Source organism: Limanda limanda, chromosome 4 (assembly GCF_963576545.1).
Source record: "Limanda limanda chromosome 4, fLimLim1.1, whole genome shotgun sequence".
Taxonomy (NCBI): domain Eukaryota; kingdom Metazoa; phylum Chordata; class Actinopteri; order Pleuronectiformes; family Pleuronectidae; genus Limanda; species Limanda limanda.
The window spans coordinates 3,418,936-3,491,024 of record NC_083639.1 but is presented as its reverse complement, the minus strand read 5'-3'; the positions used below and the strand labels follow the sequence as shown (position 1 = coordinate 3,491,024).

Sequence of the window (72,089 nt, the reverse complement as noted above, 5' to 3'; positions counted from 1 at the left end):
GCAAACCTACTTTATACGCCGGACTTTGGAGGCCGTCTGTCCCTTTTATTTGCAGTTAATTTTTGCCGCCTTCACCGGGGCTCTTCACCATGAATCTTCATTTCGCCACTGACACCCTTGAATGTGAATTCCTCATTTCCTGTCCTTTTATTTATATCTGTTGCCTGGTGATTTGATCATGCTGGGAATACAAGATTAGCAATTGCCTTGTCCTTGGTTTCGCCTCAAGGACATCTGCTCCTGAAATGTTATTGTTTGTGCTTCTTAACCCTTCGTGTCCCGGCGTCTTTTTCAACTTAGATTTTGCACCGAAGCAGTGCTCTCTCTCTCTCTCTCTCTCTCTCTCTCTCTCTCTCTCTCTCTCTCCCTCTCTCTCTCTCTCTCGCTCTCTCTCTCTCTCTCTCTCTTCTCCTAAATGCATTCGTCCTTCACAGTTCTACCTGAGAACGGAGGAGGAAACTGAGAGAAGGGCAGCTCCGCCATTACAAATTTGTCTATTTGTCCCAGCGGTTCCGCGGTTAATTTTTTGATTTGTTTGTGCACTCATGTGTTTAATCAAACGTGTCACCTCACACGGCAGATAATTAACTTGAGGTAATGATGTCATTATGGAATGAAATGTACCTCCCTGTCTGGGGCAATAACGCTGTAATTGTTCTAATTATTCAGTCAGTGACTAGCGCTGTCACTTACTCCTGCACAACATGGATAAACTTGATAACTGTGTATTTACAGAGTGGATCCAATGTAGCTGTAGCATTTTAATTCTTATGAAACATTTCAGTTTGTGGCTTTTGTTTAAGATTAGTCTGGTAATAGACTTATAGCTGGTCGTCTGCAGAGCTTTTTATTAACATGTTGCAAAATTAGAAAACGTTGAGTTCATCCTACCTGGTTTATTTGCAGTGAAGAATATATAGTCAATGTTTTTCATTAAGTAAAACAGAATTTGCTTCGTTATTGTCCACATGTTGTGAACTTTTAAGAAATGGGCAATCTTCAGACCAAAGTTCACACCTTTTCAAAATAAAAGCTCAGTTATTTAGCTCAATACAAAGCATTGCAGCAATACGAATGTTAACTTACGTACACTTACTTTGTAGACAGCTTGATAAGAGGAAGTGATCAGCACCTGTGAATCTGTTTCTCAGTCCCATGTGATGAAATAAAAATATTCAAATCAACAATTGGATCTGGTGGCATGTTGACCTCGGTCCACTGACTGAAGCCACGCTGCCCCCCCCCACTGACAGGTCCAGAGCGCTGGTCGCCTGTTTGCTCAAAGTTAATAATATTGAAGATTTGTGTTCCACTTAGACACAGACAGACAAAACTTTCCATGACAAGGTTGAACTACTTAAACAATTACAACGTAAAGCTTTTAACGTCTATCCCCCCCCCCCCAACCACCAGCTCTGGCCGATGCTGTTATTCCTTTTCTTTTTACCCCCCAACGCTGGCCTTCACGTCATCCCTATAGGAGCTCTGAGGTGCGTTGTGCAGAATCCCAGTCAGACCCTCTGGAGCCGGGCAGGAGCACCAGAATGTAAACACAAGCCTTCCCCTATACACAGCTTTGTTTTAACTAGGACTCGGCCCCTGTTTCCAATTACCTGCAGTTCACTCTTCAAACACAGCGTGCAGCTGAACTCACACAAAAAAAATGCACTGAAGGCAAAATGTTTTATCGCCGTATTTTATTTAAGAAACGATCGGTTCAGACGCCTCATTGTTGTGACTGGAGTTCTCTCTGAGATTCTTTCTGTTGTGCGTTTTTTGCCCCCCCCCCCCCCCCCCCCCCCCCCTCTCTGTCTGTGTGCCGTTGTGTATTCTCCGGTGCCGTCCGTGTCTTCCGTAGAACACAGGATTTTTGTATTCATGTTAATGTTCATATTCCCTTTTTTATTAAGACGCTCTCGTAGCTTTCGCGCTATACGCCGTCTTTATTTTAATTCCCCATAGGCCTTTGCTTTATTGTTGCGAGATCAATGCATTATTTGGGCTGTGTTATTCCTCAAGGTGACGACATGTTTAAGCCGCCCCAGAAACACAAAAGAACATTTCTCTTGTTTTTGTTATTCAAGATTAAGATCAATTCTGTGTTTTTCTTAAGAGAGTAGTATGAAGCACTGATCGTGGACTTGGGGGGGGGGGGGGAGCCCTCAGCTTTAATTGAGTCTGCTGTGTATCAGCGAGAGGTCAGAGATAGAAGTAAACGAACGCCGTCACTTTGTGTAAACGCTGCTTTGATATTAAACTGTTCAGTGAGGTTTGGTTTTAGTTTCTGTTCGACGGGACCTGACTGTCTGTTCTTCACTGTTTTCTGCTGCTTTGTCTCCATTTTACATACAAATATTTGTTTTCTTCTTTTTATTTTGAAACTGTTGCCTCCTTTTCCTTTCCTCTTTTTCATTTCACATATTTCCGTCCTCTTCTCTTCCTCTTTCCTCTCATCTTTCCTTTTCTCCCTTCCCTGTCACTCTTGTCTTTCCCCCTCTTTTCTCTCAATATCCATTCCTGTCTTTTAACTCCCCTCCCCTTTCTCTCTCTCCCTCCTGTTCTTCCCTGACTCTGGTTTCATTCCCTTCTCCTCTTGTTTCCTTTCATCGCCTTTTGTCCTCTCCCCTCCACACTTCCCGTGTGTTTCCTCTCCTCCTGCTCCTCTCACCATTTGCTCGGTCTCTTCTCGGTCGTCGGGGGGTAATCGCTCCCTTCAGTGTCGGCGGGGTGCGGCGTTATTGTCTCCTGTAATTAACTGGTTATCAAACAAGAACATTTCATTAAGGTACAATTAGGGGCTAATTCAGGCGGGACACCTCTGTGTCAGGATTACGATGGAGGCATATGCTCTCCCCTCGCCGCTTTGTTATTTTTAATTCATACTGACCTGCAGCCTCATGACGGCTTCAATTGCTAATGAATCCACTCACTTTGGAATAATTAGACATCCTTAGGCATGGTAATTTATTTAAAAGTATCCGTCGTTGCGCGACTCATTAGCTGCGTTAAATTAATTTGAAATTGAAGTAGTTTGGGGTTCATTAAAGAGGCAGCCACGGCTCTATCAATATTTAAGGGGTGAGCGGTAAGGTCGTCACTTCTGTTGTGTGTTTTTTTTTTTTTTTAACAATAATTCTTTCCCTAATAGGTGTTTCCTGGAAAAATTGTATAGACGGCTGAATTCAAGTCTTCTGAAATATGTGGCCTGTGTCCTGGAAAGGAAGTAATAATGATGATGATGTAAATAGGGATGAGTGAGGGGACATCAGCTATTTGAGCTTGTACATCCATCTTCATCCTGGTGTGTTTGTTGTGTGTACGTCTGTTTGTTTATTGACTGCATGTGTTAGCCGCTGCCGGCCTGTGTGCATTCAGCTACGCATGAATGCTTAATGGTTATTCTACCCCACCTCTTTGAAAGAAATGACCCCGTCCATGGGAACCACAGACTGTCTCTCACTGAGGATCAGTAATTACCCACTGCAATCACTCTCACACACACACACACACACACACACACACACACACACACACACACACACACACACACACACACACACACACACACACACACACACAAACACACACTCTCTCCTTCATATTAAAATGCTCCAGAGAGGAGCTGAGATCTGAGTCTTCCTCATCGATTTAAGAGTGGACTTTCTGCGACTTGTTTTCCCTGCATCAAAAAGGCAATGGCATCCATAAAGAGCCAGTAAGTGACATGTGATGACATTAACTCCAATCACCCGTCTTAACGCATCATTTGAGGTTCGTTCAGAAGGCTTCAGATTCCCACTCTGCCGATGCTGTTTTGAATTCTTTTTATATCTTTCTTTTTTCTTTCTTTCTTTCTTCCTCGTCTGAATGATTTGCTGGGACATCGGCTCTGATTAAGAGACGAGCAACAGAGTGAGAAGCAGTCCACCAAAATGACAAACAGGTTTTCTCTCCTCATTTGGCTCCATAACACTTCAAACTCCATTTTCGGGTTATTGTGCTCAGGCTTTCCTGGCTTTTCGTTCAGGACATTTTTGGATGCATTCGGATGCAGCAGCGTCATGCAGATGGTCAAAGCTCCTTGACTTGATAACGGCTCAATGAATGCATTCGATATGTCTCTCATCGCTGGGCACCCTGTCCGGTCACACAATCATAACCGTGACTCCCAAAATCTCATCCACATCAGTCAGCGCCGACCACAGGGTCGCTTCAGCCTTTGGCATCACCTTGTAATCAATCGTTGTTGTTGTTGTGTTTTTCTCCTGCAGAACTACAAGAGGAAAACAGAGGCTGCAAAGAAGGAGTACCTGAAAGCCCTGGCCGCCTACAGAGCCAGTCTGGTTTCCAAGGTAACTGCGGGGGTCACGTCTTTGATATACATGGGTCAGCGGCGATATAAGGGATGATAAATTAGACAGAAAATTCCTCTCACTCTTATTCCATGAAAAGGGTCCACTTGCTGCATGGAGAGAGAGGTTTGTATGTTTGCGAGTGCATGTGTGTGGGTGTGTGCATGTGTGTGGGTGTGTGTGCATGTGTGTGGGTGTGTGTGTGGGTGTGTGTGCATGTGTGTGTAGGTGTGTGTGTGGGTGTGTGTGTGTGCTCAGAGGAGAACAGTGAAAATTAGGCCACAAACACACCCGATTTGCAACCTGGGGAGAAATAAAAATTAACAGTACATGTCTGTGTGTGTGTGTTTGTGCATGTGTGTGCGTGTTAGCGTGCGTGCTCAACAGTGTGCACATGGTGTAAGAGCAGAAGTGGACATTACCTATCATTTGCTGTCCTCCTGGTGTGTCTGTCCTCCCTGATGGGCCTCTAATGTGTTGGCTGAGGTTTACTCACACCCACTGCTCCCTCTTTGCAGCAGGTTCGCTCCAGTTGAGCACATTAATGCATTTCTATCAGCTTGTGTAAGAGCCTCACTCACATCGTGAAAGGTCTTATTTTACTTCAGGCGCTAATATGAAATGCCCAATGCCCGGACAACTCTTCTCCTTACATCTATGAGGGTTTTTTCTTCCACAGAGATCGCTGCTGTTTCGATTCTAAGTTTCCTGCATTGTTTTGCAAAGACACAGCTCTAAATTACATTAGCATATACCAAGCTCCGCCCCTCTCGCCGTTCCTCCTTCCTCCCCCCCCTCCTCGGCATGGCGCCACACTTCCTCTCCTGCTCATGGGCCAAAAACAAGCACCTTGATTAAGGCATGAATAGTTAATTCATCAGCCTCCTCGCTGAGGCGCACTTTACAACTGAAAAGACCATTCTCATCTCTTGTCTTCACTGGAGCAATTACACAAACACGTCAGAGCTCCTATACAGAGACTTGATTGATACTATATGTTGGTAGATTGCCAGTCAAATAAAACTTACACAAAAATAAACCTGCACTCCTCCCCCCCCGCCCCAGCTCCACTCATTCAGTACAAACCAATCCGAATGCAGGCCTGAATCCCATGATTCACCACAACTCTCTCTCTCTCTTTCAATTACCAATAAAGCAGTCTTTTCAAAGTGAATTGGGGGGGGGGGGGAGGAATTAGAGGTAATTGGAGCATCATTTGAAGGATTCACATCCTCGGCGTGCACCTGTTGCCTTTTTGTTTTGTGACGCATGTCAGTTTGTGTTACAGATGTAGGAAAAAAAAACGAAAGTGCGATCGCTGTCTGTCATGACTCTGCTCGTCCTCATTAGATTACAAAGAATTGTGCATAATGTGTTTTTTCTTAAAGTTTTAAATCCAACAGATTCAGTAAACTGTCTTCAAACAAACATGGATGTTGCTCATACAGTTCCTCTGACAAATAGGAAGTCCTTTTATCTCAATATGTCGCCCACCGATCATTTCTTTAGTATTTAATTTTCCACTTGACCCGGCAAAAGTGTGTGTGTCCCTCAGCTCTATCCATCCCTCCATCCTGTTCCATCGATTGTTTCAGGGGTTCGGAGGGATGGATGTGAGCCATTACTAAACATCAGACTGTCACACATCACCTCAGCCAGTCTGACAGTTAATGAGAAACACTGGATGTATTTCACACACACACACACACACACACACACACACAGAGACACACACAGACACACACACACACACATCTCATGAAAGAGCAGGGGACAATAAATGTGTGTGTGTGTGTGTGTGTGTGTGTGTGTGTGTGTGTCTGTGTGAGGCATCAACAGGTCTTTCTGTATAATAATAAAAGAATAAAAACAGCAGTGACCGTGGGACAATGATTAAACCGATGTTTAGTGCTCAGCATGTGCAGCTCAGTAAATACTAACATTTAAAAACACATTTTCATATCAAATACAAATTTTTTTGGAAAGAGGAGCCATTCATTGAAATGATTGTCCCTGTATTTGAATTTGCCAGTGCCAGCTGCTCCTCTGTCTTTGCATCAGTGACATATTGTTTTGAAACCTCCCCTGAGAGGAGCAGCTCTGTGGGAATGAGGAGGAGCAGCAGTTGGCTCTGTGGGGCAGTTCTATCATCCAGTGTCCATCAGCCCATCAGCTGTCACATGCCTGATCCTGTCCGTACAAATCTTTAAATCTATGCTAAAGATGCAGTGATGCTCATGAAATATTTTCATCATAAATCGTATCTGATTGTGTAAAACTACAGCTAATTTACAACAAAAAAGAGACAACGTAAATCATCCACATCTGCATTTCAATAAAAACTCAATGAAATTGCAGTTAGTTAAAAATTCAACCTTTATACAAAGTCAATCATTATTTGAATTATTTTCTTTTATTACAACTTCTTTGTTATTTTTCATGTTCATAATAACATTGTGTTTTGATCAATGAATTTGCTGAAGTTCAGAATAATCAGAATGGTCTTTATTGGCCAAGTAAGGACAAGGAATTTAACTCCAGTTTCACATTGCTCTCAGTGTATTTACATAGATAGAGATATACAGCTGAGAACGAGGAGAAAACTGTACAAAAAGGTCAAAGAATGGTAGAAAAATACTTAGATTGTGGTGGTGGGTGGTAGGAACTGTACTTTACAATAATATGCAATACATTGGAAACACTAATGACCAACAACATGAAGTCAAAGTCAAAATAATTCTTCCCCTTTAAGTATAAATAAATCCAACAATCCAACAATGATCCTGAAAACTGTGTGAACAGAAATATTTTCCTTAAAGAGCAAAAGTCATGTGACTCTGAGTCTAATCATCTTCCTCTCCGGTGCAGACGTATAACGACCAGGTGGAGTCCAAAGGTGGCCAATCCAGCCAGGGCTCTCCCCACATGATGTCAGCCAACCCGCCCCTGTACAGCGTGCCACACCCCCCCCAGCCGTCGTCACCCTACCTGGGGCCCGGGGGCTTCCCCCTCACCGACCTGCAGAGCTACGCAGGACACGCCCCCCGCCACACCCTGTCGCAGACGCTCAGCCAATCGCAGATGCTGCCCAGCATTAGTGCCTCTCCCCCTTCCTCCTTCCAGATCAGCCCCCCCCTCCACCCCCACCAGCAGCTCTCCCTGCACCAGAGCTCGCTCCTCAGCCAGCCCCTCCGCATGCAGCAGTCCCAGCCAATCAGCGCTCACCAGATGGGGCTGCAGGCCTCTCTCCACTCCCCCCCTCACGGGCAGCAGGTAGAGGAACACACCGAGACACGCCTCCTGCTGCACCACCTCTCTGATGCTTTGAGTTGGGCTTAACTTTCTGTCTCTCTCCAGGGTTTCTCCCACCTCCAGTCAGAGTATCAGAAGAGTATTGGTGGTTCCCAGTCTCCAGGAGCCCCTGGTCCTGGTCCGGGCCCTGGGGGGCCGCAGGGCCACGACTGGGACGGTGAATACTGCAATCGGGAGTGTGGCAACCACTGCAGGTCAGTGGGGTTTATTTGCATCCTGTGTTTTCCACAATAACCTTTGTTACAGCAACTCATCGACTCACACCGGCTCCGAGAGGAGAGAAACGAACTGAGAACTACCAAGTTTTATCTACTGTACTATAAATAAATATATTTATAAAGAGCATAACTCCGATAAGGCCCAACAGTCCAATCAAAGTTTACACGCTCATAGAAATCAGTTCCCACAAATAATATTTTTTAACAAGATCAATGAACTATTCCTTGAGAATTTGTATAAACTTCAAAGAAATGTCCTTTCTCACAAAGTTAGAGCAGGTGAAAAACTTTATCTGAATTTGCACCAAACTTGAATGAGTTTTTTCTTTTCCGATGTTGCATTTTCGTGAAAATCAATTCTGTCGTTTTAGCCCCAAAATATCAAGTCATAGTTTATATTGTTGAACTCACAACAGATTTTCTGGTTAAATTCATAAGAAAAAATCATATGTTTGTCTTCCTGGAACTCCTTCAGAGAGAAACATATATTGTCATGTCAGTCTCTCACACGTCTTCCACAACACAAGCAGTGAGAGGTGTCAGCTGGGCTCCAGTGACACAGGGGAGACAGCTGGAGAGGTAATGGTGAGATAATAGAGCTTGTCATGTGTTTGTCAGGCAGCACTGGGAAAAAAAAAGGAAACAGATGTTCCTTACACGACTTTTCACCGTTATTGTACTAAATGGTTTGGCAGAGGCTGAGCCGTCCTGCTGCACTGGAAGATATAAGCACCTGGAAATGATCTGTTCATCAACAGAGCTCGGTCAGAGTGAGGCGACGTCCATGTGACCACGTTTTCATTTGAAGACGCATAAATTCTGCTATGGAGTCGACGCTACTCCGGGGTTTTAAAGCCACTAAAACGGAAAAGTTAATGAAATGACCTGTTTCCAGTCTTGACACAAATGGAGAAGTTTGTAAATGATGACATAGGACCCACAGCTTGTTTATTGGGTCTTTTGGTTAATTTGCTGAAACACCAGGCTCCCATCACATGACCACTTAACAACCAGCTCTGCCTCGGCTACCAGTGTAGAACACACCATGAATAACCAGTTACAAGCTCGTCAATCAATCAAATTTGGAATTGTAAAGCCAATATCCACAAATCACAATGTGTCTCATTGGGCTCAACAAGGTGGGACCTCCTCTGTTGTTAACCTTCAACTAGAGTCACGGAAAACTACCAAAAATTCCTATTATGGGAGAAAAAAGGTTGAATCCTCAGAGAGCCACATGTGATGGATCCCTCTCCCAGGACAGACAGACGTGCAATAGATGCTGCATGTAACTGAGAACAATAACAAAATAAAATTTTTACAACAGCGATAAGAAGAATAGTCTTTGTGCAGTTAAATTCAGTATTTCAACAATGCAACTTTTTACATGTGTAGGAAATTAGCTTTATTCAGGCAATAATTCCTGTCTAGTGGGACCTGCATGTTTTCCTGTTTACAATGGGATGCGCATGCCCAGTATGGTTGGTCATGTGATACATGTTTCCTGGCGTGTTAGTATAGACGGGTATTCAAACTTACACAGAGCCAAATTCTAGCTCATGTTAGAATCTGTGTTCTTGCAAATAAAAGCAGTCGGGAAAAATATTTCTCTGCCAACTTTCCTTTTTCATTGGAATCTAACCCGTGTCCGTCTCTGTCTCCCTGTGCAGTGGCAGCATGATAGGCAGGGACAAGCCACTCTACCTCACCTGAAACTGAAGATCTCTGTCAACAAATACGACACCGAGGAGTCTACTGTCACCCCCCCCCCTCCCCACCCACCCACCACCAACCATCCCCCTCTCCCCCTTTGTCCCCCTCCTCTGATGCACACGCATAACATACACACACACACAGTGCACACTTAACATACAATTACACACTCCCACACGCAAACAGACACACACACACACACAGATTCTGCCTCCCAGACACCATCACACACCACCACCTTTATTTGTCAATGTAACTATTATTATTTTATTTCTCAGTTTCTAGAAGAATTTGTGACCGGAGTTTTTTGACTAGATGACTACTGTCTGTACCACTTAATGTATTAGCAGTCCTCTCGCTGTATTCAATTTGCCAAGCACTTACTAAGCGACGCCCCCCCACCCCTACCCACCAACCCACCCCACCCCTCCTCTGTGTGAGTTGTGTGTCTGTGCCCTCTCTCCGACACAGACTGGGCCGCTGAGCACTCCTCTGCTACGTCACCCTCACAGTCCCTCAGGGGCCACATGCAGCTTTAATTAGAATGAGAAGAATTAAAAAAAACAAAAAAAACGACTCTTCCTTCTTCTTTAATCATTTTTTTGTATTTTTTTTTTTTTTTACCCCCTTTTTTATTGTTGTTATTGTTGTCGTTGCTGTTTTATTTATTTCTGGCTTGCAAGGTTGTTCCTCTTCTGTTCTTTTTTGCCGGGGCCCTGTGCTGTAGAGAAATATTAACTTCTAGTAGGTTCAGCACAGGCCTCCATGTTATGGTAGCTTTGCTTAAGGGCCTGCAAATTAATATGAAAAAAAGCTCGGGTGGGGGGGGGGGGGGGGGGGGGAGAGAAACAAAACAAAAATAATCTTTTTTTAATATTAAAGACCTGTTTGGGGTCTACTGAGCTGTCACAGTGTGATTGTAAATATCACTTTTATGGGATCAGATTGGGAATTGGAGGTCCAGATAGATTTGTCTCTTCTTTAATATTACATGTAAGTCATTGTGTGTGTGTGTATGGATGCGTGTGTGTGTGTGTGTGGACGTTAGAATGTACCCCATTCATAGCGCACGCAGTCGAGAGCGTGCACGGACCCACACGTGCACGTGAGACCCTCTCAGTGTTTCAGTCTTTCTGGTGAATTTGAACAGCCGTGTGCAGCTGGATTTCAGACGAGTATTTCACACTCTCGTTCCTGCATTAAATCTGTGCTCACTGGTGTGGTTTTTTTCCAATAAAGTTCAATCTAAACCTGAATACACAATATGTGTCCTGCAGATCATTAAATGGAAAGAGCCAGGTGAGAGAGATGGAGAGGAAGGACACGCAAAGAGAGAAAGAAAAAAAAAAACACAACGCCAGGAGATAAAATGAGATATAATGTTGCAGGTGAACAAAAAAAAGGAAAAGATATTGCCTCAAACCCCCCCCATCCCTCCCTCTATCCCTCGCTCCCTCTTCTTATTTTGTCTGACCATGATGTCGATGCTCGTCTCCTCGACACGCAGCAGTGAAGTAATGGAACATGTGAATGGAGCCATCACATCCACATTACAGTGGTTTTTATAAGTTTCTAGTCGGTGTTTGGTTGTGTTGATATCATCTTTTTAACTCTCGTGTGATTAACAGAAATGCATTTTTTTCGCTGACAAAGACATCTGTTCTCATCTCTTTACTCTGTAGCATCAATCCACTTTTAGTTGTTACAGAACTATAACATTCTAAGTTGTGTAAAAAATAAAAATGAAAAACCTGCCAATTGTAGTTATTTTATTTGTAAAGCCAGTAAACGATAAATATTTTAAATGGTTATCAATATATTGTTTTTTATTTCCTCTTTCGCTAGTTGCCCATCAGCCATTTGACAGGTTTTTTCTTATTTATGAAAGAAATTAGATCACTTTTGCTTCTTACAATGGAGGTGTATTTTTATTCTTAATCTATTGTTTTTGTTTCCTTTGGTTTGATATATACAAAAAAAAAATGATGATGACCACAGTAATTATTATTTCTTTCATTTTTTTTTTACATTTTGGTTGCTGCTCCTTTCTTTCCTTGCCAGCAGCATCTGTTTGTGTCACAACGCTTCTTTAATTTTCAAACCTGCATAATAAAAAAAAGTGAAAAAGTGAAGAAGGGCCTCATGTCTCTTGATTTCCCTGCAGACGTCGTCTCCTGTTCTTTCCCGTTTTCACTCTAACGAGACGATCACACTTTTAAAGACGTGGTAATCGTCGTTTTAAAGACACCCACAACTCTCCGCACCTCACCGTGTACTCGCACTGAAGAAGGTCACATTTGTATCCTATCTATATATTTAGCTCGGGGCTCCGATGGCATTACCTAATTAGCCGTGGATGCAGTCGACACCAGCCAGCGTGGATAGTGCCAGTAAACTATCTTAACAAACAAGAGAGCAGATGCGAGAAGACGTTTTTTCTCTTTTTCTTCTTTGCTTGTGAAAGTGGTGCATCGTAGGCGTCTAGTGTGAGATAAAGAGAACAGAGAAATGCAATGTGCACACAAACTCAGGCAACCGTCCAAGTACTGATTTTACCCCAATTGCACACAAGTCTTCTTAGATACTCAGCGAGAGAGAGAGAGAGAGAGAGAGAGTGAGAGCGAGGGAGAGACGGAGAGATTGAAATGGAACTGTCACGATCCCTCCGTTCGATGTTTTATTCATTCTACGTCTGCCTCCTGTCTCTTCTTCAATAGTATTGAATTGGCAAATAGATCATTATTGGACAATTGGAAAACCTGCCACTTTGTGATATGACACACATTATATGAAAATCACAGTCATACATTCTTAATGCAGTGCCGGATAAAAGGGGTTTTTGGTGCACACACAGCCCGGTGTCTGTGTGTTTGTACGAATGTGTGTTTGTGCTTGTGTGTGTTTCTTCTGTCGCCTGTCCTCTTAAGGTGTAAGCATCTTCGTACACACATTATAACACTTCTTCTTTCTTATTTCCAGACAAGATGGCTTTTCCCTTCGCTACATATTCTCTCCGGCGTCCTCAGTACACAGCCGCTGTCGATAGTAATACTGTAGTAAATACTGCGAGGAGACAGTATCAATTTGACACTTCTGTCAGCGGCCCTTAATCCCATCGCTCGTCTCCGAGTCAAAGTCGCGGGGCCGACCGGAGAATGAAAAGCTACGATTTATGACGCGGGATGCCATTGAGAAGAGGTGAACTCATTGGTCTTGTTGGTTTCCATAGATTTGAAAAAGACCCACTGCCGCAACAAAATGGATGACATCAATAACGGCGGGCTGGTCGACAAAGACGAGGTCAGAGTGGCGTCCGCTCGGCCGACAGCAGAGAGAGAGTGATGCAGAGCGACTGTAAACTCACCGTTTAAATCACCTCTCACTCTCTGCTAGTACAATATTTGATATGTTATCATCTGTTATATGTCATGTGAGTTTTCACTTTAGCTCATTATATATAAACCAGATAAAACTTGATTTTGAATCACCTCAGTCATTTTGGACCCTTGTTGTTTAAGTGTTAGTATCTTTCACTTTTTACAACAGTGGGATAAGTGACGTACACAGTGTCCGATGCAGCGACTCGTTTAATTTGTAGTTTCTTAGTTGGTTATTAAATGGTTAATGAAAGTGAATCTATGCCTGGGGACGGGTTGAACGTGTTTCTATGTGATGAACATGAGGTCAACCTCAGTGTGACATTTGTGGACTCGCGAAAATTTTCCATCACCAACAGGTTTGTTTAGATCCACCCAGTGAGAATCTTTGTTATTTTTTTTTATTTCTCTAAATGTACCTCATGTGTTCATTGTTGTGGCGGAAGCGGCGCACCATCACCGGTTCTCATGTGAACATCCGGCCCCTCGACAAAACCAGGTGTTGGAGCCGCTCTATGCTTTGACTTTAAGGTGATGAAGAGCAGAGGGTCAGTGCTGCGGCCGAACCGGAGGCTCATGCACGTTTCCAACACACGACACACCGAGCTGCACGAGCAGAGCGTTTCACTTGCAGCTTTGGTGCTGCGGTGGAGCAGCAACCAGCAGGAAGCGTGGGTGGTTTTAACAAGAAACTGGTTTCGATTTGTGCTCACAATCAGTTAAGCTTTTCTTTTTTAATGCTGACTGAACTGCACAAAATAAAACAATAACAACATGCAAAAAACTGTCTGCGGGGTTGTGAACAATTAGCCAAGGGGTTAATTAATTATTTTTTCCAGAATAAACTACAAAACATTTTTTATTTGAATATTTAGCAGCTTATAGTGAAAAAATAGTGAGTTATTAATTTCTTCATAGTGTTTCATGAAGTAGACATGTTTTTTTGTAACTTTGAAATGACAAGTCGCAGTTTGCAGATTCATAACTACACACAAAAACACACTGGTGCCAACAAAGGTGAGAAAATGTAACAGACCAACTTGTGGTTTCACCACCATCGATATTTTGTAATCCAGCGTGCATGCTCTGTAAACTTTAACAGAAATTAGCTTGTGGCACACGCTGGCCAAATATAGTCCATTTCCTGTTTCAAGTTGTTCTATTGTCTTTGAAACAACCACAGGCACAAGTTCCCTCCATGTTAAATCCCCCTCCGACTCATAGTGAAACATCAGGTGAAGAATTTCTCCACATGACTCGATTCCACTGAATTTGAATAAATGTCTCAATATCACTTTGGTTAATTGTTCCCACTCACTGAAGTGTCATTATATATTTTTTTAAGAAAAGTTTGAGTTTGAGTTTCTTTTTGTCTAAAATCAGTACTGATGTTAGATATGTCAGATAGATAATACTGAAAAGAAATACAACAAGTACCCATTTCTTAATCAAGTGGTATTTTCGACCAAACCCTAAAACAACTCGATATTACTGTGTTACAAATGTCTCTCTAACAAAGCGGTCTCATATACATGTGTTATATACATTAATACACGTGTTTGCAGTTATAAACCCACAGAGAATTATCACTGAGGTAAATAATGGGTTTCAGCTCACAGCTAACCCACAGTGTTGTTTCATCAGGCAGCGGTTTTCACTCTGTACAGTCGTTTTCAGACATGAACTCTGGAAACTGTCGGGGCGATGGGCTCCGGACTCTCTGAGGAGTTTGGCTTTCACAAGAACACAGCAGGAGATTCTCCGATCAGAAATAAAACAACAGGGAGATCTCTGCAGCATGCGGGTGAGGGGGGGCACCTGGGTCGAGCATGAGGGGGGGTCAGGCATGTTGTATTCATTCTGCTGCAGAGATCAAATGATTCCGTAAAAGGCACATTGACACATGCGTTGGTCTTCACCACTGAAAGCTTTGGAATCTCTTGTCTTTGCCAGTTCAAATCTTCATCGGCGTCTTCTATGTATCAGGCTCCTCTTCTTCATTGGTGTTCTCTTTATGTTTTTCTTATTTTGTGACCATTGTACGTTAGAGACAGCATCAACACGCCCACGTGAATCTCCTGCTGTATTCTCACATGGGCTGATCCGGACTTTACCAGGAGTTATTAGGAGGGGGGTGGCAGATTGTACGTAGCCTCTGACTCAGACATTTTTGTTCTCACATTGAGGCCATGAGCCAGTCGGGAGATTAACCAGCACAGTGATGTTTTGGATATGCAGGTAATAATTAATAGTTATAGAAGGTAAACAACTGCATGGTATCAAGCCCGCCACGTCAAATTCAAGGTAATTAACGTGGTAGTTTTTTGTGTATTGCTTGTTCCCATTAACCCAAGTGGCCACAAAATACAGGTTTTGATACAATAATAAAAATAATACACATAATGGGGCACTTAGAAGCAAAAACTACAATCTGTATATTCAAGCTACCGTCGACTTAACCAATAATATTCAAATGACACTGCAAATGTTGCACCATTTGAATTTCACTTGCACATTCATGTCTTATTATTGGTGAGTTATTGAATTTGATAGGAATAACAGATTTAACCTGGCTTGATGTCATAGTCTTTTTTCTCCAGAGGTTTTCTCCTTCACCTTCTTCAACAGACTGTACATTTCTGGTTTGTGTAACGCATTGTGTTGATTGAATGGGATTTGTCAGACGTTGTACGTGTCCGGCCGATTGTTAGCTCGCTAAGAGAAAGTGGTGTGATCGGGCTGATGCTGCACTTCGGATCTTTATGGAGACATGGAAACTGTGGTTAGAGCTGTAAGCAAATGGTGGCCAGAGGAGAGGCTAGTTTCATTACAAGTGAAGAGTACCTCTCTCTCTCTCTCTCGTTCACACAGACACACACACACACACACACACACACACACACACACACACACACACACACCCTGAAGCTGTGCAGGAGCCAGGAGCTGCAGAGAAACGACGGTGCTTATACTGACTAAGAGGTAAAATAATAGTGCCTTGCATTTCTCCATCTCAGCAGTTTTTAAATCTTGACTTGAAGTGGAGATGAGTCAGACTGAGAGCCACACACATGACTCTTTTCTCATCACCTCTGCAGTCGGCTGTGAAAGTCAGGTTTCTCTGTGCCCTGGATCACCTCTCACACACACACACACACACACACACACACACACACACACACACACACACACACACACACACTCACACACACACACAACGGGACCAGCCATACGCAGTCATTTCAGATGTTTGTTAAACACAGCAGCTGCTCTATTTGAGCTCTATCGCCCACACATGCTGCACCTCAGATCCTCCAGTAATTGCATGTTGGAGAGAGTGTTGGAGAGAAATGGTTGTGTTAGTGTAATAAGGTTCGGGTCCAGATGTTCAGGATTAGAGGCTTGTTATGAAAATACAATATAGTTACTCAGGAAGTTGGTTACTCGGCTCTGTCATGCACATGGCATGTAACTCTACTTGAACAGGGCTTGGAGATGAGATGGAGGACTCAGTGGGAATATAGTGCAACATGTTGGGATGTTGTATAATAGACGGTCCCCATGTTTGGTCGGTTTAAAAGGTCCACTTCCTTAAAAGCAGCACCATAGCAACCGAGCTGTGGAGCACACTCTGCCAATGTACAGTCAATGTAACTTCAGAATCCTTCTCTGAGCGAGTCACTCTTTAGAGCCTTGGCAGTGCTGCTCTAAATACATTTTAAAACCGCAAATGTATACAACTCATAGGGAAGTAAATGTATTAGAGAGTTATTTGTGTTATATGTTCCTGTTTTTTTTGTGTGCAGAGAAAATAATCACTTTCTCCCAAGCAGTTGAAGAAATGATGCATGAGGAGCACATCCTTTAAGCATGGCTCAGATTTAACAGCTCCACAAACAGAGACAACATTTGACCAAGCATTCGGTTCCAGGTGGACATGAAGGGCTGCAGCTGGTCAGCAGGTTATATCATTATCATCTATTCTTCCTCCGAAAGATCAAATCATCTTCCAAGAAGCTTAAAAACTACTCTGAGCTGTGCTAGTTTTATTTATTTATTTGTTTAATTATCTATATTATGTTGTTTTTCACTCACTGTAATACGTTTTTTCTCTTTAACTTTGATTTAACTTTGTTGTGTTCCAAAAAAAGGGAAACATTAGGGTATTATTATAATATCCTTTAAATGTGTATTCATAAAATTACTCAATACATACCTGTAAATTAAAACTTTACTGTAAGTATATAATATAATATATAATACTGTGTAAACAAAGTCCTGAAGGTTCTAACTCTAATAAAAGCAGCAAGCCAAAGACTAACAACTGCTAATGGTTGATTTGTATTTTTCTGTATCTGCTGATCTCTGAAAATAGTCACAATAATTACTGAGCAAAGCGAAAGTGAATTGTGTTTACATAAAGGAAGTTAGATCTGGGAGTCGGTCATGTTTAGTCACTACTGTCTGATACACATATGTCATACTTGAACATTTTCCCTCTTCGACCACTTACAGTGTTTATGTACCTGCAGAATTTGGGATGGTTTATACGTGACTGTAATTTTCCTGTTTCAAATCGTATATATATCGCTCTATCTGTAAATCCGCTCTGTCTCTATTTATGTCTGTGTGACAAACTTTTATTCTTCGGGTCCCGAGGGACATTTATTTTTGTCGGGGCGCATCTGCATTCATCAGAATCAAATACACAAGTTATCGTTTCCTCCTTTTTCTCTCCAGCTCCGTCTCCCTTCCAAGTAATGATACTTTCTATCACTCTAAAGTGTTTTCAATCAGTCCCCCTGGTTTTAAAGGGATCGACTTAAAAGACTTGGAGCAGGTGAAAAATGTGGATTGAATTCTAACTTGGGATTCGGTTCAATCATTCACACAGAGTTTCACCAGCTGCCGTAAACCCTCATGTAGTCCACACACTGACAGCCAGTGTGTTTTACAAATAAATATTTGTTCTCAGTTAAGAGCATTTTAATGTTTGGGTTGTTACCATCAGTCGTTAAATTGAGATGTTCAGCAGCTGTTTAAGTTCTGTGCTCCACAGGTCAGGATCAGACGTTTCCAGAGGTTTCAGATTCTTTAACAGAAACTTAAATGAATGTCTTTTGGGGCCTGGCCACCTGAAATGTCCCCTCATCTCTGAAGAATTTAATGCTACTGGAGAGGAAGTTTATTTCAATCAACGTCTAAGGAAACTTTTAAACAAACTTCTCTACGAAATCCATAAATGTTGGAGACTATTTGTTTTTCCAACATCTGCTCTTGCAGAGAGTTTTCACTTGTAGAAACCCAAAGGACTTTTAGGTTTATTAAGGTTGTGGAAAAGTGCCACAGTACAAGACAGGACATGTTTATTTTATTAACATTTAACCCAAACCATCGTCCTTCTCTGACTATCTCTGACCATCTATGACTTCAGTGAGGTACCAGTGTGTAAAGCTTCCATCAATATGTACAAACAATGGCTACAGCAAGCAGTTCCACTCCAGTACACCAGGGGATAGTAAAGCAGCGACTACACATCAACGAAGACGCAAAATGAGTCGATCAACACAATAACATAGTAAACTTAAATCGGGCTGTTGTTAATCACAGAAGAGAGAAGCACCGGTGTCCAAAACACACAAAAGCTTGATTTAAAGTACCAAGACAGATTTCTCAAACTATTTTGGAGATTGAGCGGCTGAAATAAAACAGTGGACTACTCGACCAATCAGGGGCCTTCAGTGCTGCGAGCCGCGCCTCTAAGTACATTAGTTAAGTAGCCTAGCATCTTCCTGAGCAGGGAACCTAACGGATCTTAATTTAGACTTTCAACACATTATTTAACAAACTAAACAAGGTAAGATGCTGATATGAGAACACACCACAACCCAACTTGTTCATTTAAACCTAAAAAAAACTGCAAATCCAATAATTCCATTGGTACGTTTAATTACATTCGTTAACCCTGAGCCAGTAAAGACCTGAAGCCTGTTTTTCTTCTCACACCCACAAACTGCAGACACAGCTCCGAGCTGCTTCCCTTGCTTGTCGGCCTCAGATAATAAACACAGGAGAACAGTCTGGAAAAGGCACTTTTCATACATTTCCTTTAAAAAACGGATTATCAAATTAATGGAAACTGCTCAATAACTGCTGCGGTGAGGAATGCTTCCCACCTAATTGAATTAGGATTTTCATTTCTGTGATTTCTGTGTTTGTTTTTGGCAGCTGCCATCTGTTTGCCTGGGACCAGCTCTATTAATAAGCTATTCAGATTGAGATGGGGCTTTTTTCCAGCAACTGTTTCTCACCTCCTCTCTCCCTCTCTCTCCGTGTTCTCGCTCACCCAAATGATTGTCATGGAAATCATCAGAGGTGCCAAAGCGCAGACAAAAGAAACAGAGCTTTAACGTACACCTGAGCCAAAAAGAACAGAACTGTAGTCTAATTACGATGGGAACAATTAAGACTGTGCATATTTATTGACAGGGGACTTCACACAGGAGCATATGCTCATGAATACAAAAAAAAAAAAATATGAAGACAAGAGCGGGAGGGGTGGTTGGAGGTGTTGGATCAGAAATGTCTGTATGATGGTGTTATTGGAAAAAAATAAAACGATGTTATCCAAGAAAGCACGAGCTGCGAGGACAATGTGACAAATCTGACATTTTCATTGTAATTTCCTCATCATCTACTTCATTGTTTTTCTGCAATAACTTTCTGAAAACAACGTGACCGATTCCCATTGATTCGAATGAAAACTCACGTGTGCAGGTCGTCATCAGCGGCCAATAAACCTCCTTTATTTATTCATTTATTTATTTATTTATTCATCAACCTCCCCTCGCTCTCCCTGTCCAACGCTCCCGAGAACAAGCAACTCCAATCTGGGCTTTGCTCAGTATTCCGATCACACTCCCGGCTCCTCTAGTAATACAAGTCTACTTTAAAATTCATAACTACATTTGGAAAGAATAAAAGGGTGCCCTGATGGAATATTTCCAAGGAGCTTACTTGAGCGAAAATACAATTCGCTTTGGCATATTTAATAACCCTAACCTGGTCTTTAAGACATACAGTAGTAATAACAATATTAAAAAAAAAGAGGGAAAATACTGGGAACCAGAGGAAAAAAATTCAAGCTATGCCATAGCATGAAATGAGGAGCTATAATTCATGCCTCTAGGAGGAGGATGAGAGAAGGATGGAAAAGAGAGAGAGGGAGAAATGAAGGAGACAAGAGATAGAGAGAAGTTGGAAAGAGTCAGCTCAACTCTTCATTTCCTTCTTCTCGCTCCTCTCGTCTTCTGCCTGTGAGGAACTTTGAATCAAACGATGCACATTGATTAAGCATCGGATGAACGACTCTCTACATGTTGGACACAGTTATTGAGGAGTCGATGATGAAGTGATTGGGAAGTTTTTGGATTCAGGTTCTAACGCTCGAACCCTGGTTCTACTTCCGCTAAACGCTGGTGCCATTGTTCGGTTCCTTGAGAGTTCCCGTTTGATTCCTGTTGAATCCTCAAACGCTGCAGGAGCAGAGGCACAATGGACGAGTGTGAGAAAATAGATAACACGCTCCTCCAATTGGAATATGAATTGCTCTGCTTGAGCTTTAGTATTAATCTCTTGCCCTCTTTCCTCTCTCCAGTCCCTTTGTGTTAAGAGGGAGGGGGGGAAAAGAGAGATAGAGGGAGAGAGAGAGAAAACAAGAAAGAGAGTGGTGGATATTGTGGGATGTCCTGTTCTGAATTAGGTCAGAACCAATCAAAGCTAAAATGTTCTCTCTCTCTCTCTCTCTCTCTCTCTCTCTCTCTCTCTCTCTCTCTCTCTCTCTCTCTCTCTCTCTCTCTCTCTCTCTCTCTCTCTCTCTCTCTCTCTCTGAGTGGAGAGACAGCGCCCCCTATCCCTCTCTAGTGGTACTATAAAACATGTGAGCCCTGATAGTGGCTCCCCTCACTCTATACTCTACTGCCACCTGTCTGCTGTGATGGCCACTGCAGGGTGAAGCAAACAAAGCATGTAGGGACATGTGATGTTGTGCATACATGTAACATGCATCTCTCTCCATTGACTCCCTGTGTATAGAAAGAAAACACGTGCCTGCTACTCATGGGCAATAAGAAGTTAGATAATCAGACGAGGTCTTCTCTTTTCTCAATCTTTCCATTTTGGATTGTGTCTATAAAGGATGAGGCCACAGTTGCTATTATTATCTGTGCTGATTTAATAACAACCTGCATGTAAACTGATATAAAACAGTCTTGTGTGTGAGATGTAGCAGACTCTGACTGATAAAATACATCCTATGTAAAAAAAAATCATCAAGTTTCAATTAATTGCAAATTAGTTTGTATTAATGTACAAATTATTTGTTATTTGTCTCTTCCATTAAAAGTCCCTGCTTCTAAATTTTATATTTCAAAACCATGTTTTATACTATTACAGTGTTATTATTCATACATTATCATGTTAGCAGTGTTTTACAGTGTAGCTGGTTGAGTTGGAGCTCATCATTAGTAAACTGCAATATTTGCATCTAAAATTTGTACTTGATGCAAATGCAAAATCAAGATTTGATGGTTTACACAAAAACTACTCGAAAAAGGACCATGACACTGGGAGGATGCAGTTTGGTTGCAGATACATCTTCAACATTGTGAGAGAATAATTCATGGATCTTGATGAATATTTAGGAGACCAATATTTATGAGTGTGTAGAATGTGGTGCAGATCCAAATCCAAATCAGGATCTAGTGGATTTAAATGATGTTTCGGCAGATGCACTCTGCTGAGAGCCGTTCTACTTTCAACAACCTGCTGATCTGCGAGCATTGTGATTCAGTGAGACCATTCAATCTGAATGAAGATGCTGTTGATACGACGGCTTTACACTCTGATGGTTTTACACAGGAAGCAGGAGAGACAGTCAGAGAACAACATGCGAGTGATTCTGATCTTCACCTTCACCAGTTGTTGGCCATTTCACAAATGTGATGCTCACTTGATAAAGCTCTAATGGAGGAACACAGATGATGCCAAATGGACGAGCTGGACCTGAGCCACGTTTCCTCCCCAGTTATTCAAGATGTTTTAATTTTGTTATTAGCAGATTTGTTGCAAGTGTGCTCCGCTAAAATAAAGCAATTCTTCACATTGGGATACATATAAGAATTTCAATACAAAAAGAAAGTTATTATTAATGAAAAAGACCTTGTAGAAATGTTATAGATTTTAATCAGTTAAACTTAAATACCGAGAGTGGAAGCTCACATAAGACTGTTTTTACTGCAGCAATAAAACATCAAGGACATTAAAGCTGCCATTAGTCTGGAGCTGAAAAGGACGAGAGAGAGAAAGAGTGCAGCACACAGCTATGGAAACATTTTGTCAGCGTTTGCAGCAGATTTTCACCTTCAAATCATAATCAGGTTTATTTGATTTGCAACAAAATGCGAAAATAGAGATGATACCTTTATTGTGGGTAGTTATGGACCACATCAGGTTTTTGGTGCATTTCAGCTCCTTTATATATTTATATACATAATGTATTTCTCTATCTTCTCAATTGTCAGTGTTTGTATTTGTTTCCTCATGGGTTATATGATGCAGTTGATTTCTTCACTGATATGAAACATCAGCATTGCAAGTTGCATAAATATGTAATGACATTTCTGTAATGTTGCAGAGAAAAATAAATAAACATGGATTGTCAATTGAAAGTACAATCAGTTCAGTTTCTCTGTTCTTTTCATTCTGACAACATTCTCGGTTATTGTAGAAATAAGAGGAAAAACCATAGTGCTCAGCTGGTAAAATGTGCCAGTGCCTCTTCGGATCTTGTTTATACTCAATGTTCTTTCTCTTTGTCTGCCGTGATGTTTGTTTTCCTGGCTGCATCACAAAAGCAGCTTTGCAGAGAGTTTTTTTTTAATTTTTTATATTCTGGTGCAACATTTTCTCTTGGCCCCCTCCATTACTAACAACATATTTTCTCAGCCTCCTAAGTGCCCTTCCATTTTTGTTAATCAAAATATATTCACACACAATCTCCTCCTCCTCTCCGGCGGATCTGAGAGGCTGATTGGCAATTTCAGCAGCAAAACCACAGTTCAGAGGTTCAGAGGAAGAGACGGACGCAGCCAATCTGAGCGCTCCCTGGCGTTGCCATGGCAACATTGCAACAAGAGGACCGAGAGCTGCGAGAGGAGGAGGGAGGGGGGGAGGGAGGGATGGGGAGAGAGAGGGAGAAGATATGATCAAATGTGAACACTCTATTCTGATTTGAAAGGCTGATATACAGTCTGTTATTACCACACTCTCCCCACTTCGATTTGTTGTTCAGGCGCACACATGCAAACACACGCGTGTTTAAAAAGCATATGTATGCACACGCACACGCACACACACACACACACACACACACACACACACACACACACACACACACACACACACACACACACACACACACACACACACACACACACACACACACACACACACACACACACACACTTCACACAGTGACAAACAGCATCTGCGCCTCACTGATAACACTGCTTCATCGCTGTAAAAGCATATAAGAGGGGACTGTTTGTTTTCTCCTGGTACAATGGGGCGAGCAGCAGGACTAACAGTCTCCATCACACGCTCCCCGCTGACTTAAGCATCTCATCATCAGCTTCACTCGGCCCATTGTACAGATCTGTCCCGACTTAATAAAACTGTCAGGCCGCCCGCTGGGTCTGTTAAATAAAGACTGCACGAAGGTTAGATCTGCCGTCTGAAGCAGATCTGTGACGACTAGCTAAAGACCACAAGATTTATGACCTGAAAACCTGCTGATGGATGGATAGATGACTGATAGATTGATGATTGATAGACAGATGACTGATAGATTGATGATTGATAGAGAGATAGACAGATAGCTAGATGTTGGTGGAGGTATGTTTTCTACTGAGCTCCACTAGTTTATAATCTAATATCTACACTAAGATACAGGAATGCTCAAGTGCAAATGTGGAGAAAATGTAAAATGTTGAGTTTGCTAATAAACCACAATTGAAATAAACAGTAAAAGTTAACAAAGTTTATTACATGTGTATATACAAACAACCCTGCAAGGCACACCTTTGTTTAAATAAGAATATACAATGCATCTTATTCTGGAGAGCAATCTAGTTTTAGTTTTTAAATATATATTAATACAAGTCTGTTTAGTGTTGGACAGAGAAAAAGAGAGCGAGAGAAGGCCCTAAAGTCGTGGATATTCTGTTGACAAAAATAATAAAGAAAAGGAAAAGGATCGACCACTTTATGATGTAAACAATTTAACATCTTTCGTCTGGTATTTAAATAAATATATTATTTTTAGGTATGTTGGACATATTGTGTGAGAATCAATGCTCTCATGAACCTGGGATTATATCTCCAGCCTAAAACACTGGGCTCTGCAGAATTAGTTTTATTCAGGAGCTAAACTCAAAGCTTTTTATTTACTGAAGTAGTTCGACTTGTTGTCATCTAACTATAAATGATAACGTGAAAACCAGACACCAAAAATACAAGAGCTCTTATTTTCTACGTCTCATGGGCTGAAAATTGAGTCCCACTTTCTAAGGCTGAGTTTTAAACTAATGTGTGTTTTTCCTTAGAAGAATAACTAGTTTATACCTAATTTATTGGTGAAGCTAAAACAGTTAGTCCTTTCTCTAGGCAGTTATAAACATGCTTTAAAAGGGGAAAGGAGAGAAACAGAGAGGAATATAAAATAAGAGGTTTGTTCAGCTGTAATGAAAAATACACAGTATTTGATTTTCCATTGAAAGTTGTCAAAACATAAAACATGTAGCTTATTAAATGAACAATCCGGGTAAAGGCAACTTAAGCATCCACATCCACAGCGTGTTGTTTAATTGTTCAGCACAGACCATTGATCGAGCAGCTGCCTTCACAACAAAAAACTGTTAGTCCAACATCAATCAGGACATTTGTGAAATAACTTTCTCTGAGCGACGATTGAAAGATGAAAGCATGTTGGTGATAAAGCTCGGCTGTGACTCATCCAACAAAACTAAACTTAACAATGGGACCAAAGAGAAAAATCTAATGTTTGGGTGTTCAAGCTTAAAAACATTAAGATGCGAGCTGCTGTGATCACGTAGTTTAGCATCACAAAGTGTTGTGACCTACGTGACGGACTCAACAGAAGTCAGATCCCTTCAGTGGCAAAAAACTCTCTTGACCTCACAACTACAAATTCAACAAAGGTCCATCAATGCTGCTGTTTTTCTCTTCCTCCCACTACAATAACCAGAAGATGCCAGACCAGAGACAATGGTCTTAGAGGCCGAGGAAATCTGAAAAGAAGTGATAAGTGAACATCTTTTCCTCGGCCCAGTCCTCTGGTGTGTGTGTTCTTATTGAAGACCCTATTGTTGATGTTCTGTGAAGGTTGGCCTTTATCATGCCAGGAGGCCGAGTCGCTTGACTTTTGCAGATAGGAAAGAGTGGATGATGAAGACTATGGTCTTAGGGCAACTGTGGAGGTCCAGCTGCTGCAAGAGGAGAAGAGGAGCATGGAACAGAAAAGAGAGGAAAAAGAGATAAAGATTAATAAATACAGATAAACTTTCACTTTCTTATACACATATTTGCAGACTGATAAAAAAGTAAACAACCCACAGTTGAATAGATTTGAATCCTGTAAAATAGATTTTTAAACATCAATACGTTTAATAAGCAAAACCCTTGACCTTGGGAACATGCAGTCCTCATCAGCAGATTGCTTGTTGACCATTTCTATGACAACTGAGCAGACTCCATTGTCTATGACATATTCAATATAACAGCTCAAGCTTACGTTGATGATAGTTTCACAATATCAAAACTTATACACACCGAGAAATGTCCTATAGATAACGGTAACTTACGATCTCTGCCTCTGGGCCTCCGAAGTCAAGGAACATCATCCGTACTCCGTCGTCTGAGGACATCCTCAGGCGCTCGAAGGGCTGCTGGAGCAGAACACTTTTCCTGACACCCATCTCCTCTGTGTATAACGTGAAGCCCTCGTCGATGTGCACTCCCAGGTTGCACTCCTTCCCGTTCCAGCTACAGGCTGCCGTGGTAGAGGAAACACAGGGTTAGCACACAGAGGGGCAGTATACTGATTTAAAAGCTCCCAGATGGAGTGGTTCACAGAGAAATACAGATTTATATTGCCCATTTATCGTGTCAGTTACAGTTTTGATGTAGAGCCCAGAGCTTTTGGTTGTATCCTCTCAATGTCATACTCTTGTGCAATAAGAGATGTGAAAGATTTGATTTGATCAAATAATACAAATGGTTCAGAAAAGAGACGAATTCTAAATCTTAGATAAAAGTAAAGCCCACTTCTGATACTGAAATTAAACTACTTTACATGATTGAACAAAATCCCTAGACCCACCAGCAGATGGCACTGTATATCTATATTACAACTGCACTGGACGTGAACTAATGCACGTCACAAAGCAAGATGATCCCATTTTCTGAATTAACTACTGTATAAAATGCTGTATGTGGATTATGGAAGTAAAGAGAGTATTTGTGTGCTTTACTCAGAGCAAACATGGGCTCAAAAAACACCACATATATATTTATATACTGCAATTGATACAAAAACTATTGTCTCCTTTCTACCTTTTTCTAAAACATTAAAATAAACAAAAAAAAACAAATCTTTTAGAAACATGGTGACAGAAGAAATCTGCAGAGAAAGAAGACATTCAGCAAAACAGTGTCGTCCCTAAATCATTGTTATTTGCTAGCTGAATAGAAGCAAAGAGCCTGAGCTGTTTTTGTTTGGATGAAAACAATTTGAGGTTTATTCATAGATAAGACTGAAGAGTTTGTGCTATAGATGAAGGAATAATCTAATCCAAGGAAATTTGTTAATCCCAGCATTTTATACTGCTTTACTCTGAAAAACAAATGTTTTCAGGGCCAGTAAACATTGCCAACTAAAGAAACAATAGACCTGTCAATCAAGTTGACAGTGGAAGCAGATTCCAGTCTGCCTGTTGACAAAGGGACTATTCTCTATTCAGACACAAAAAATGTTTTTAGCAAATATTCTGTTTTGTAGAAATTGTACAGAGAAATGAAAAGAAACAATGTTCTGCTAACACAACATTCACTTGGTTAAAATGCACAACTGGCAGGTACTTCGCAGATTTTTCAGTTATTACAGGTTCATACTGTTTGGAACATTATTATTTGCACTATATTTCCCAGAGAACCTGAGTTTGACCTTTAACTTAGAGATGGCCACTGAAATGACAACGCAATGTTGGCATCTCCACAGAGTCTTTTGTACTACAACTATAAATTGTTAACATGTAGGTGTAGGAACTGAGGCACCAGCTCAGACAGAGAACTGGAAGTCTTCCGTACCCGTGGTGACCTCCTTGATGAGCTCAGCAGCGTTGTGGCTGCCCTCCACCAGCAGATGAGTCCATGTGGACAGGTCCTTGGCAGAATCCACTCTGAACACATGGGTCTCCACGCCTTGCTTGGTCCCCGAGCGCAGGCCAAAAGACAGCTCACAGTCCAGGAGAGGAGAACTTTTTCCTGGACCAGAGTGGACCAGTCTGCAGGAGAACATGAGAAAATGAGGGGACTTAGATTTATAGGAAACAATGGAGCCAGAAAAGCTGATGAAAGATCATGCATGCTGGTGTGTTACAGAGAGACAGGGTTGCAGGCGGGAAAAGTGGAATGTTAAGACCTCAGGAGAGAAAGAAGGGAGGGAAATACCATGACTCATAGGTCCTGCTCCCACTAATGTCTTCCAAATGAATGTGACGATATGTGGTGAGTAGTCCAGCAAGTTGGTTATGGAAAGAGTAAATATGTGTTCTTTGGCTAGTTCAAAATAACTCATGGGAAAGTTCTGTTGAATCTATGCTGGGCTGCTCTGGGTGGAGGACAGATCCACTGAGTTTAGAAAACTACCAGTTCTGTGTTGTGTGCATATCTGTAGTGTACGTGGTGTATGTGTGTACTGTATAAGAAGACATTCGTGCATGTGGACCTGGTGGTGATGAGCGGGTGACTCTTGGAGGGGTTGATGAAGGCGTCTATGGTTTCAGGCAAGGTGGGATACAGGAGCAGGTCTTTGTCAGTCAACACAGCCATAACTGGTCTCTCCGGACCCTGAGTCACCTGCATGGTGGACATACGGAACAAAACTGAACAAACTTATCTGCGTCAACAAAGCAGGAAACAGGTTGTTGTTTTAAACTCTGTCTGTGTGTGTGTGTGTGTGTGTGTGTGAGTTTGTGTGTGTGTGTACAAATTAACTAAAAAGCAATGGATGGATTTTCATCAAACTTTTTCGGAATTGGTCAGAGGTTGTGGCTCAAACTCACACTGCGCTCTTACAGGAGAAGGGCTGGTGTTAAGCCGAGGTCTGTCTGCCTGCAGAGGGTGGTTAAAAGCTCCACGTGCTTCCTATGGACAGTCTGACTGTATACAACACATCATCCCTCCAATGCTTTTCTACGATTATTTTTAATAGCACATTTATGACATTCAATAAGTGCCCATGGGAATAAGCAGGGTCCATTCAGGAACAGCAGGGTTGTAAACTGAAACCTGAACCAGACTTGCATCAAGAGCGTGTAACATATTGAACAATTCACTACAGGATACAAACAAAATACTAACAAACATGATTTAATAAGCAAAAAAACAAAAAACAGAATCCTAAACAAAACATCAGACACTGTTTTGAAGTACAGAACCATGCACGGCTGTATTCTTGCATACCTGCTCTGCGATCCAGCCCAGATGTTTCACCTCCATGCCAGGCTGCATGCTCTTCATCTCCTCCTTCACTCCCGGTAAAAGGTTGGCAGCGCCTGCCTGGATCCCATTGTACCAGGACTGGGCCATGGCAGGGTCCTTTGCACGCAGGAACACAGAGTTCTTTCTGTTGGATGAAATCACCTCGAAATACCTGGCAGATGAGATGAGAGGATTAGAGAGAGAGAGAGAGTGATCAGGGAGACAAAATGGAGGTGGGAAAAAGGGCAGCTAGAGAAATAAAAGACACATGGCAAAGAAAGAAAAGCTTGGGGGTGAAGAGGAAGTGTCAGATATTAACAAAGAGAATATCTGAGTAATATGTTCTCAAGAAGTAAAAGTGCCGTTGACAATATTCTCTCCAAAACCATTCTGTTATTTTCAGTAGTATGTTTCATGTAGTACCTGTTTTCTGTGTCTGGGGGGCACTGTTTCCGAGACACCTGACACATCTTCAGCGGGATGCTGCGGGGCTCCTTCACCTCAGCAGGGAAGATATCAGTGCCCCTCTGAGGTGTGGAGGGGGGAGAGTCCCAGGGGTGGCCAGCCCCAGGAGAACCCGAGTTTTTAAAGAAGGCCGACATCTCCTTGATGTACTTCACTGTAGCAGAGTGAGAATTAGATAAGGAGAAAGGGGAGAAGAGAGGATAGAGGAGGGAGAGAAAAGGAATTTTGAGATATTAATATGGAGCCTCTGGCTTCAGATATGAGTTGAAAACTGTAGCAGCACTTTCAGAAAGGCTTCAAAAAACCTGCAGGAAATCCATCTGGAAACGATTCACTTCTACTCAGAAGCTATTATACAACATGTATCATTCTCAGTTATAAAGAAAAAACATTTCCTTATATGGCAACTATTTTGAGGTGTATTACATATTCTATTCTGATGAAGAGGTAAACACACACACACATAGTATAATTTACCAAATTAAAAACCACTTGGACATTCTTGTTATTTCGGGAACATTTGTTTTACTTTAGAGAATGTGCCACAGCTAGAGGAGATCAAATCCATTAAAACTCATGATTTGAGTTGTCAAATTCCGTCCAATAATGGCCATCGGCATCGTGGTTGTGCATTGTCATCCTGCAAAATGAATCCTTGTTATTCCAAGATAAATCAGATAAATGTAAGTTTGTTTCAGTCCTAGATAATTTCATAGCTTAAACAGTTAATATGATCTTCATATTTAAAGAATTGCTGCCCCTTAAGTTTGAGACTTCATGCTGTTGCGGATCATTATTTTAAATTAGACACTCGATGGGTGTTTATTAGATATTGGCATCTACATCGATTTAACATCATAGGAGAGAGAAGGTCAATAAAGGTCCCTGAAGTGATTCAAACCCGTGAAGCTGCGGCACATGGTCAGCATGTTCAACCTCTAAGACAAGGGCCCCCCCATAATTACACAATTTCTGTGGCCTATAATCCAGTTTTACTGAAGTTTTGCACAATTAATCATGATTGCAGCCACAGACAGACATGCATAGAACATGCACACGGAAACACATGGTCTCAGCTCAAGTCCAGCAGGCTGTGGTATGGGTTTGGCTTAGCCACTACTGGAGTAAAAATAGCACAGAGGACACGGCAAGGCATGAGGCTGAAGGCTCAAGGCAGAGCTCTGGTTTCACTGGGGAAGTGTGAAGTGCTCGTCTTGCACTGTACAGTCTAGCCAGAGGGTACGCAAGAGAGTCAGTGCACAGAACAAGAGGAGCGATGAGGCTGCCACAATACAGCCTCAGAAGTTCAGTCTGTCAGATGGTTTGTTAAAATATTTTGTCAAGAGGTGGCGGAGTGATCCGTCGATTAAAGGGTCAGTCGTCATGGAAGTGTCCGTCTGCAGTGTCTTTGAGAAGGACGCCTAACACCGCTTCTCAATCCCAGTAAAGCTGCTTCTGGACACTTAATCTGTCACACTGCTAGTTCAAGTAAGGGCGTTTAGCATTCAGGCATACATAAGTCTCTGGTCTGGAATGGTTTCATGGCAACTCGGTTGAAAAGGATATGACTGATACAGATTCAATGTTCACACGATTGGCATCTAGCACATGATAATAAGCCTGGCAGGAAGCTGGGTTGTTCTCTTGTTATCTCATCCTCAGAATGGAGGGACAACTGTTATCCTAATTCAGTGTCTCAACACATCATCTCCAGCCTCTCTTTCCCATTTAGCTGACAAGTCTCTGTTCAGACAAATTGCTTCTAATGACAGACACCTATGTTCAATCACAACACCGATGTTCAAAGTGTTGCAGAAATGTTATTTGGTGTTAAATTAGTTTTCCTTTGCAAGCATGATTCCAACATTTACAACTGGAAGAGCAGTCAGGGAGGTCAGTGCATTCATCCGTCTGTGCGCCCATCCATCCATATTGTCCACATTGGATCCAGAGCTTTTTAAATCCTCACATACTCCCTCTTTCTCTATCTGTATGATGTACCAGTGATGTTTCCTGGGACATTTTTACGACACAAAAAGTGGGTTAAATACAAACATTATCTCACAAAACTACATGCAAATACACACACAGGAGCGTACAATGTGCTGTGTATTAAAATATCTGTGTGTGGGCAGTGGTATGGTTCTGACTTTGTGTCTGCGATACAGTGAACGGAAAACTGGCAGTGGAATTTGCTCAGATGTGTACTCTTCTTTTCGGATTTCTTGTTTCTGATTTAAATTTTAGTTTTGCCAATATCAGACTGGCATTTACCGTTTGTGGTTGCAAGTGCTCACGACTCTCGTTCCCATGTAAAGTAGTGAATTTGTGTGCACAAAACAGTTTTCTGTTTGTAGAAGGGACTTAATCTTGAATGCAAGTGCTTCTTTTACACTATCCAACACCAACCAGCTCAACCAACAAAGGGAAATGTGCATATGTACACAAAAAACAAATTTACTGGGAAAACACATCCAACAGTGAGACAGTTATGTATAACAGCTACACTTTGAAGTAGCTGTCAACTTGAATGTGTAATGTTTCATGGAAACTAGCTTCTGTCTATTTGTTCATGTGCCAACCCACTGATGTTTGTAACATGGGGTAGCCGACTGCTTTCTTGTTGCTGGACCAAGGCCATTCTGAATTGATGTGGTCGATCTCAATATGGTGTGCGAGGCCACAAGACTGAATGGAATTGGAATTCCCTCTATTATTGTTTCATGTGGAAGCCATTAGAGAAGACTTCCTGACCCCTACACTGAATATGAACAAACGGCAGAATTTCAACAAAAAGAAAAGGCCACGTGTGGGTGGCAGAACAGTGCAGCCAGATGGGAAAACTAGTGCAACACTTTGAAGAATAAAATCTTCAAGAACTTCAAGATGTCAGAGCAGGGGCATGACTGTAGGTACTAAAATCGTATTATGCAAGACTGGGTTAATGTCTGTGATTCATGCTGCACAAACTGCAGAACCGGCTGGGAGAAAACACTAATTATTGCAGGTATAATGAAATGTTTACTTTTGTATAGAGGCTTAACTATTTTCCGAGAAATGTAATGTGAAAATTATCATATTTGTGTTTCCCAGATTAGAATTATTCGGTATTAGCTGTGGCCCCACATACCAAATCAGACGAGATAGCTTTCAAAACAGAGCGCTGAATGAAAAGAAGAGGAGAAGAGCGGGATGGAGAATTAGAAAGGGGGTGCTGAGCGAGGAATGAGACACAGAAAGAAAAAGAAGATTGAGAGTAAGAAAGAAGAATAAGAAAGTGTGAGACAGGCAATACAGAGAGACTAAACATGCAGCTAAGCTGAGCCAGATATGTTGCCATGAGTACCAGTGGTGGCACATTCAATACCGAGCTAAAATTAGCTGGGATGGCACTGTTATTACTTTAGCTTATCTGGCAGCCAGTGAAACTACTTTTGTACCGTGTGTATATGTGTGCACATGCATGTGAATATGAAAAGTTTATTATTTTCATCTGCAGAATCCAGCGCTAAGCTTTTCCTGCTAAAGTCTTTACATTGAACCCCATGAATCCTGACCTCACATTTCCAGACAATTCAGTTTCGACACCATAGCTTTTTCTTCTCTTTTCCAGATTCTCAGAAAGTCCCAACTGCTATGGCACAAGTTTAAATGCTCAATCAATACTTGCCAAAAATGCTGGTTAACTGACTAACTAACTTTTTGATAAAATAAATTAAGTTTGATTAGCTATACTTGTAGGACATGCACTGACTCCTCTACACATTGTGGACAGCCTAACCTTAACCTAACCTCACTTCACATCTTTACCTATGTTTTTCCCCCATTTGCCCCAATGAGCTCTACTGGTCCTAACAAAGTCAATGTTTTTCTGGAAAAGGTCCTGAAAAAGCTAACACACACACACACACACACTGTAGAAACAATTCTCAAAAGCTTTGAACCATCAGGTGTCCACTCATAAAAGCATCAGGTTGATGGCAGTCATTAACACGCCTCTTGACTTGTGGCGAAAAAGTGGCATTGACTTGTCAGGGACTAAACTAATGCTAGACACAGCCCCTCCTCCCCTGGGGACTGGTTACCGTGGGAGCAGCTGGAATGTCATTGGCCAGTCAGCGACCTCAGAAGCATGCAGTTGGCTCTGTAAACCATGTCAGGCAAAGAATGTCCCCATGTTACGCCGCCAACGAGGAACGATGTCTTGGGCCAAAACAATGTCATAAATAACGGCTCAAATTACGGGGAACAATTACTGCTTCTATTCAATGCGTTGAGGTCTATAAATGTAAAGGGAGAAAGGCATTAATGGGCCAACTTAATGCGTCTGCCAATCAGATCTGATGATGTGGGAAAGGAATAGCTTTGGAGTAGCTGGGATGTGGACTGTGCATTAGAGGATGCAACAACATCAGACATGTTGCTTCTATTTTATAGATTTAGAAAACAAAGTTAAGCATTCGAACAGGAACACACATGTTTGCACATATGTGATAGAAATTGTAATAACATGTGTTTTCATATAGCACAAATAAGTTTACTTTTTGAACTGTAAAAGGCTCTGCTCAGTGCAAATTGAATAAGGACATGTTGGCAACTTGGGGCCAATCCAACAAGCTGTACACAAGACTAATATACCAGCACCTCATAGAAACCATATAGCATCATCAGCATTCATTAGGAGTCATGTTTATAAATGTCCAACAAATATACAGTACGTCCATGTACTGTCTCCAACAAACCTTGAGAATACATTCGGCCTTTTAGCTCTTAGATGTGAGACTTCATTCATCAGCTTATTGTAGCGTCGACTGTCTTCAGTTTTTTAATTATGCAAGTAGTGTGCATTTGTAAACTTGAAGAAGATAATTGGATGAAAATCTAAATAGTTAAGTTGTCAAACCTAAATAAGAGGCTAAGAGCTTTGGATTTTTCACTACTGCTTTAAAGTTATGCATAAGTAATTTCATCAGTGGTTTAATTGTTAATATACTGATTATAGAATCATCAAGGGATTATTTAAAAAACATTGATTTAATCCTTAAAAATTAAGACTAAAATGTTATTTGTGATTGTTTTGAGGTTTGTGTCCACACAAATGAAAAAGTCCACGTGCGTGCTTCTTTTTATTTATCTCTTTGAAGTACAGATAATTAATGCTGGCTACTTGTCCTCAGTGTTTTGCTGATTAACATGTGTCTCTTCCTGGCAGCATCATCGGAAGATTTCTCCTGTTCAGAATGGTTTAGATAAGTTCATAGCTCCTATAGCCCAACTCATTAAAATCATGGATAGATGCCAACCTCATGGGTGGTGGATGTAAGGTATGGTATCAGAGAGGCAGACAGGGAGAGTGGGCAGAGCACCCTGAATCAGATTTAAACAAATTCACACACTGCCCAAGTACAGATTTGATTACCTTGCATAGTGTGTCAAGAGAGTTAATTATCCTAATTCAACAAAGTGAAAGTGAAGAAAACTTGAACAGGATCTGGCGAAAGACAAAAACAGAGGGAAGAGAAGGCTCGGCTGCACACATTCCCACTTCAATTTCAAAATTCTCTTTTATAACTTTCTACCTGGAGATCTGTTTCCTGTCTGAGGCGCAAAGTAACTCATTCTCCCAGTAATAGGTTTGTATATGTTTGCACACTGTGATTCAAAGTGGTAACTTGCTGTGTGACCAATGAGTCTAATTTACAATTAATTTTCATTTGATGAATTGAAATGATGTAAACGTCTGCTTCTCGATTTTATAATAGCAATATGGTCAAAGTTAATGTCAAATTGAAGATACTATTATTCATTTCCTTCTCATCTATTTATGGTTTCGTGCATACATGTATTTATACCGTGTGTAATAACCAATTTAATCCTGATAATGGCTGCACAGACAGCCTCCAATGCCATTCCCCTTCTCTCCATCCCTCCCCAGTTTGCAAATTCTGCACAATGCTGTGAGATGGTTCAGTGGAGTCTAAGCCTGTAATGAAGTGAGAAGAGTGGCACAAAGACTTGGCCACCAATTTATCAGGGGCCCTGGATCAGGGCAGTGGGATTCGGAGGGGGCCTGTTTAGCAAAGTTGACGCCACAGAGGGAGAAGCGTCTGAGGGAGAGTTGTGATTTAATAAAGCTATGTTATTTTGCGAGTTAATCCATTTCCTTGCTGAGTCGAAGCACAATGTCCTTACGGGCCAGCAGCTCTGAAGGAGAGGGAACTGAACTTTGTGTGCAGAGCGTTGGGAGGTTTCCCAGCAGGGATTTCACTCAGACTCAGGACACAAGCAACTAGAGGACAGTGTGGACTCAGGCAACAGATGACTGGTGTGGACAGTTATTACATCCATCCATTATCGGTTCAGTTTATCCTTTTTATGGTAGCAGGGGGAGCTGCAATCCAGTCTGACACTAGGTGAGAGGCAGGGTACACCCACTACAAGTTTCCAGCATAACTCAGGGCCAACACACAGAAACAACCACTCTCACAGTCACATCAACTGTCCAATTAGCCTAACCCCAACCTACATGTCTTTGTACTGTGAGAGGAAACTGGAGTACCTTGAGAATACCCACAGAGACAAGGGAAGAACATACAAACTCCACACAGAACCAGGATTCAAACTGGGAACCTTATTGCTGTGAGGTAACGGCACCACACTGGACAGTTTTGATTTAAATACACAAGCTTTTACCTAACTTAACTGCTCAGTCTTTTTTTTAATCAAATATTTAAAAGAGTAATTCATAGGGACAGCAAATTTGCAACGCTGCTTAAACACGGCTGAAATGTATTTACTTTTAATGAAAATTAAGCCAGTTCAGCAAACGTCTTTATGTGGCCTAGAGACACAAAAAGTATTTTCAAGTAAGACTTATTTGAACCAAGAAAGTCAAGTGCTGGCAAAAGAGTCTACATCAAATTATAAAGGTCGTTGTCAATAAAGGATATGGGACCACATGCTCTAATGATGCTCCCACAAATAGAAAGACATTCTTTCACAGAACAGTGTTATTTTTAGATACACAAAGTACACTCAATACCTTACAATAAAATGAAGCTTTAAATGTGCAGTGGTGATTTTTTTTGTCTGCCACTGCATATTGTCAGAAGAGAGTATTGAGAACAAAGATCCAAGAGGTAGTGGGATACCAGCGAGAAGTTGCTGAGGCGTTCAGGGGAAAGGTTTATTTTCAAAGTAATAATTACTCTGTCACAGGAGTGAGATCAAGGAGGTTTTAATTAGGTTTTAAAGTATATGCATGTCATTGGCACAGCTCTACATATGTAAAGGCAGTTATGACATCGCTCAGCTTGCTTAAAGCAGGGCTGAGACCCGACTACGCTGCCAAGAGGTTCCTCAAATCACACATAAAGTTCCAGTATCAGCAATGGTTGGGTTCATGTTTTCCATTTACAAAGATCTATCGGAAAAGCATGGACTTTAACTTTGTGTTCCAGTTAGAAAAGCAGTTGTATTTGCTACAGGTAACACTGCAACATTGTTTAATAGACTCTACTTTGTCCCTGTATTTTAAAAAACATTTCAGGAGGAGAAAGTTAATGGGTCCCGAACCAGAAATGTAGTAAAGACAGCATAGTGGGCCTTAGTGGCAGAGGACACACCACTGACTGTGCCAATCCAGCGTGAAAGGCTTTCCACGCAATGTCTGAGACACCAACAGTAAAAGAAATTCATTAATCCATGTGGTCTGACTCAGAGGAAGAAAAACAGACAGGATTATCATGCTGCAGACAACAACATACACAAAACAGAGACTGATTAGGGAGAGAGGAGAACAACAGCAGCTCTTGAGATGTTTGAGCACACTCCGGTTTCCCAGAAATACATGGACTTTGGCTGTTTTTCTTCAAAAAGTTCAGAATGCTGCAGACATTCCTTGAGAAGCAAGGGACACAAGAGGGACAAACACGAGGGCAACTGAAGAACGCTCGAAAAGCAGCTGCCACCCACCACATGAATAGATATTAGCTTAAACACATAAATTTAACATCTCACATCTCTGACTGAGCTGTTGCAATCTGGGCAAAAGACGAATTGAGAAAATCTCACTTGCCTCTCCAACATGTCTGGCAGGGTTCAAGGGGCCACCTTCAGTTTGGATGTGTGCACATTCACGGCCAAGCGGTTGAGCTCAGTATATTTACAGATTACATTATGTGCTGTGTCCCAATCAAAACCTTTCTCCAAAAAGCTACTATATTCCAACACGCTAACTTAAACATATTGAATCAGTGTAAAAAGATAAGGCTGAATTATATACAGTATCTTGTTAAAAAAGATCGTCTGGTAAATATCTCCTCTTGAGCAGCTTCACCCACATGTCCTTGAAGAGCTTGATTTGTAGATAGGAAATAAGAGTTTTAGCCCTCAAAGCTAAATGAAGCTAAAACTGCGAGTATGCATTCTTCATCCTTGTGAAAGAGCCGCAGTGTCTGTCCTTGCTTCACCAGCTCAGACGTTACTACTTCAATATGATCATTGTTCTCCCTGAATATACCTGAGTAACCAAAACTATGAGGAAGTGATGTTATGTTTAAATGGGGCTCTGTGCTGTAGTTGCAGATTAATAAACAACTTGTATCTATACCTGTCAGCCATACAAATGCAGTAAGTAAAGGGATTTGATGAAAGGAGAAGTGAGCTGTGTGTGTATATGTGTGTGTGTGCATGTCAGAGAGACAGGGGGAGAGATTAGGTTTGGTGTTAGGTCTTGTTGAGAGCGCTGACAGACACAAATGAACCTCTTCAAATCTAATCTCACCTCATGCACTCCTGATAGACACTCCTGCTTTCCCATATTTAAATTTCACATTCTGGCAGTTTTAAAGTGACGGGTAAATGCACCGTCTAGAGGAAATGATATAGTCAATGTAGTCAGATTCATTAGATACAGTCAAAAGTGCAACCACTCTGTCAGAGTCCACTGGGACTTCATATAAGAAAATGTAATGATTCCCATTCAGAGTATATCCGCCATGATGGTCATAAGCTGCAGTGAGAGAGGCTGTTTCTTAGAGTGAGGACTTGGTCTCTGGGACACAACCAATTTTACCGGTTGTCAAAAATTATTGACTGGGATGAGTCTCATATGAATATTTCTGAATTTATGTTTTGAAACAGTTTTGTTTCACATATTTTAGCTGAACGAGGTACTAACATTAAGACTTTGTACAAAGTCAATCAATAGTTCAAGCTTACAAATTGGCAAGCAGCCCATCAGGGATGACAGAAATCTGGAGACGTGATACAGCTTACAACACGTCCAGAACACTTCTCAAACATAAAGGAGGCTCTGGACCAGGGACAGCATGCAACCGTACAGCTTCCATAACTAAGCCTATTTAATCCATGTGTGTGCACTGAGCCTGAGCACAACTACCTTAATGAAAAGGACAAGACAGAAAGAGCCAGCAGTCAAATGTCTTGGCAGAACAGACTAGGTTTTCCTAACTCAGGTCCTCATTCTCTCTTGTGCACAGACACACTCATACAAAAGCATGGAAAAGTAAGTTCCTCTGGATATCGCAAATTCAGACTGGCATTAGGCTAATACCCTCACGAGAACCAAAATGAACTCACTGTTCAACACCGACAAACTTTGTTGTTAGACATGGGCCAAAGTGTAATTTCAAAAGGTACATTTCAGTATTTTTTGTTGCCAAGCAGGACGAGCTACCCAGCCTGGCATTGCCAAAGCTATTCGCATTAGTGAATGGGTCTGGAACCTCTGGGTTTATGTTCAATCTCCTAGGAGTGTTATCTGCGGCTGCAGACCAAAATGTCCCTGGACGCAAATGGATCGACCTTCGACCAATAGGAGCAATTGTGATGTAGTGCAGAGTGACAGAATAATATAAACAGACAGCAACAAAAGAGCTGTGAAGGTGGAGTATCGATATGTACTCCTCCGTTCTGCCACGTGGCCGTGAAGAGGGAGTGTTGTCTCATTTCTCTCACTGCTCATGTTATAACGTTTTCAGTAAAGGGAAGAAGTTTCTATGTACAGAACTAACTTTACATTGAAATAACACAATGTAAACATGCTGACTGGCTGTGTATTGACAAATAGATCGATCTGTAACCTGTGTCCTGCTGTTGTCAAATATGTTGTAAAAATGTCGGTTGATAATGGTTGTTAGTTGATGTTGATTGTCACTGTGATAACATTGGTTGGCTGTTGATGATGTAGCGAGTGTTGTCCCAATTCCTAGGGGAGGATTTTTTAGCCGTCACCCTTGTGGCTCCATTTGGAGGTGGACACTTCCAGCAAAGGGCACTTCATATCAAGATGTAGGGCCAAGGGAGAGGAATTGGAACAGGGCCTAAGAGCTCAAAACTGACAAATAATGTGCTTTTAGTGCAGTTGTCTTCTTTCATTCTGAGCCTTACTTTTCATCACTTACTGTATGTACAAACAAGTCAAATACAATGTATGCGTTTGAGAGGAGACTGTCTAAGATGACATCATTACTCCCACATGAATGCATTAAACATCTGACCCCTATCTATGACTGCAGCTTTGTCCTTCTGTGGCTGTAAGGATCAGCTAAAAGACTTCTCCCTCCAGATGTGGTTGGATTTTAAACTAGTGTATTTCAAAACATATCTCTCCATTAATTCACTAAACCAAAAGGTCAAGTACATCACCAGTCACTCAAACTGGTAAACTAATGAGGCACAGTTGCTCAGCAAAGTCAGGGCTTGGCATCTCTTCTCAGGGGTCTTAAAATAGGCCTCGTAAGCTCAATCCTCTCTATTCGGCTATCGATCATATGTTTGAGTGTTTTTACGCTGGCTCAACCGCGAGACATTAAACCACCAGTCGTCCTGTTTATAATTGACTCTGTCCTGTATATGGACCACATGAACAATAGGCATGGCTGGTTGTGAATTCAATTAGTATGTATCACTACTATGGAAAGTCAAAGATAAGATTTGTTTGGGTTTTCAAGAGTTCACATTCCTTTCCTTGTCCATCACTGAAGCTTTACCTTCTTCTACTGCACTAGCCATGTTGGAGCAGCTCTTTGACCCCTTTGGAACATGGAGAGCTTTCACACATACACACTGACACCTGCATTTTATGCACAAATGCACCTTCTTACACCCTTAACTTATCCCCACATTCAAACTTACCTCAGTTTCTATTTTACACATTGTTTGTGGGTGTAAGTCTCCATGTGTGCAAGTATACTTTTGGCATTTGGTGGTATACTTACTGTGTGTAAGCTTTTCTGTCAGACACTGGTTACCCAGGGAACAGCTTTACCAGTGAACTATTCCCACCACCCACCCTTTCTTTCGCAGATGCACACATGCCCGCACGGACACACACACACACACAATTTCCTAGCCCCATGGTTTCTTCATACAGTAGTGGAATGAGCCCTGTCTTGGCAGGCAAGCAGGTGGCAATGATGGATGTGTCTTCAGTGAGAGTTGAATCCAAATTAAAACAGGGTAGAAGGCAGTGGGACAGTTCAGAGAGCAGAGTACTACATCGCTCATCCAGTCCCTTTAGAGCTGCTTCATACACGACTGCAGCTTCTTTAATTCTCTCCTCATCTCTATTTTACATTTGATGCCTGTGGCAGAAACTCTATGACTGTATTAAAAAGGCATATTCAGGAGTGATAATAAGGTGTGGTAAAATGTGAAGCTGTCCTATGCAACTGCTCTCTCCATCCTCTTCTCTAACCCTCCTCATAAGCACAAACTTTAAGTATGGAAGTGGCACTAGTCCTGTCAGGCCCATAAATAAAAGTGAGTCTGTAAATGTTCCTGTGATGAAAGTGAAGGCAGTTGTGGTTTTATGTTTTCACATGGCCTGTTTTGTTTATCTGACCTTATTGTTTTTTCTCTTCCTCACACACATATTGATTGTTCAATCACTTTTTAGATTTAACATATGAAAGAGGAAGAGGTTTTGAGAATAAACATTAATGTAGTTGTTTGTTTCTTCAAGCAGACAGATTGAAATAGTGTTTATGGTAAGAGGTTTGGGGAAGGAGGAAGAGGGTTTTAAACACATTCACACCTCATGCTGACACTTGGAAGACGCCCTTGATGTCTGCTAAGAAATTGGATCGGACATTGACTTATTGCAAAGCTATAAAGTGAAGCTATTTGCAGTTGTAAAACATACACACAGCTTGGAACATTAACTCAGCTTGACTCCAGTCATTTTCTTGTTTTTGCAATTTGTAAATCTTGTACACAAAGACACACACACACAAAAAAACCTAGCAACCTTGAAAACATTCTTCACCTTGATAACACTGCTAAATGTGTGAGATCTTTCATGTGCTGCGTGAAAAACAATCACATTTGCATTAATCTAAGGTGAGAACTGTTTAATGCAAGATATTATAAATATTTCCTAACTTGCCTTCCGCAGAGGTCAAAAAGGACAAGGAAATCCTGTTGGGCATCACAAAAAATGCCCAACAGGCTACTTGTTTAACTGCTGAACTGTTGTCAAAGTACTTATCTGGCACATTCAAATCCTTCTGATTCACATATTCAAGATGTTTCAATGTGATGGAGGCAGTTTCTCCTTGATCTCAGTCAAGGCCCTCTGTATTATGAATTTCACACAGCAATGGAAATTGCCTTGAGCACAGCAGTGGTGGAGAGTTAGTTGCTGTGCACATAAGAAACACTGCTACTCTGACCTTTAGCACTGTGGTGGTGCCAGGAGGGAACTTGTCTCTGACTGCTGGATAAAATGCCTTAACCAAAACAAGCAGTGAACATCTTGTCGTATTCATAAGTATTTTTAAGATGCACTAATAGCCTTGAAATAAAATCTGAAACGTACAAACACCCTCAAGTATTAATCAAAACCTTTCCTTCTTTATTTCCTCTATTCCTTAAAAAAGTACTCTAAATCCTGCTCGATTTAGACCGATATCTCTACACAAACAGGAATTGCAGAACATCAAAAAATACACACAAATTCAACCCTCTCACTTTAGCGAGCCTTCAAACCTCTTACTTCTCTTCACTCCTCTATCAGGTCCTCGGTGGGGAGGGAAACCCATGAAATGATTCCTGACATGACGGATCACAGAACAGCGCCGGTTGAGCCGTCTGATATCAACACTTTTCTGCCTGACTGTGGACAAGGCAAGCAGGGGGATTTGCAATGATTTCCCCTGGCTGTAGCTCTGGCTGTTTCCGCTCAGCTGACTGACTGTTACTGGCGCTGGCCCACTGCGTGAGTTCATCCACAGAAATGCTGTCAAGAGGAAAACTGGTAACTCTGGTTTCAGTGTTCCCCCTATTTTTACATTCATTTTCTCAGATGGAAAGTGTATCTAATGTTACACCCACTGAGTCATTTTGATTTCATACAGCTCATTTGGGGCTGCTTTAAAGGAGAAACTGTTACTGTTTCTCTATCCTAGTAACTGGTGAGACTTTGACATGCTCATTCATCTGGAACCAAAGGTTGGTAACGCCTATGGTTGGAAGCGTCTGCTTGACTGAACGTAACTGTTAGACAATGTCCATGTTCTCTCACAGAACATGGACAGGGACACAGAGAATGTACAGATCTATAGAAAGAATTATAAAAGCAAAACATAAAACGTGTCAAGCTTTGTGGTTCCTGATAAAAAAACATATTCTTTTTGAAAAGTAACATCCTGTATAAATCATCACTCAACCTTTGTCAGCTTAGTGGGAGATGCAGGATTCTTGTGATGCAACCAGTTGGCAAGAGAAAGGGTTTGCTTTTAAGCCTCTCTTCACTGTCCTCTCAACTAAAGATCAGTCCCACTATGTCGTTTCATACCACACACACACACAACTAAAATGTAAGGATCAGACAGAAAAGGAGAAAAGAAGTGATACAGCACATTACCTCTGTCTGCTCAGATGAATGAGCAAGAGGAGAGAAGAACACCTGCAAACACCTGCTGACTCCACTGCAAACCTTCCTCTTCACACAGCAGGTCTTAGACCATAACTTCTCCACTGCGCTAGCATGAGCTTAAAGTACTTTCGATCATCGTCAAAAGGTGTTTGATGTTTAGGAAGACTGCTCATTAGCATGCTGGGATGCTCAGAGGTGTGAGCCACAACTATATTCTTGAAATATGAGTCTTTGGTTTCCTCCTGCTCTTTCAGTTCAACTCATTATTTAGATGTTTCGGAGGAAACCTGATCAAAGTTCTGATTTATCGTCTCGCCTGTCTCAGTGCATCGCATATGGCCCCTCAAGGAAAATTCAAACAGAGTGAAATGTATCAAAAAGATAAGAAAAGTTCCCATTCTTTCTGTTTATGTATCAATTTGGAGCTGAGGAGTGTAGATAACATAGGTTTGAAGTTTTTCATGAGAGACACCTATTTTCTCCCCTTCTCTGACTATTTGATTGTTAAGAAATTTGTATGAAATGCCTCTTTTCCATTCAACAGAACAGATTTCATATCCAGATGAGGATAGATATTGCAATATACCACATTCTACTGTGTATGTTTGGGCCAAGTCTCAAATTTAAAGTTGCAACAGCAGCTGATATTGCCTCCATCTTTATGATTATTTGCCACATGGTTTGTGACAGTGAAAAGCCTCTTACAACATCTGAGTCTGGGGTTTTGTTTTGAGCACTCAACTGCAATGAAGCAACAGAGCAAAACACAAGTAAATAACATTTATTTTATAATGAAAAGTGTAAAAAACATTTTGGATAATTTAAAAAAACTCGACTTTGACGGCCAAAGTAATAAATGGGAAACACAGGATTAAAATCTCCATCATTTCTGCATTACTTCTGTTCAGAATCAAAAACACCTTACCTTCAAGGATGACTTCTTTGCCAGTTTTCTTCAACGCTTGCACAGCTTCATCATGTGTGGCCTCCCTCAAGTCATAACCATTGACAGACAGAATGGCGTCACCAACGTAAAGAGCCTCAGTCTGGTCAGCAGCCAGGCCCTTAAAAATCTTGGAGATAAGTATTGGCATCTTGTTCTCCCGCCCACCTGCATTACAAGACAGAAAAAACAATGAGGTTTCATTTTATCATTGTCTATGGAACCTGTTGTTTTACATTGTTGCGTCTGTGATAACATACACCCACACTTAAACTACTCAACCATGTCACTTGAACATTTGACCCCTGATCAGCATCACAGAGCAGCTTGGAAATAAGTTCTTTACTACCAATGCAATCCATACAATGGGTGAGTAAGAAATAAGAAAAAACAAAATTATAAAATGAAGAGCTTGGTTAGTAGCTTTGATTGAACAAAACAGCCCGTATGCTACCTTTATTTAGTTTTCAACCACTAACCTCCCTTATATTTCAGCATTAAATACAAATGTAATCAGTTAAACCTCTATCCTCAAGTTCTGTCTCTTCCGATCCCCACCTTACTCGTTAAATAAAGGTCAGCAAGAAAGCTGATGGTCTTGCTAATCTTGCAGCAGGCTTATTCTCTCCATGGGAAATATCATCATTATTATCAGCTATCACTTGGACTCTGACCTTCAGGCAAGGGAGAAATTATCCAAAGAGGATTACATCTAATTAATTGAAAATACATTTCCCACAGGTTGCTTCCTATAGGTGATTACTTAGGATTTAACTCATACATCTTCCTTTGGAGGCTACAGTGCAGTGCTCTCAACACAGCAACACCAGGGTTGTGCTGATAACCCCCTTCAGGGAGCTGATCTGGAATGCATGGCGAATTCATCACTTTGGCAGATGTCGCACAGCTGTTGAGATTCAATGCCTCAGTGCATGTAGACAGCAGAGTGCAAACGTTGATTCAAAATCTTTATTTAGAATAGTTTTAATAAGAAAACAATAAAACTGTGCATATATCCACAGCTACAGGAATGACAAGTCGGCTAAGTAGAAAACTAGCTTTGCTGATTTGAAGCATTATCAACGAAAACAACAGTATCGCAGATAAAGAAAGATTATGAAGGGACAAATGCAGTGATTACATGCCATGCCAACTCTTGAGGAGAGACATTCCTCTACGAGAATAGGAAACAGAATAGAAAAAACAGCTAAACTCGGCCTGCTATACTGCAGGAGAAAAGCTGCCACAATTTGCTGTCACAGATTAAGTTTTCAGCCATGGCTGATACTTTCTAGCTAATCAGTGTTCAGTATCTACCACAATTAGGATGGAATTATTATTAATGTGCGATTCTAAATGTCAATTTAATAGTCTGTTGCACTGTGAGGTCAGTGTCCTGCTCACTCACCCCTACGCAAACCTTTCCCAGCTCGAGGATTACATTTAAATACCTTCCAGTCACAAGCTGCTTCTCTAACCTTCAGGTTACCTTTACCCCCAATTTGCACAACCCTAGAAATTATAGCGAATTACATTACTCCATGATCCCTATTCACTGCATGACAAGTCCACAGTTCTACTACCAATACACAACTGCAGACTTACTATCTGTATCACCTATAATACGCTGAAAGCTTTAACACCAGACACCCAGCATTTATTGAGAACTGTGTCTATGTCAAGAATATAGAAATTCAATAATTGTCAAATGATTTGCACTAAATTGGAGAATAAACATTAAAACAGTAAAAAAAACATAGAGAAAACCTAAGGATGTCCCCATCATCTCAATTTCCATGTAAATTACATTGACATATAAATGTACTCTACTCAGTCTTAAATAAGAAAACAGTCAAAATTGAGCACAACTTAGGTAGGCAGGTATTGGTTTGCTGAGGTGTAGACTGTAGCCCCAACTGTGGCATTTAACCTGCATTGCACATTAATAAAATGTATATAATAACTTACAAGTTATTCTAATGGCCTTGTAAAATATACAGTACATACAACACTAGTGTTGAGCTGCTGGTCCAAAATGAAAACTGACCAAACTGAATGGGAATGAGCAGTATTTCCATTAAAGCCTAAAACATATACCAGTGTACGCTCTGTAAAATAAGAAGTTTCTTTTTCACCCTTATACAAACTACAGTTTAAAGTCTGACCTTAGTGGGGCAGTCAAGGGAAATGAGGCCAAACAACAATGGCATGATCCATCTTCCACCTTTACGCCTCCACATACTTCTAATGTCAAACACCTTTTATTGACAATGACGGCTGAATAAACATCCGTGACATATTGACGGAAAAATACTGTCAATATGTCTGCCACTCCTTGCACAACCTGTAATCCTCCAATGCTGCCTTCCAATCCCTGCCATCCCCACCCCTCTTCCTCCAACTTCCTCTGGCAAACACAGTTCAGCACCCGCCAGCTGGCAGCCTGTCACTCACTTGACAGCAGGGAGGTGGCGGCGGAGGTGGTGGAGGTGGTGGAGGAGCCAGCCCATGACAGGTAAATGAATGGTACCGGGTTATACAACAATGACATGTACCTAATTAGGTAGTTTTGTGCTTGCAGTGTGTTTGTGTTGATAATGTTCCTTTCAAAGAATGTAGCATGATAAGCACTTAACTTCCTCAAACTTCCACAGCTGTGCAGCGTGCAGTGCATAGAGCAACCAAACTGTTTTTAACACAAAACAAAATAATTTGGTTTCCTGATAAGACTGGAAGGCATAGACTGTTAATGGACGACAGGTCCCCACTTTTCCCCACAAAGTCAAAATATCCTGCATTCGAACACAGCCATCTTGCACAAGTCTGTGTCGTAGCGATATTTGGGTTGGAGCTATGTCCTGCCAACAAATGGGCTCAACCAATCACGAGTGAGTTTCAGTTGTAAACCGTGCTATGTTTTACCCCATTCTTACGGCATCAAATACCTAACGTAAGCGAAACTTACCTGACAAATGAACACTCAGACATACATTAGAATTTTTAGTTTGGTCCGTGTCCCATCCACTATCATGGAGGAGGCTGCATTTATGACTTATACTGCAGACGGCCACCAGGAGGCAGTTGCGGCGCTTTGGCCTCAGTTTTGGGAGCTGTCCTGTTGTCCATATATACAGTTCAGGCATTAAAGAATGTCTTTCATAATATGGTGTCCACCACTGATTTCAATTTACATCAAATCCAGCATAAATGGGGCAAAGCCCACAGGGACATTTAAAACAATGTGTTCAAGTCCAAACTTTTCAGGTCGACTACCACCCAGCAAGCTCACACCCGAGTAGCTCAGCAGAAAGGTCTGCATCAGCAAGCTCCTCCTCCCTCTGACCAGTGGGCCTGTCGACACACCAGGAGCCTCACTTCCTAGGCTCCCCTCTTAAATTTAGACATGCGAGAGAAAAGGCTGACTGCCTCCGTGCTTTTCTGCAAGCAGGGGTGGGCTCCCTAAAATTAACACTAGTGGAGTAGTTCCCTCCCAGCCACATAGCTTTCATCTTTGGCCGATGACAACTGCCGGCCGAGGACTGCTCCTCTCAGCTGTTCACAATGTGGTGTCGGTTAGCCCACAACAACTTTAGCCGTGTTCTTTCATTAGCTTTACACTTTTTCTTTCTTTGGCCTTTCTCTCTCTCTATCCCTCTGCTAAACCCCCTTCTCCTCCCGCGCTTCATCTTCGCCTTTGAACAACCAGGCATCACAACAGTGTCAAGTCAGCAGGGTGGCAGCAATGATTTTGTTTTAATCACATGCTGTCTGATTTTCAAAGCCTCCAGTTTTCCAGAGAGATGGACATTACATTTACGTCATTAGGGGCCGGCTTTGTTGTTGTTGGTGGCAACGATGGGAGAACTCAAATTAACATGTCCGCAGCAGCCACAGTGACAAACGTCTACGACAATGGAGCAAGACTCCAGCGGCTGTCAATCAAACCAACCCCTATGCACTGCTGAGCGGCCAAGTGATAACCTGCCAATACTTGTCCACTGCAGACCTGTCAGGAGGCGGAGGCTGTAGCTAACTCTCATGCATGCACGTTCAAACATAATGCACACATACAACCCTATCAGAACACAGGACCATGATTCACCACATCATTTACTAACTTAGCTGTGATAGAGCACAATTCAAAACCTGAGCTTCACCATGATAACCCCAAATAAGCGCAGTTTAGGGCGATTGAACCATATCGTGAGGCACTGGAGAAGAATAGATTTAAAGTCTGTAACTAAACGGAAATAGTGATAAAAAAGATGGAAAAAGCATCACTTAGATGTATGCAATGTATAAATACTGTTCAGATGGCATTGTCCCTGGAACATCTATTGTATCTTCTATATTTACATAACTTCCGAATGTTCAACCCTGCCCTGTTTCTTCACGTTGAGATCGCCGCTGAGATAAGTGGCCTGTTGCTGCAGGTTAAGGAAACGGAAACAAGGTAAAGGCATTCATCAGCCGCCGCACAGTACACACTGCAGGTATGTGAGCCGGGCTTGTAAGATATGGAGAGGTCACAACCTTCTCCCATTGACAAGTCGAAGGAGCGTACGCTGGTGTGACCTTGATGTGCAGCAGCAGGGTCTGTACACGTTTGAGCTGCTCGTCTTCGGTTACAAAGTGAATCGACCGGTGATGAAGATCTTTAAGCGAAAGCCAAACCAGCTTGCTTACAGGTTGTGGCCGGGACGTCCACCAGTCAGGAGGTTGTGGTTTCGATCCCCGGGTTCTCTCATTTGTCATTGGGCAAGATACTGAACCCGAAATTGCTTCTGACACCAATGTGAGAATGAGGTGCGATTGAAAAAGAATGACATAAGCACACTGAAAAATAAACTTGTTTACAATCCGACATGATTGATAACTTTCACTTAAAAAAACTTCAATTCTGTGGCACCAATTGAAACATTTTTCTTTTTTCAGTGCAATGGAAATGACTGTGTGAATGAATATTGTTGTGCAAACTGCTTTGAGAGGCCATTCAGTCAACAAGAGTATTATATAAATGCAGTCAATTTACTACTGTAGAAACTCTGATGGATTTATCCTGTTTTTGTGCCACTGGTTCAGCCACAGTTAGTTCCCACAACCATCTTTCTGAGCACTCTTCAGATATATTCGGCTCGCAATTACATATTAAGCTGAAAACTAAAAGTTGCATTACAGAAAAAGACATACTCAAAGTTGACATGTTATTATTGTGTTGGTTTATAAAATTGATTCTCAATTTAACATGTTATCTCCTGGTTGTATGTGTCCACCTGGTTCATAAATAGCAGACAAGTTTTGCTGTTGCAATTAAAATAGATTAATGGCAGCTTCTAGAACTTCTTTGGAGGGAGAGAGCGGGACGTCCACAAACCTGAAAGATGTTATCCTGTGACTCAGAGATTAAAAATCAAATTCTGAGTGTAGCTCAGGAGGTAGAGCGGGTTGTCTACAAACCAGAAGGTTGTTGGTTTGATTCCAGTCCCCCCTAATTCTGTGTGATAAAAGTGTCCATGGGTAATATACTGGCAGTGTGTGATTGATGTCTGATATAGAAAGTGCTGCACATATGTTAACGTGTATTAATACGTGTTAATGGCAAAACTGTAGTGTAAAGTGCTTTTAGTTTGCACCAAGGCGATGATGGCACGATATAGACACAATATTTTCCCAATTCAACATGTCACACTCAGTTTTTTTTGGTTTTAATTACTAAGTTTTATTAGAAAGCCGGTGACTCAAGCATTTCATTGCCAGCGACTGGTTAATGTTATTGTTGTGCATTTGATGATAAACACTTGAAACTTTCCCACGTGCAAAGGACTCATAAATCGACCAAATCAAAACTTTAAAAAAAAAAAAAAAAACTTTAGATTTTTGCAGAGCAACTTATTCCTGACAGCTTCTAGAGACTTTATTCACTATGACGGGTGTTTATGGAGGAAAGAAAACTTTTCAGATGTTCCTGCTGTAGTCTCAGCTCCACAGGTTTATCACCACGCTGGTAGAAACCGACCGTGACTCCTCAGCGTGTCCGGTGACCGCGGGACGGACGCATGCTTCCTCGGCTTCAACTTTTACACGTCACGCAGAAAAAATGAGTTTGTTACCTGAGTTTGTTAAGAACTTATAAGAATTCATGTTGATAAAATAAAGCTCAGAAGTTTGATTAATAAAACTGACGGTCCACTTTGAGTTAGCTCGGTGAACCGGGACGTCGTCGTCGTCCTTGCCGGGAAAGTGCTCCTCAAACTCCGGCTGCAAACTTGTGTGCCCTGCCGGTGAAAGTCGCCATTGCTGATTCTGACAGCTTCTTTCTCGTTCTTTACCTTTGATGCTGATCCCGAGTCCGCCGACATCCTGCTTGGTGACCCGCACGGTCCGCTTCACGTTGGTGATGGTTTCCGGGACCGGGGACGAGCTGAGGTTCGGGGGGTCTCCGTTGAGGGCTCCGCCGCCGCCGCCGGGGGGACTCGGGCCGGGCTTGGCGGGCTCGTCGGCTCCCTCGCCCGGGTTGACGGTCAGCGTGTCCCCGGTGAGCGTGGCCAGGACCCGGGTCCAGCGGTCCACCGTCACACGGAGCTCCAGCAGTCCCGTCTTCTGCTCCTTCATCGCGGCCGCCATGTTCAACGCATTCCTGGAATAACTCGAGACGGGCTGGCGGTCCTGTAGAGAGACAGGGGGAGGAGGGAGGGGAGGACGGGGTCTCTCCTCTCTCTCTCTATCTCTCTCTCTCTCTCTCTCTCTCTCTCTCTCTCTCTCTCTCTCTCTCTCTCTCTCTCTCTCTCTCTCTCTCTCATTTCTGGCCCCCCCTCTATACCTCTACTTCTCTTTCCATCTCCTTCTGTATCTCTCCCTCTTGTTCTTCCCCCCCTCGATCCCATCTTCCTCCCCCACTCTCCTGTTCTTTCTTCTACTCTTTCTCCTCTTTCTCCACTTCTTTCTCTCTCCCTCTTTCCTTCTTTTTCTACCCCTCTCTTCTTCTCTTTCCCCCCTTCTATCTCCCCTCTCTCTCTTTCTCTTTCTCCCCCTTCTTTCTCTCTCTCTTTCCTTCTTTTTCTACCCCTCTCTTCTCTTTTTCCCCTTCTATCTCCCCTCTCTCTCCTTCTCTTTCTCCCCTTCTTTCTCTCTGCCTCTTTCCTTCTCTTTCTACCCCTCTCTTCTTCTCATTCTCTCGTACTCTCTCCTCTTCCTCTCCCCTCTCTCACCTTCTCTTTCTCCCCCTCTTTCTTTCTCTTTCTACCCCTCTCTTCTTCTCTTACTCTCTCCTCTTTCTCTCTCCCTCTTTCGCCCCTTCTCTTTCTCTCCCTCTCTCTGCTTCTCTTCACCCCCCCCCCCTCCCTCTGTACTCAGTGTCTTTAAAGAGGTTTATGCAGAAGTAAAGTTAATTGAGGGCGATACGATTAGCTATGGTGTTGACACTCACACACACACACACACACACACACACACACATACACACACACAGTTAAAGTTCAAAGGGCTTCTAGTTAAATCCCTCCATTAATGAACTGTGAGTGGGTGGGTCACACATGATGAGGTTCCTTTATTTATTTATATTAAGAGCACTGATTGCACAGATCACATATCTAATCTGCAGAGCGCCCTGCAGACCCAGAGACCTCAGCTGCAGCTGGAGGAACAGGCGTCCTGTCAGGAAGACAAGCATCACTACATGTGTCCAGGACCAGAGACACCAGGAGGACATCTCACACTGAACCCTGGCATCAAATCCTCATGACTGTGAACTCTGCTGCTGTATATTAGGTTAAGTTTATTGGGGGGCACATTATCTATCAATCAGTCAGTTAAAGGTTGTTTGTATAGCCCTTAGTCACTAATCACAGTTTGACTCACAGGGCTTAACGATGTGCGACCTCCTCTGTCGTTAACATACAGTTTCTGGTCCTTAACCCCTGAGCAAGAGTGAGGAAAGACAACAAAACATGGGAATAAAACATGTGAGAGAAACATGTGATCCACCAACACGATTATGATACAGGATTACGATCCAATATCCATGATAACAATAAACCATAATCGTCACTATCCACCATCTTGATCCACCAACACGATCTCTGACACATGGAGCCTCTCATTCCTCCTCTGGCTCAAATATCTCCCCAGAAACATGGGCCTCTCTTTGACAAACATGCGGTGCTCTAGGCAAGGTGCAATGTGGATGTAAACCTAAACTGGCCCATGTGGTAAATGTTGAATATCGGCCAAATAACACAAAACCAATTCAGGCCACTTCTTGCTTATTGTGGCCCACATCTGGCAAACAGGTCCGGACCACCCTACTGCCACCATGCTGTATATGTGAGCTTGATGTGGGATGTGTGAAGCAATCTGGGCCTTTAAATGCTCCAATGTGCTATGTGTTATTTATGTTAGACAGTGTTTTTATCTCCTGAATGTTGTAAATAATCCTATTTTGTCGTTGTGCTCAGCAACATGCGGCATCTGTCCGTCCTTGGAGAGGGATCACACACACATACAGCTCTCTATGAGGTTTCTACATTTTTGTCCATTGTTTCCTGAATCTTGCTGAAGGTTAAACACACAAAAACAGACACTGATGCTGCAGATGACAATGATGCCAAATCAGGACCATGGCAGTTCTGGGCTTCATGGAGCCACAGGTAACCCTGAACTGAACAATTTGTTAAATAACCCCCCTTCCATTCAATCAATAACTGGCAAAATCTTAATAAACACAGACACATGACAAGCATAGTACAAGCTTCCCTCCGTTAGGCACTAAACACGTTGGCAGCAGTGAATGAGCACCGATAAAGCTAAATTATTACTGGACACAGACCAGAAGCAGAAGATGCACCAGACTTAATTTCCATGGAAGTGAAGAGGAAGACGTAAAGAGACAAACACAAACTTCTTAATTATTGGATAAGAAGCTGGCTGTTGCTTCCTTTTAACAATTTTAATGGGGAGAGTAAAGCATCGCTGTTACAGTTAGAAAGAAACAATTTGTACAAGCCTGTCTGTGTGTCTGTCTGTCTGTGTGTCTGCCTGTCTGTCTGTCTGTCTGTGTGTCTGTGTGTCTGTCTGTCTGTCTGTCTGTCTGTCTGTCTGTCTGTCTGTCTGTCTGTCTGTCTGTCTGTCTGTCTGTCTGTCTGTCTGTCTGTCTGTCTGTCTGTCTGTCTGTCTGTCTGTCTGTCTGTCTGTCTGTCTGTCTGTCTGTCTGTCTGTCTGTCTGTCTATCTCTCTGTCTGTCTGTCTGTCTCTCTGTCTGTCTGTCTGTCTGTCTGTCTGTCTGTCTGTCTGTCTGTCTGTCTGTCTGTCTGTCTGTCTGTCTGTCTCTCTGTCTGTCTGTCTGTCTGTCATTATTCTCAGGCCACAGGAAAACATTTGGAATAAACCTCCACTCTGAACCAACTATATTTTTTACCCTGAATCATTTATTATTTTACTTCAGTCCAATCTATCAAGCAGTCTCATGTAATTTGCAATTATTCTGCACAGACACGCACAAACAATTACCTATGTAGTTCATCTATATTTTAAATAACCCGGGGAAACGCTCTGTAACGCTTTCATATTTGTTTGAAACTGCACTAAGCTGTGATTCCAGCAGTAATAAGCCATGACCAAGCAACTTGGCCCTGGCCTCGTCATGGATGAGTACTGCACCGTCCTGGTGACTCAGCAGAGATGTGCTTAATTGCACATAGTAGACATTAAAACACGCTAGTCACAGAAAGCAGCTGATGAAGCAGTCCACATTTCTCGTGTGCTCTTTTGCATCTGCGAGTGATCTGCCCCGGCCTTCAGCTGTGTGTGTGGCAGCCTGCGTGGCATCTGCTCCACAGCAGGTGAAACAGCAAATAAGTAACACCACCCAATTTTATAAAACACTCTTTCCTGGGTGGGCTGCTGGGTGGGAAGTGCTCACTTAGTGAAAACAAGTTGTGGGACATGGACTGAAATTGACCCTCAGCCCATGCAGATGGTTTTAAAAATGCTAATTTGTTCATAGAAGCTCCTTTTAACATTAAAGCTGCTCAGTCAATAAACTGGCCCCGGCTACATGCGAGTGGTTAATGTTTCCTCAGCACTCGTTGACCTGTAACTTTATTTTCTATAACTGAATTTCACTCATCGATTGGACATAATGCACAGATGAAAAAACTGACCACTGCTCAACACACACTTTGATAAAGCTGGTTCTTAATCTAATGTCTCCCCCTGGTGACTAAACAGCTTCATTACATCAAAAACAAGACAGACGTGTGTAAAAAAACAACATGATGCCAGACGCCAGACATCCTTTCTGATCCTTCCTGTCTGGCAAGGGATGTTTGTTTACTACTTATTCAGGTGGAACTGCTTGGTATCATTGTTATTAAAAATAAAGAAAGAAACCCAAAATAATTCACAAAGTCACAAGTAGCTTTAATTCTTTTAGTTTCTGCCACATATCAGCATGACAAGTTTCTTTGTATCAAAAAAGAAAACTATCATCATCATGATCATAATCACCATAGCGATGATGATGATTATTTTTATTATTATTATTATACAATTCCTCTGTCATAAACTGACATCATACCACATCGCTTTGTTTAAGCCAGGATTAAATATACTACAGATATTAAGTTTAAGTATCCAGCCATGTGTCCTTCATATTGTCAATGACGACAAATTGTCATCTGTGTCATGTGGGTTACAAAGAAATGCAGATTTTTTTTACTCTGGGAATTGAACCTTTTTTATGGTGACACTCTAAACTTTCACAATTACTTGCACTGTTGTACAACACCTATACAGAGACAATAAGAATTTAACATTATAACTTGCTCATGAATACAAACAGCCCAGCAACAATGACCAGGGAGCTCCAGCTCCACAGTGCGTGTGGTGCGTGTTTAGCATTATCACAGAGTATTTCACCATCTGACCTCCTGTCTGTACATCTGTCGGCCTGTTCCTTTGTGATGTGAGTGGCAGGTGGCCGGCCTATCTCTCAAAGTACAAGGCCTTAATATGTTGTTTTTTTAAAGCGCCAGTGACTAGAACAATAGGTTTTGAGAGGATCACGCACTCAAAAGGACACGCACGCTTTTGTAGTTAGCAGTTGATGTGGTCATCAACGGTATGGATAGAGTTGCCGGTCGTATGGAGACATATGAAGTGTGCCTTTGAAGAGTATTTGCACAGTGACACATTTCCTATTGTTCTCATTGTCCATCACATTTGACTTGTGCTGAAACAGTGATTCGTGGCCTTATGGACGTTTGAATGTTGGTTATTTATATTAATATGGGAATATACTGTTGAGACAATATTGGTTTAGACAACTTGAATGCTGGGATGCAGAGTCGAAGCTTAAAACATGTTTAGTTGATGAAGTGTTTGTTATTTGCAGAATGATATATCACACAACACACAACAACTATTTGGTAATAATAAAAAGTTCACATTACATTGTGCTCTCATTATGTTTTTTTTATATAAATACTAATTATTTGAAACTTTGAATGAAATATAAAAGAATGAACACGGAAAAAGTAAATATTCTCTAATATCTGATCCTTTCATGACTATTTATTAGTAAGATTCACAGTTTGTAGGTTATGGGCTCATGTTTATGTGATTTGACATTCAAAACGTATGGACTTCTGTTAAGTAAATAAAGTGTAACAGTAATGTACACACTCCGCTAAACAAGACCCCCCACTTGTCATCCCCACGTCCCCGGGTTCAGTCTGCAACATATATGCATGTCTCAACTCTCCAAACACAGCGGACAGTTGGGGTGCCCTGCTGATTAATTTCGGTCTCTTCCCACCCCCCCTCCCCCTGCCTCCATTCTTCATCCCTCCATCCATATCCCTCCCCTACTCCGCTCAGGGCAGCAGCTCCAGAGGTCTACCATATGGACCAGTGTCTGAGTGGCCGACTGCCTGCCTCCCTGCAGCTTGCGTGTGTGTTTGTGTGTGTGTCTGTGTGTGTGTGTGTGTGTGTGTGTGTGTGTGTGTGTGTGTGTGTGTGTGTTGCATGGCGATCTTTTTGACAACCTTTAAACCACATGAAGACATTAAGACATTTAAGGCGCATGTGGCCTACAAAGGATTTTTATAGGTTTCTCTCAAAGCTTCAGAGAAGTCGTCGGAAAAGAGATAAAATGAGGAACACAAAGAAAAAAATGGTTCTGCACAGATACACTTGTCACTTTGCTCGCTCACTGCACCACAGCGACAGAAATGAGAAGCAGTGACTTTTTCTTCATAAAGTGAAATGAAATATATAATGTGATCTTTCATGTGGATAAGTTAAACATACTTTGGTGTTGTAGGTTCAATATAATTAGGAGAGTTAGAATCATACAATAAACTAAAGTGGAAAGGGTAATCAGATCCAGTCTGAAATCTAGTTTGTTCTTTATCTACAGACAAATATGAGTAATGTTTGTGATGGGTAAAGCAGGAATGCATGTTTGTGTGTGTGTGTGTGTGTGTGTGTTGCATGGCAATCTTTTTGACAACCTTTTAACCACATGAAGACATTAAGACATTTAAGGCGCATGTGGCCTACAAAGGATTTTTATAGGTTTCTCTTGAAGCGTCAGAGAAGTCGTCGGAAAAGAGTTAAAATGGTTCTGCACAGATGCACTTGTCACTTTGCTCGCTAACTGCACCACAGCGACAGAAATGAGAAGCACATGCGGGTAAATTAAACGTACTTTGGTGTTGTGGTTCAATACAATTAGGACAGTTAGAATCATACAATAAACTAAAGTGGAAAGGGTAATCAGATCCAGTCTGAACTCTAGTTTCTTCTTTATCTACAGACAAATATGAGTAATGTGTGTTATGGATAAGGCAGGAATGCATGTGTGTGTGTGTGTGTGTGTGTGTGTGTGTGTGTGTGTGTGTGTGTGTGTGTGTGTGTGTGTGTGTGTGTTTGAGCCCCTGCCCAGACTGTTCCTTCTGCACAAACACACCAGACCTCTCCTCTCCAAACCATCCAAGCTGGTGGATAGACAGATTAACTGATCACAGACAAACAGATGAAAAGATTGAGAGGAGGATGTGACAGTTGGGTTTTAAAAAAGCTTTCAGTCAACAGTCAGTTGAGAGTTGACTGCGGAGATTTATCCACTGAAGCAACTGTAAATCATGTTATTGATCAAATAAAGTTAAAACAAAAAGAGCGAAAAGTCATTAGAAAAGTGTTTGAAATGAGCGGAGGACAAAAGACAAAAATACAGATAGAAGGAACACACGTGCAGACAATAGAGAAGCAGACAATAATAGATTAAAATATGGAATAATTTATCGCAGAAATGACAGACTGTGCGGTGAACAGACTGTGGACAGACACACCACCCTGCACCCGGGGACACGGGATCATAATGAATGAAAACTTGAGGGTGATAATGAGAGGTCACACAGAAGAATAAGTCTCTGGCTTGTACACCTGTGGCCCACCTTCTGCCGTCCAACCCGCCCCAACGACCATCATTTTTTTTTTAACCCCCACAACATTCAGTTGCTCTCATTATAACCTACTGAATAATGTAAAGGTATATATGCATGAGGGATCTAAGCAGAAGAGAGGGGACAGGGCCGAGGGATGGAAGGATCTACATAATAGGGCTATCTCTCCTTCCATCTGGTCATGTGTTAATAATCTTCCCCTCCTCCTTCATGATGCTGAATTGTTGTCTGACGGACCATCAACCATTGCGCTCTCTCTAATAACAATATTCCATATCCATATTCTGCAATGAGTTATTCTGTGGTCGAGACAGAGCATTAAATACTGAGCATGTGTGTGAACGTAAATTGGAGTCTCCCCTTCTGTGCGTTTCCGTTTGATGACGCGAGCACTTTGCGGCCTCAGGAGAATTAACCAGGCGTCTGCCACCTGACCCCGGTGACTCCGAGCGTCCTGGGCTCAGCTGATACACGTGCCGTGCGGCCCTGACATGAGGAGGACACAAAAGCAGGAGGAGTAGGAGGAGGCCAAGGACAGAAGGACCAGCAGGCTATGAATGATTATGACGACTAGGGCCATCTTGCTGGCTTCAGACCCCCCCCGCCCCCCTTCAGCAGATACCCTGGCCTTGGTCCTGGCTCTGGCTCCCACATGGATGAGTGATCTGGCCCGGGTTAGCGTGGGTCAGCATGGGTGAAGTGTCACCACCAGGCAGTGTGTGGCCTGCCAGTTGTTGGGGAGGACAGGAGGAGAGGATTCGACAAGAGAGGGGAAGGGAGATAATTAGCGTTGAGAGGGAAATCGTGAAAAGACAAAGGGAATAAAAAGGGACGTCTGACAGGAGAGAAAGGATAATATTGGAGGGAGAAGACGGAATCAATGGCTGAGAGGGAACAGGTTGTGCGGAGGTGTCTTATCTGCCAGACCTTATGCAACCTACAGAGCTCATGCAGATCGCACAGCTGCTGGGAAAGTAGGTTAAACAGTCCCAGCTAATGTCGTGACCCGTCATGACTCAGTACAGTGAGAGAGCAAACGGTTCGAGAAAACCTTCTCTCATGGGAATAAAGAATCTGTCATGTAAACAGCTGTACCTTGGAGAGTGTTAGTGTGTAATGTTGCCAATGTGTGGGAATAAATCTGTGCCATCTTTTCACAGAGCTGCTGGAAGTGTCAGATCTCTCCGAGGAAGGGATTACTGGGGAGAGGAGAGGAGAGGAGAGGAGAGGAGAGGAGAGGAGAGGAGAGGAGAGGAGAGGAGAGGAGAGGAGAGGAGAGGCAGGAAGGAAGGAAGTTCCTCATGAGTTTGAGGAGTAATTGTGGTGTGTGGAGGGAAGTAAGACCTAGAGGTGCTCAACAGTGTGGTTTAAGAAAAACACAGATTCTAAACGGAGAAGAGAAAACACAGGATTGTTATTTTTTATGCATACATTCGCATTCCCAGGGAAAATGAAAGAAATCTATTTGTGCATTCTCTCAAAATAGATGCTTCTTGACGGTCGTTATTCCTCTCAAGACTGCAGCAGAGTATTTGGGCCATATTGAAGGGAAATAAATTGGAGGTTTTCAGAATAATGCGACTCGACTTATACTCAATATATTACGAGAAGAGATAGTAATTTAATGATAAAAATGTTTTCATATTATTACAAGAATACATTTTTTACGAAATAATCAGCACAGAGAACCTCATGCTCACCAGGGCCTCCTCTTCTTCTGGATCCAAAAATATTCCCTTCTGCTAATATGCCAAAAGTATTTTGTTTGTCCTGAAACTATTTAAAATATTTAAATATAACTTAGCAAGATGCTTCACATTAATATCCACTTTCTACTATTCCCCTTCTAAAATGACACATCATTATTTCACATGATTTTATTCTCATAATATTACAACTTTATTCTTGTAATATTACGACTTTATTCTCTAAATTTCACTTTTTATTTCCTTTTAAATTTGACCTAATGGTAACAGTGTAAATTTTAGTGTCGAGCTTCATCAGACTGGATTTCCATGTGAAAACATTCCACTGCGGTTGACTTGGCAGGAGCTTCGGATTGAAAACGTTTTTACATTAGATTTCATGGTGAGAAGTGTTCCTCAGTTAATGTTAATGGGCTAATTGGAGCTGGTCACATGTCGTAAGAACTTCACTGCAGCTCAGTAGGTTGTTCACTGAGACAATGGCTCAGAGCGACAGCGGGTCAGGTCAGCTGATTTGCTGTGTAACAGTCCTGCTGGTGTGATTAAAGACACTCTGACAAAGAGCCTGAAAGGTGATGACGAGGGCCGGGGGGGCGGGGGGGGGGGGGAGGCAACGGCCAGCTGTCACACAGAGGGACCATAATGACCACGGAGAATCCCTCCACCGTCTGGTCCTGCTCCTTCTTTGACTCCTGCTAACTGACTAGTCATCTTTTTGTTGAGCTGTCACCGAGCTGCTTGACGAGATGAGTTAGATTGGGGCTTGTTGTCACAATCAAAGGGTTCGTCTGGATTCGACCGGCTGAATGCCGGATGACCACTGGATTTATATTTCACTGATTGGCTTACAAGATGAAATGAAAGATTTGATTTCAAAATAATGTTTTGGGATTGTTTTGAAATAAGAAATCATTAAAAAGTCACGTAACCCAAACACCATGCAATTCACGGGTCAAGTACTTTATTGTCATTGTGCAAGGACAGCGGAAATTACTGTCATCCTCAAATTGAATTGGACCTGTTATTGTGATATACAAAGGAAAATATACAACTAAATATATAAAAGCAAAATAAGTACAAAATAATCTTCCTCAATTAAATATAAATAAACACAAGTCGAGGTAGTGTAAAAACATATCAAGTAATAATACATAGATTATATAGAATATAGAATAGAAAATAGAAAAATAGAATATATAGATTATTTGCTGTATGCTTAACATATACATTGTTCAATTATTATTTTAATGAAAATGATAAGAAAGCAACTTTGTCACCTTCTGCAGATGATGAGGGAAGAAAACCTTGAATTTGAAATGTAAGCTTTAGTGTAAATAAACAAAAACAAAAATAAACAAACACACTTTTCTTCATGTCATACATTGCTCATCACTACTGGATGTGGAGGTGCTCCAAAGAATAATGTTAATAAATCGGTTTACGAGCCGAAATGTGATCCTGTATAGATGGAAATGTCTCTTCTTCTTCTTGTGTTGTCTGTTGTGGAAACAGCCCAGTTGGCAGCGAGCGACCGGCTCCTGACAATGACACAGCAAGTGGTGACTCTTGGCTCCTGTATCCACAAACTGTAGCGCTCCACCCCCCCACCACCACCCCCCCGATCCTCTGCTCCACATCAGAACAATTAGTGGCCTTTGACCCCGTCGCTGTACACGTCCTGTAGCGGAGGCAACCTGCACCCACCCACCCACCCCCCCCACTCCGTGAGATGGTGGCTGATGCTTCCCTGGCTCCTCGGTAGCAGGAGCATTAGGTAATGACTCCTGTCGGCCATGGTGGACCTTAATTTGTTATTGTAGCAAAGCAGCTGTGCAGCATGCCGCGGAGAGCAGGTGGCAGCCTGGCAGGAGCGGAGGGTTGGGGTGGGGGGGTGGGGGGGGGCTGGAACGGGAAGAGGGAAAGGAGGGGGAGGATCGGAGCGTGTGGCATATGTGGGTGGCTGCAGGGGGGAGGAGAGGAAGATAATGGTGGTTGTGTGTGGTTGTGTGTGTGTGTGTGTGTGTGTGTGTGTGTGTGTGTGTGTGTGTGTGTGTGTGTGTGTGTGTGTGTGTGTGTGTGTTGGGGGTGGTATAGCCTACAGGCGTCTCAGCCAGCATCCAAATATTATGCTTGTAAAGAAGAATAACATGTGAGGCCCTGGATCTGGTCCAGGTTCGCTCCGTCTGTGTGAGCTTTGGCTTCAGGTGAGATGTGATGATTATTAACCAACTTTTATTTTAGACCCTTACCAATGTTATATATGTATTCCACATTTTAAATTACAATATCAATTTGTTCCTCGGGGCAAAACACATTCGTATTTTCATGGCTCGTTGCAATGATGGTTCCTGGACGCATTTCAAGCCATTAAAAAAAAAGAAAAAATCAATAGCCCACACCAATAAGTCGAGGTCTTCAACGACTTTGCTCAGGGCGATGGAAGTGTGTCTGCTGGGAGGATTATGTGAGCTAAGCAGCGGCGGATCTACAGGGGTGGCATCGAGTGACAGCTGCCACCCGGGGAAAAAATAATGCAGTGCCACACCAGCTGCCACCCGAGTTTTGGGCGATTCGGTTGGATTTTCTAAAGCTAAAATATATAAATGAAAAGCTGGGGTTAAAGTTACAGGAGTGAAACCTCGATGAGTGCAAGTGAGGAGCTTCTGTCCCTCCGCCGACAGGAGCGACTCTGAGTGGAGGCCGAGGTATTTGGCAGACTGGACGGTGAAGGAATGAGGAAACAGACAAACAGCCACACTGAGCTGCCAGCAGTCAGGAGAGGACACAGGGCTGGTAACAGACCACTCTCTCCCATCTGCCACCCACCGTCCCTGCAGCTCCTCCTGGCTCCAAGTGCGTTCTGTTCAGCCTCCAGGTGCCGGGGGGGCCACACACGACTACTAGTGATGGCTGTTTTCCTGATAAATGTGTGTAGGGGGTAGATTGCCAACTTTCCCCAGAAGAAATACTGTATGGCTGTGGAGGGATGGTGGCAGGGTTAAGCACATTGACTCTGGCTTTGTCCCTTGTCTTTCCAAGTTGACATCCCCCTCAGCGTCTTCTTTGTATTCTGTTGGTTTTTCAGTTTTCAATCTGACTCTAGAAGGAAAAAGCTCTGGAGAATGTCCGCAGCGACTAACTCGGATTATCTGGAGTTCAGCACGTGTCGGAAAGCAGCTTTAGAAACATCATACTCTTTACAGGGGTGCTGGCCCGGAAATGGTTTCGAAAAATGTCTGGAGCATTTTAAATCACGCTGAAGTAAAATGTCGTAGATAATTCATTCTAAATCTTTTAGTTCCAAACATAAATTAATAATCTCACAATCAGGTGTAGACTCTTTTAAGTGATGGGCTCATGCTCAATGGAAAAGAGACATCCATTTGGAAAGATGTCTCAAGATTTTATACACCAAAATATTTGTATTCAGTGGCTTTTCCAAGCAAAACAAAATCAATATATGTTATGAGGTAATTAATTAATTAAATCAACATGCATACTTACAACCCTTAATTCCCCTCTCTATAGCCACCCCATAAATCTTTCTCTAGGTCCGTCCCTGGAGCTGAACTCTGGTGTGTGTTTTATTGTCGGCGTTAATCATTACTTAGCACACGTTACGCTTCGCTGCTGCGTTATTGTCTCACTGATTAAACGCTTACGATTAGCACAGTCCACTCAAATGATACTATGTGCAGCTACAGAGACCAGATACCTGCTGCCTGCTGGAGGAGTGAGTCAACATCGTCTCCTGCTCTAAACTGTGCTTCTGTGATTAGTGTTTTTTAAGTGATTGACTTCAGAAAGATTGATTGTTTTTTATTTGGAATATTTTATTTTTCCAAATATTTTCACAATGCAAGAGAACATGCAGAGCATACAAAGCACTCTACATTAAACATTGCAGAAAATGACAAAACAAAATAAAAAAAATACACACATAGATGAAATAAAACTAATTAAATAAATAAAGTAAATAATACCACCCACCCAAAGAGAAAAAAATAAATAAATAAATTTAAAAAAAAGTTGGTACGTAGGATGACACATCACAGAGAAATACCGCAATGACACAGTACATAATGTAATTCAGAGCTCCAAATAGTTAAAGTCCTATGGTACCGGTGGTGTATCCATGTACTCCAAATAAGGCTGCCAGATTTTCAAAAATAACTTATATTTCTTTCTGAGACTATATGTAATCTTTTCAAGAGGAATACAACTGTTCATTTCCACAGACCATCTGTCTATGAGAGTCGGGGAATCAGACTTCCAAGTCATTGCTATAAAAAAGACTGATTGTTGAAGTATTCTGCAAAGAACAAAACTCAAATATATCCAAGGAGCATGGTCTTGATGCCAAGTCTCTTAAATTTTATGTAAACTTTATAATATGCTGAACACGCTGAGTTTAAACCGGTAACTGGTCTTTCTATGTTTGGATTGAGGGTCAGAATTAAGGTTTAATCAGGATTAGGGGACACTCCGAGTGTCAAGAGGAGCATGAGCAAGTAGGTCACTTTACATACATCTATGTTCTTTTTTTTTTTTTACATATAATTATATTAGGGCATATTAAGATATACAGATGAATTAATAGGTTATTGAAAGGTTATTTGGTGGTGCAATCTGAAGTGTCCAGTGTCCTCACCAATACAGAGAGACAATTGTGTGCGTGTGTGTTTTATGTATAGTTGCTGCAGCTGCACGCACAATGATGCTCTATGCTGAGTCATAACAAACGTGCCATATGTTCTCATCTTTGTGTTTTACATAATTAAGGACCCTCGGTGCCAGCTTAAGGCTTGTCTTTGCTTGGTAATGAAAATATAGCAGAACTCCTCCTCTCCATTATTCTCGGAGTCTCGTCCCACAGAGAGGATGAAGTCTGCAGAAAAGACCTGAGAAGGAGCTGCTTCAGATCATATCAAATCATCATAATGACCAAACAAAACGTCGGCCGTCCCTTTGTCCGCCGAGATCTTACGCTCATTAGGATCCATTAAAGAGTGGGAATAAACTATGCATAACACATACTCTATTGAATGCATTATCCCTTATATAGCCCGCACAAGACAGCTATTATGCTCTTATGTGATTGAATAGCAGCTTTCGGTCTATGTGTCTTTTCAGAGGAGGATTTGGAGCCCTTAATCCACCAGGCAAAGTTTTTTTTTTTTTTTCCTGTTTTTCCACCATCTGGAGTTTGTCGCTTTTCAAGACAAAAACACCAGGCGGTGTGAAACCAGGCTGGAGCTGCTGCCTGATGCCAGGAGAGCTTTTATTTATTTTTTTCTTCCTTTTTGCTTTTTGGTTTCCTGATTTAAATCAGGTCAATGGGACAGTCCTGCAATGTAAGTACGGGTGAGTGTGGGGGTGTAAGAGTTGGACTCTAGGCTTCAATGTGTCACTGTGACCCCCCCACCCCCCCTACGGACTCCACTTGATCTCCATTTCTCTGCAGAATAACAAACAATCGTCTGACAAATACAGTGATGGTGACGATGGAGCTACAGTGGCCACCAGGGAGCAGCAGAGTGTGTACTGTAACTTGAAACTTTAAACATGACGGATGCTGGGTTTGAAAGCAATTCCTATTTTGGAAAATTTGGTTTTCAACGACTTCCCCATAAAAGCCCGAAAAAATGTGTAATTTTCTGTTTTACCATAATTATTGTTTAGGTGGAGTAATTAGATGTTATGCAGAAACCTAAATAGCCCTCTGGGAACCAGGGACGCTGTGTGTACACTTGGAGAAAATGTGTTAAGGATCATGTATCGTCAGCGTTGCTCACACAAGTCAATCATTTCCATCCTCCCTTGATTCAATTATCTCTACTCAGAAACATGTGGATCATTTGGAACCCCTGATCATTTTCCCCTTTGCCTTTTCCCGTCTTCTCTTTGGGGTGGGTTATGGACTCAGATTCCAATCCTCTGACATTAAAAAAGGGGAAATAAATGACAAAGGGGCCCTGCAGGTTTACATTAGAGACCTAATTGGTTTTGGCTTGAACCGGCTGGTGGTGGTGCCAGACGAGGGCCCTTTCGTGTTTTGCCATGTGGGAGAGTTGCCTGTGCTGCGGTAGAGAGAGAGGTGCCTGGAGACTCTTCTCTGAGTCGAGGCTACACAGGCTACATCCACATTACCTTGTTTTAGTTTGAAAACACATCAAGTTTGTCAAGGATTCACCTGGCGTCCCCACTACTACAGAGTTTGAGAACTGCTCAAACTGAGAAGTTTGGCCCAGTTTTACTTTGAAAAGTCCAGGTATAGTGTTAAGAAACAATAGCTCTGTCCAAAATCACTCACGGATCACTATATGGTCCACTATAGAGTTCGCCATTTTGTCAAGGTGTCCCATCGTTTAGTGACATTTTCTATTCCCTATATACTGCAGTCAGTGTTTCCCATAATGCATCATGAAAAATAGCGTTCAACTGATATTAACCATCATGCACTGCGCTCGCGGCGGAGAAACAAGAGGAGTGAGCATCACCGCACGAACTGTAGCAAACAAGTATATTTCAGTTTTTAAAGATGATCATTCAACATTTCAACATTTTTTAGGCATTAATAGTAAGTGTAAAATAAACATTTGAAATGTTTTGTGGGATTGTTGTTGTTGTTGTACGAGTTGTCTGACGGGAGTAGTGCCACAACTCGTTTCTGTCTTTTTCTGATGAGCTCACTATATAGTGCTCTGTATAGAAGACCCATTGGAGTAAGGAAGGGGTTATTGAATGAGTGACTTCAGACACAGCCAATTATGTACACACTCACAACCACTTGCTAAATGGGTATTTTCGTGTCATAGCCTTCGCTGAATCATCAGTATCCCGTCACGTGACCCTCATCCAGATGAAAACAAGCAGCATCAGCCCCGGCCACCAGTGCTGAACGCAACATGGAGAATCGATTACAGGCGTTGCAGTAGTTGTCTTTGCTGACAGCTGTTGTGCAGTTAAACTCTGCATTTTACACAGTTACAGCTGCTGACATGTGTAGGACACGAGATATTATTCAAGCGATCTGGGACAATTGCCGTGTCCAGGGGGGTCCTCAGCATGTCTATGACCAGTGAACCTGAGTGTTGGTATGGAAACACTCAAGTGGACAGAGATTGTTTTAGTTTGTAAAAGTTGCTTCCAAATGAAAACACTATGGATCACACATTCTGGTCTGTGCAGAGCTGTTTGTGTGCCTGTCATGTGTGTTGTCGGAGCTGCCTACACCAGCGCTTCAAATGCATAATTCCTCTGTTTTTCTGTGTGGTGTAACTGCTTTTCTCTGTGTTGCTATGTGTCATGCACGCGGTTGGCTGTGTTTTGCGTAGAATGCTCACTGTGTGTTTGTGTGTGTGTGTGTGTCAGGCTGCAAGCCCAGTATCCTTCTCACTCCCTCTGGTCTCTGCGTGGGTCTTTTCCACCAGCACCACCACCTGTTAGTGCTTTACTCAGGCCTCAGGGCTACAATGACTACAGAACCTTCCAGATTTGCTCATCAGGCCCATCAGATCGGCCTCCTTGCCTCAAATCTGGCTCCCATTTCCTATCGGAGGACCAATCTGGAGCCGGAGTCCCCCGGTGGAGTCGAGCTGAGTCAAGATGGTGTGCTGTTGAGCCGGTTGGATTTGAGCTGAGTTTGATTAATGACTCATGAGCGACAACATTTCATCCAGCGTTCTGTACGGCTGGATCACACTTAAGTGTTTGCTGAGTGCGGTTTTGGTGGGGAAAGAGAAGTTTAAACACTGGATTTATGGGGTCATTCTTGTTGCCCCATGCTCCACATGTGAGAACCACAACAAAGAACCTTGGATCTTCTGTTTGAGTAATAATATGTGGCACAAATTACAATTTAAATAGACTTTTAATTCAAGTTAGCCTCTGTTAAGGAGGAGTTTAAATTGGAGATTCATTCTTCATTTTTGTATTCTCTTTTTATTTGACAGTCAACAGATACAATATACATAAACAACAAACCCATCATGAAAAAACAAACTACACAAACAAAACAAACAAGCATCAAAATCCAACTGTTTGTGTGTAGGAACCTGGGAGGTTATTATACAATTGAGGTTTTATTACATGAAATTTGTTCTGTACGGGTTAATAAACTCGATCCATCAGTTCTTACGTTTGTCAAACGTATCCTACGACTTAACTCAAATGCAAATTTTTCCATTTCAAAAGATTTATGCATCACAATAAACCATAGTGCCAATGTGGACGATTCGTGACATAGCCACTTCTTCATGATAGCTTTTTATTAGTGTTTTAAACATGATTTAGAGAGAAGCATCATACCCAAATACAGGACCTGAAAATCCTACTTTTTACAACCTTTTCCATGCTGTTTCTGATTGCCTTCCAATAGCTATGAAACCCCCCGAGCAGTCCCAGTATGCATGATACCGATTTGGAGATTAATGCCACTAAAGTGTTTACTACCTATTGACAATAAAATGAAAAGCCATCATGTCTGTATGTTATTATCAAGTTCCCTTGTGTTGAATCCCAAACTACTGCGCTAGTCTTTTTCCACTTCCGTGAGACCTCTGCGCTCTCTGTCCCGTTGTCTGTTTCCAATTCCCGGGCGCGTTGTTTCCCTGTCAATTACTTTAGACAGTGCAGGCAACCTGAAGCAAAAGGCTTCATAAAAGAGAAAGAGAGGAGTGACCCAACAGTTAAACGAAGAAAAAAAAGAACCAGCGATGGAAGGAGAGTAGAAAGGGATTAACTGTCAGGGAGAATGTGAAGCTAATTGAAGCCAGTTGTGCACAGCTGTTTCTTGTTGCTGTGCAGCGCTGCACGGAGCGGCCGGGAGGACGGGATCCAGATGTGCTCTCGCGCCAGGGATCAGCCGTCAATAACAATCCTCTGGAAGAGCAGGCGTACGAGAGACGGGGGTCTGCGAGAGTGTCCGTGCTTGCGTTGCCCCTCTGACCAAACGGGAGCGTGTCTATGTTCCCACAGCCCTCTATTCACACAGCCCTATGTTCCCACAGCCCTATATTCCCACAGCCCTATATTCCCACAGCCTTATGTTCCCACATTTCTAATATTCATTACAAAATTAGGCCCTATGTTCCTACAGTTCCCACATTTCTACCCCTGCCTGGTAGTTAAGGGTTCACCATTCCGTAGCTGGCAATTTTGAAGGAGCTAGCTAGCTTCCAAACTCTCTTGAGCTCAACACCACTAACCCTAACCCTAACCCTTCCAAACTCTCTTGAGCTCAACACCGCTAACCCTAACCCAAACCTTACCCTCACCCTAACCCTAACTCTAATTTTCAGAAAAATCTAGAAATGTGGGAACATGGGGCTGTGGGAACATCAGGACTAATTTTTCAAAAAAATCTGGGAACATAGGTCTGTGAGAACAAAGGGCCTAATTTTCAAAATTGTCAGTGAAAAAAAAATCCTTAGAAATGTGGGAACATAGGGCTGTTGGAACGTAGGGCTGACCCCGACAAAACATCACTCCTCCACCTCTGAAAAGATACCCCCCTGCTCTGTGCTGTTATTTGATGGCGAGCCAGCGCCCCGGCTCCCGAGCTCTGTTAACACTGGGATTTTGTAATAGCGCCCGTCCACCGCCACGACCTCTGCATTCAGGTGTCACGAGGCAGCGTAAACATCGCTTTGACACATTTGACTATTCGCAAAACGGTGGCTCGCGGGTTCTTGATAGGGGTTTTGCATATTTGTCACATGGCTTTAGAATTATTCGACCAAAAGGGATTAATGCTTCTTTTGTGCATTAAAAGTGTTTCATTTTAAATTGTCGTGGAGGAAAAAGAAAAAAAAATACAAAAAAACATGTATCCTTCACAGGGATGGCGGGATGCAGGCCCCCAGGATTGTGTGCAGGCATTTATGCGCTCCTTTGCTTTAAGAGGTGGGGGGTGGGAGGGGTGGGGGGGGATATTATGTGGGAACAAAAGGACCCAGTCACTTCAGAGTGGCCGGTGCAAAGAGAAAAAAGGAGCAAGTGAAGGGAACTTATCACCACATTAATGCTTTTTTAATGCCCCCTGTTTCTCTGTTCCCACTCCTCATGCCTTACACCCCCCGCCCCCTCCACCCTCCCCTCCCCTCCCATCATTTCCCACTTGCCCCAGACAAAGAGGAGTTAGCATTGGTTCCCCCTCTTCTCCATGCCTTCCAGGGTTACCCCAGCGCTTCTCTCTCACCTCCTGTGTCGTCTGTCTCACGTTCGGCCTCCCTCCCTCCAGCCACCCCCCCCCTGTCTTCCTTCTCTCACTGTCTCTCTGTGTCTCTCTCTTTTCTTTTTTTTGTCTGCACTTATCTGTCTTTATCCCTTCGCTCCATTCCACCACTCATCTGTCTTGGCCGCCATGCCGAGTCCGACTGCAGCTGGCTTGTCATCGCCCAGAGAGAAGCAGACATCCAGCTGCGCCGCTGAGTTCCTGCTGAAGACTTTGACAAGATGTAGCCAATATCACACGTTTAAAAAGAAAATCCTTTTATATCTTCTTTCCACTTTTGGTTCCCCATCATTTTATTACACGGGCTTCACAAGACGCCTCATGGGAATATCGATGCATATCAAACGATCGCTGTCGGTTTTATAGAAATACCTATAAATTATCGTCGGAGACAAATGTAGCGCTCGTGTAGAGCATATGCAACAATTACCCAGCAACCTCTCTGACCCAGATAATCACTTGCTTCACATCCTGACAGATAATGAGGAGGATGATGTGTGTCCTTGGCTTAGTCTCACTTGGTCTGACACACACACACACACACACACACACACACACACACACACTCGCATGCAATGAATGCGACTCAGGATCTAAGCAGAAGCCAACTTCCCTCACGCTAACGCTCGTCTCCGCACATGTCACATTTGAGTTTTATGACTTTTGTCAAGTTCACCTCATCTGTCCCATCTTTGTTGCCACTCCTGCTGGGCCTTGTGCTGTCAGAGAACAGGGTCTGTGAATGTCACACACACACACACACAAACTTGTACTGCACTGTGTCTGCTCTTGCTCCCAGGGTGGAATGTGTGCTGGGTGCTGTTGTTTATGTGTCTTGTCCTCAGCTGGTGTCTCTGCTTGTTGTCTTTGCTGCCTCGTCCTCGCAGAGCGCTGCAGCGAGACGTCAGACCCGTGGAGGATCTGCAGAACAACAACAAAGCAGGTGCTGCGACAGCCTCCCGTCGGCCTGTTTGGACGCATGTGATCCGGTAAACCAAGCAGGAACCACTTTGAAGGCAGAAGGAGGTTTGGTTCACGTTGTTATGTCTTGAAATAAGAACAAGAAGAACAAGTAAAAGTTCACCCTCTCCCAGCGAAATTCTCACACACAATCGAGGAAGCATTGACAAGTCTAAACATTAACCTTGGGAAATGCCAACACATGCCACAGCGTGTGTGTGGGTGTGTGTTTGTGTAGGTGGGGGTGCGGGCGGGGGAGCGGGGTTGAAGCCAGCCGTTATCTTCCCTCAGCTTTAATTGAGCCCTTCAGAAATCCCAAAAAACTATCACACACACACACACACACACACACACACACACACACACACACACACACACACACACACACACACACACACACACAGAGTGAAGCCTGGAGGCAGTATCTGTGCCGGGCCAGGTGTTCCCGGCTCCGCTGCCAGATGAACCACCTGCAGATCACAGGTGTGGCCATCGACAGGGAAGAGCACAACACAGCTGCTGCTGCTGCCTCGGGGAGCGAGAGCCAGAGAAGGAAGGTTTATATCAAGAGAACCGCTGGTAGCAGGAGGCTTCACGCACATCAGGCAAAACTAAAGTTTAAAGTAACATTATATGGTAGAGGTGTTTTTTGTCACCTGCCTTTCAGGCTACATCCACACACATGTTTGTGCTTTAACAGAGTTTTCGAACCCTTAAAACTGAGACTTTCAGACACGCTGCTGGCTTTGTTTTAGTTTGAAAACTGGGGCTGCACTTTAATGCTTGACGGGCAGAAACAGCAACTCAAGCCCCTTTTCCACTGCTCAAAACAGCAATAACACTAACATCTGGCGTTTGCTCTGCAATGCGGATGGATACAATCGGCATTCGCCCCTGGGTCCAGCCCCAATCGGTAATGACAGAAATGTGACACTCAGGTGATCGCACTAATTTGGTAGGACAGCCAAGTAAGAGTTCCTCTCAGTTTTTGGTGCTTTTGTGAACATTATGTACCATTGAGAAAAACAAAAAGTTTGGTATCTAACACTCCTGATTGAGTCTTATCAGTCCCAACGTGTCCTTACCGGATTCGTCATGTGACCTTTTACCATAAGAAAACAAACAACATCGGTTACACTGCCAGAGGTGAAACCATTTGCATAACAAAATACAAGCCTGCTGACCTTGTGGTCGTTTCTAGTTTATTCTCAATTTCATCTTGCTATACCTGCCTACATCGATAGGAGGCGAGCTATTATTCAAGGAATCTGTGGCAGTGATTTATGGTGTGTAAGTATGAACAGAGATTATTTCTGATATGGAGGTAAAAAAGCTAACTTTTTAAATGACTGTGGATGTAGCTTTAGCAAAGACATTTATTTTTTTCAGCCTTCTAGAAATGTGCTTTTAATGGAAGCAGCGACAGTGTGACACCATTCACAAAGTCTTGTGTTAACCTATAAATTATGCCGTTGATTGAATTCAGATTTGGACAATAATAAATTCCCTATTCAAATCAAAGAGATGGCAAGTTATAAGTCTTTTACTGGACAGCTGTGAACAATATTCGGTATTGTCACTAAAATGAAGCATGTTGCCT

At 42.3% G+C, this 72,089-nt stretch overlaps 2 protein-coding genes across 3 annotated transcripts in view; one reads left to right on the top strand and one right to left on the bottom strand.

Annotated features, from left to right (window-relative positions):
* The window catches only part of tox2 (TOX high mobility group box family member 2), a 93,994-nt gene extending 84,369 nt beyond the window's left edge, over positions 1–9,625 (top strand). For both annotated transcript variants that reach the window (XM_061070193.1, XM_061070192.1), the window contains 4 exons: positions 4,272–4,352; positions 7,221–7,625; positions 7,710–7,858; positions 9,553–9,625. In XM_061070193.1, coding sequence (XP_060926176.1) covers positions 4,272–4,352; positions 7,221–7,625; positions 7,710–7,858; positions 9,553–9,595 — 678 coding nt within the window. In that variant the 3' untranslated portion in view covers positions 9,596–9,625. The remainder of the gene's footprint in view (positions 1–4,271; positions 4,353–7,220; positions 7,626–7,709; positions 7,859–9,552) is intronic.
* A 15,239-nt stretch (positions 9,626–24,864) lies between these two features.
* snta1 (syntrophin, alpha 1) lies at positions 24,865–50,747 on the bottom strand. Its single transcript, XM_061070314.1, has 8 exons — positions 50,453–50,747; positions 44,106–44,291; positions 29,236–29,431; positions 28,795–28,984; positions 28,058–28,188; positions 27,418–27,614; positions 25,914–26,101; positions 24,865–25,538 (listed from the first exon to the last, which is right to left on the bottom strand). The coding sequence occupies exons 1-8, from the start codon at positions 50,745–50,747 to the stop codon at positions 25,446–25,448; spliced, it is 1,476 nt and encodes a 491-aa protein (XP_060926297.1). The 3' UTR covers positions 24,865–25,445.
* Between the last annotated feature and the right edge of the window lie 21,342 nt (positions 50,748–72,089).

Excerpts from the sequence above, each read along its gene's own strand:
- snta1 (XM_061070314.1), bottom strand. The coding sequence starts at position 50,747 with ATGGCGGCCGCGATGAAGGAGCAGAAGACGGGACTGCTGGAGCTCCGT. Across the intron at positions 44,292-50,452 it reads ACTCGGGATCAGCATCAAAG|GTGGGCGGGAGAACAAGATG; the intron begins GTAAAGAACGAG and ends CTTGTAATGCAG. Across the intron at positions 25,539-25,913 it reads GAGGCCCAGAGGCAGAGATC|CAGCTGGACCTCCACAGTTG; the intron begins GTAAGTTACCGT and ends CTCCTCTTGCAG.